Genomic DNA, 72,089 nt, shown 5'->3' on the forward strand with positions numbered 1-72,089 from the left:
TCTCCTCTAGATCATCATCGGCCAACGTATCTCCGGCAGGCGGCATATCGATGTATTCACCAACTAGCATATCGGTGCACATGTCTTCGTCTTCTCTTTCAATGTATTGCCCTTCCTGCACGATCTCAGCTTCATCGTGCTCTGTCTAACGGGTATATATATAGCCAGGCATAAAGCCCCTGGGCATCAAGTGGGAATGTATCTGCTGGGTGGTGGAGAACTGCTTTTTGTTCTCGCAATTGACGCATGGATAATACATGTATTGAGACTGTGTATTTGACTTGTGCGTCGCGGCTCGTACCAAGGAACAATCCACGCCATTCTTATACTCTGCGCTCACACGGCTCGCATCGTACATCCATCTTTTGTCCATCTACAATTATATCATTATTGTAAATCCAAATTCATAACATCTAGAATATTTTGTGATCACCAACAGATAAATTACCTCGTCATCTCTTACCGGCAATTGGCTCGGGTTGGAGGAGCCGCCTTTTGCATGCTTTCAGGTCCGCTTCTGATGAGTATTTATTTGTACCATCCCTAGAAATTTTCTTTATTATTCAACACCTTATCTATGACTCAATAAGAAAACATGAAAAATAAATACGCCCATACATAAACATAATTGTATCTTGCTACGTACCTAAATATCACGACGAAATTTTCTAATTCAAAAATCAAAATAAATATGCTCATACCTAAAGTTTCCATATTGAGAACATGCTAATTAATTAAAATAAAAAAATATAATTGTAACTTTCTATATACCTAAATATCATGTCTAATTTTTCTAATTCACTAAAAATCAACCATAAATATGCTCATACCTAAAGTTTATATATTGGAGCTTACTAATTAATTAAAATATAAAAAATATAATTAGAGTTTGCTATATACCTTAATTAATTAAAATATAAAAAATATAATTGGAGTTTTCCAATTCATTAAAAACCAATAAAAAATATGCTCACACATATAGCTAATGTAAATCAATAATAAAGACATTTTCCACCATAATTGAACCTTTCATATCATAAATGAGGTATAATTGCATCTACCTTGTCTCAAAACATCATGGCCATAGGTTCATCTCCATCATTTCAAAATCTAAAGCAATTTAGCAAATAAAATTCAAATAGAAATGGATTGGAGACTAAAGCACCATTTGGCTGATGTGCGTTTTTTTTCTTTCCATATCAATACTACTACTTCGTTCGTCTGATGGGTCGAAAAGCATCTCATGCTGCGTTTTTCGTAAAATATGGTTAGGAGAGGTCGCGACTTTTTTGACCTTATATATGGTCTTTACGTCCAACTGGGACATTTGGTGTTTATCAACATTGGACATAAAAATCTTGAGCGAAGAGGTTGCAACTTTTGTTAAGCTCATAAGTTAAGACTTTTGCTTCCAATTGGAGCATTTTTTTGTTTATTTTGCATTGGCCATGAAAATCCGGAGAGAAGAGGTTACAACTCTGTTGGGCTGCTTACCTCTCTGTGTCCATATTTCTATTGGTATTGGTAACCATCCTAATATCTTTCTGGTAACAGAACATTCTATTGGTATTGGTAACCATCCTAATATGCTTAGATTTCTAAATCTACTCAAGATTGAGGTTAAAGAACAGTAATTACTAAACATGATTATCTTCACCGCCGTACTTAATTATTTGGCAGATGGCATGATGATTGAATATATTAGAGGTTTCCTGTACAAAATGATTAAACTGGAGGAGCTGAAAGCTACTGGCGAGATCCCCCCCCCCCCACCCCCACACACACACATCGTGTAGGAATATTTCTCTATATAAAGGCCACAAGCACATTGGCTAGCCTGATCATACCGCAGGGCCTCAAGAGGAAACTTTCGGCTGGGAACACCATGGAGCTGCTTCCTCTTCTTCTTGCCTGCTCCCTTCTCTTCACCGTTGCGACTCCTGTCAGGGACATCACCGACGCCTGCGCCTCGCAAATCAATGGTTTGTATACTCCCATCACAATTTTGTTGTCAACTACTTCGTCTCTTCATTTATCCGTTAATTTTCTGTGAATATGGTTGGTATCGGATCGATCAATTAATGATTTCACAACATTAGATACTTCGCAGTTGTCTAGTGCTGAACCTGAACAGTCGTGACTCATGAGTCATGGAAATTTACAAGACGTAGAAGCAGGGTTAGTTCTTGGACAATTCAGTACGTATAAAGATATCCATTTCTTTTTTAAGCACTGACAACGACGTACAGTCTTGTTCAGGTCAAGAAAAAAGTTGATAGATTACTCTATTTCCCACGGTCGTATTATGCCTCGTGTCGCACTGGTCCATTCTATTATAGGACTTGTAGATAAGATGAAAAAAATAAGTTTTACTATAGTCCTTTTATTTTCGTTTTGAGATCACAAATTCTTGTTCCAGTCCCTTTGTTGTCCGAAACCCCATGACCCATTGAATTGGGTGGCGGCAGTGCATTACTCCTTCCAGATTTGCACAACACTATTCCACATGAATACCATGCCTTTCTCCCGTGATCTCAATTGCTGCCGCCTCCAATTCAGCTCCAACCACCATATGTAGCATTGTACGAGATGACCAAGCTTTTTTTATTTCGGAGATCTAAAGCTTAGATAGCGAGAAAACCGTGGTAGATGGTGCGTCAAATGTCACTAGGTCCACATGGTTTTTATTTCTTGTTTACTGTTGATTAATTGTGATGTTGTGTACTACTACTAATCGGCCTATTTTTGTCCTTTGGCTTGTTGTCAAGATAAAGTGAGGAGATGACCTTTACTGTGGACCCATATGTGGTATTAGTACTTTATATCACATTTTATTTATGGTATATATATAATCTCTATTAGGTTCTTTCTTATCTGTATAATTTTTTTTTATGAAAATAGTGATATGACTGCCACTAATCTTTTGATACCTTTGTAGAGTTTCTTATACAGTGTTCCCATTTAATTTCCTCGATGGTCTAGCTTATCTGTTAGTATGGACCTATCTTATAACGCAGCATGGAACAATGCTCCTTTTTTTCCTGTCGGACCTCCAACGTACAACATGACCTATAAAAAAAGTTGCAACAAACACATGACAATTTCCCTATTATTACACTAGCTAGCAGACTAGAAAAGAGACGACTGTACTTCGTCGTTAGCAACACTGATGCCCACACGCACCGTCAAGCTATAAATGAACCAACCAATGCAAAGGGTCCAACTTGCTGATTTCCCTTAATTATTTGTTTCGTAACAAAGAGCTCGATCCAGCCAACAACCGTCGTGACTAAGCTTGTCTACTAAACAAATTCACTGTAGACGATACGATGCTTCACTTGTGTCGGTCATCGTTATCGAAAACCGACCAGAACGTTGTCTAGTTTATGTACTTGTTTTGTACTACTATATACGGGGAGCCTTTTTTGTACTTGGGCAGCAAAATCTGACCAAAGAAATTAAAAAACCAAGCAGTCTGGTACGGTATACAGATATTTGCGTGAACCCTCTCCCTTCTCCTGTAACTATATACGATCCTATAGCGTACTCTTCCTTGACGTATTTCTTTGGGTTGGACTAAATTTGGGACGACGTAAGTATTAGTGCGAGCCAGGCCAGCCTAACTGATAAGACCGATCGTAAGGGCTCTGCCTCTTGCCGTCAAAGCTAGCCATGCATGCATCTGAGTATAGTTCGATTTGTGATCACACACGCTGTGATCGATCACATGCGTGTACACGTTTGCTTATTAAGCTAGGCATGCAAACCCCGCGCGTCCGTGACAAAATCCACCGAAAACGAGGCTGCGGCACAATATACATGCATGCACCGAACACGAATGGTGATCGATCTGGCGCATATATGCGCAGTATTGTTTGCATGCATCACGTACGTTTAGCAAATCGGAGAGCCTTCTTGTTCACGTCTTAATTAATTATATATATTGTTCATACGGGGATTCATACGTACATACACTCACACATGCATATTCTTATGCACGTATTCCATGAGAGTGACTAGTTATACCTACACTAGTATACATACAGTATACTCACTCCCTATGATGGCTTGACTATCTCTTGTGCACGTACGTACCACGGCCGGGCATCCAGATTAGCTAGGCAAAAACATATATAAAGGCCCCGGCTGTACTCTATAGAGAGAGTAGTACCATTGCTATCGAGTACGTAAAAATGGCGTACACTTGGATGATGCCAAAACCGTCGGCCTACTGTTCTGAGTTTATTATTGGTCTACATGCATGAGCCATAGGGACAAACGAAGCTCAAATCAAGGAATCTAGTAAGTTGCATATACAAATATGTAGGAGGTGCAGTGACACGGTCTATATAATTAAGTCACAGGCCTCGTTTCGTATTGGCCGTTTGTGAAGCATTATTGGTGTGGTTTAGACGTTCAGTTCTGCACGCCTTGATGCATGCCCGATGTTTAATCTTTTTGGTGCTACGTAGCTGTCTTACTCATCTCACGATATAACGATGGAGCACGAATCAGAATTTGGGTCACGATGCAATTATATGCCAGCGGGCAGCGGCGCACGGCACCTAGCTTGAAAGCTTGTTGCTGCGAGATAAGCTGGAACGGTGATTAACTGGTGCTTGGTACAGTGATGCATGATGAGCCAGCAATCATCAGCTAAGGGATCACTCAGCTTTCTACTGAAAAACTACTCAGTAACAGTGAGTGACTAGTGTCGCCATCTAGCTAGCTAGTACTTGAACATATATATGCAGACGAAATCACAAAGAGGTCACCAAAAAATTCATTCGTAAAAACTGAGTTCGTGTTCAATCAACAATAATGTACTTCATGGATACTTAGATCGAATTATACGAGTAGACTTGTCTCCAAGAATACTTCGATAAGATTGCGTACGTCATATTGTTTGCAGATTTCCAGCACCTCAACAGCTCGGGCCTCCACCTGACGCTGCACCACCCGCAGAGCCCCTGCTCGCCGGCGCCACTCCCTTCCGACCTCCCCTTCTCCGCCGTGCTCATCCATGACGATGCGCGTGCCGCCCACCTCGCCTCGCGCCTCGTCTACAATAATGCACCGTCCCGCCGCCCAACGTCGCTCCGCAAGAAGCCCGCCGCCGGCGCTGGCCACCTGTCCGGCTCGCTGGCCGCCTCCGTGCCGCTCACGCCGGGCGTGTCCCTGGGCGTGGGGAACTACGTTACCCGCCTGGGCCTCGGCACGCCGGCGACCTCCTACGCAATGGTCGTCGACACGGGCTCCTCGCTCACCTGGCTGCAGTGCTCGCCCTGCAAGGTGTCATGCCACCGCCAGACGGGCCCACTCTACGACCCCCAAGCATCGACAACCTACGCCTCCGTGCCGTGCTCGGCCTCGCAGTGCGACGACCTTCAGGCCGCCACGCTCAACCCGTCCGCCTGCTCCGTCTCCAACGTCTGCATCTACCAGGCCAGCTACGGCGACAGCTCCTTCTCCGTCGGGTACCTGAGCAAGGACACCGTCTCCTTTGGCTCCAGCAACTTCCCCAGCTTCTACTACGGCTGCGGCCATGACAACGAGGGTCTCTTCGGCCGGTCGGCGGGGCTCATCGGCCTCGCGCGCAACAAGCTGTCGCTGCTCTACCAGCTCGCGCCCAGCCTCGGATACTCCTTTACCTACTGCCTCCCGACCTTGGCGTCGGCGGGGTACCTCTCCATCGGGTCCTACAACCCGGGGCAGTACTCGTACACGCCCATGGCGTCCAGCTCGCTCGATGGCTCGCTCTACTTCGTCAACCTGGCCGGGATGTCCGTCGGCGGGAGCTCGCTGGCGGTGTCGCCGTCAGAGTATGGCAGCCTGCCGACGATCATCGACTCGGGCACGGTGATCACGCGCCTGCCGACGAGCGTGTACAACGCGCTGAGCAAGGCGGTGGCCGAGGCCATGGGCGGGGTGCCACGCGCGCCCGCGTACTCCATCCTGGACACGTGCTTCCAGGGCAAGGCGTCGCAGCTGCACGTGCCGGCCGTGGGCATGGCGTTCTCCGGCGGCGCAACGCTGAAGCTCGCGACGCGGAACGTGCTCATCGACGTGGACGACTCCACGACGTGCCTGGCGTTCGCGCCGACGGATAGCACGGCGATCATCGGGAATACGCAGCAGCAGACGTTCAGCGTCGTCTACGACGTCGCGCAGTCCAGGATCGGCTTCGCGCCCGGCGGTTGCAGCTGAGGGGTGAACTGCGCGCATGGTCAAGCTTGGTAAATTAAAGACGCATACACAAGTAAATGCATGAAAGTAACAGTTAGCTGGAAGTACTTCAACAATTGTCAACATCTGTACGTGTTATGCTCCTGGCAATTTGTACGTCATTTATAGGTAAATTTTAGAGATTGGATTTCTACAGTTCACTGGAAGTGCTTCAACAATTGTAAGGTCAAAAAACAGAAGTGCAATGGCTGGACGATTTGGTCTATCATTTATGTTCTTGTTAACTCAAGCCCTTCGTTCGTTTAGCATCACACCGTAATTTCAAAGATCCTTTTTGCTTGGCATATTCTTTCACTTAAAAAAATAAACTTTAGTGCCTTTTTGATAGGGATTATGGTCAAAATTCCAATGAACTAAATCCTAAAAATTACCACAGTAACGAAATGTGTTTCGCAGACACTGAAGCTCAAGTACGTGATGGTCACAACCAACTAGGAGGCCATGAAAACAATAAGAAACATCAATTATTTGCAGGTTCACATGATGCATTCTTCAGTAAGTGTCACAGCACCACATATCGTTATGGAAGGAACTGCATGCCACAGATGGCGCGACAAGAACATCAGCCTGGTTTCCCCCATATTTTTATGTTTTGCTAGTAATGTCAAAACGGAATCAGTTTCCACTGCAAACAAAAGAGTTTATACTCTTTCAAAGTAAGCGCATTGTACATTTAAAAATATCTCCATACCAATATGTTGAATTGTTAATACTACAACATCCTCTACTATTTATGTTCCATAACTACTAGTACAAGAGTAATGGAAGTTTATATCATAACACATTCCAAGTCAATCCATTTTGCTTTTGTATAAACCACGGAGTACCTGCTAACCTCAAACACTCTTATCCAATGATCTTGAAAAGAAGGTACACATGGTGTGCAAGGTCATATATTCCACCACGTTTGAACGATATCTCCAGGCATCCAGACTTGGCTGTCACAAGGATAAAATCGGTATCAGAGTAACTAGATTGTGCATGGTCGTGAATAATAGTAGCTTCCTTCATGCAATGGTAACTGTATAGACGCATGTATCTTGTATGTTCAGTGTATCTTGTAACTGTATAGATTGTGCATGGTCGTGAACAATAGTAGCTTCCTTCATGCAATTGTAACTGTATAGACGCATGCATCTTGTATGTTCAGTGTGTCCTCCAAAAGACAACAGGAAAAAATGTTTAGAGCATGATATTGAAACTGAGAAGATGCCATTTTGTAAGTACGGTGAAACAGTAACTTATATAAGTATGGCAAAACAGTAACTTAGTGTATATGTTCTGTTTACAATATTTAGGAAATTTGGTTAGGACAAACAAAATCCATATGAGTAATCATTGATGAAGAAAAGAACACCATTTTCTGATGGTCATGGACTTTGACAACAAACCATGAATAGCAAGAATATCTCTCCTACCTGACTGGGTATGCTAGCTTGCAATGAAAATTTATGAGGTCTCTGTATTATCAAGTACAAATGGTGCAAAACTCTACATGATGAATGATTGTTTTATGATTTTTGTGGGTTTCTGTATCATGCAAAGCAGATGGTACAAAGCTCTACATGATGACGAGTTCGACGTGATTGCTGAGCACTTTACTTCATCGAAATTATTTAGTTAGCATTTGGACTAGGACCAAAGGCGATAGGAATCATTCAGAGTTGATTGGTAATGCATCACCATCAATCAGAGACCTATTAAGGCTATATAAGTGGATAGAGTCAGGTTGTGGAAAAGACTACGGTCTAACACAAAATGTACACTCAGCATGCACTGACTGTCCAACAGTGCATCTGAAAGGGACCAAATGGGGCTTGCATGTGGGGGTTGTGGCAGTCATGCTCAAGAAATTAAAATACTTTTGGTTTTGGTTTGACTTGGAGTGACATATGGCCTACAGATATGATTCTACAAAGTAATTGTTGAACATTGATTGGTAAATAAAAAGAAATAGGGTAAAGGGCAGCAGCAAGAAAATGTAATTGAGAAGACAAATATATTATGTTCTTGTCTCCACAATCCATGATTGAATATCTTATATGTTTGATTCTTTCCATGATCGAAGTTGCATTTATAGCACTGACCACACAAAACCAAACCTCCAACAGTAACAAAATGTTAGCTGATTAGTGTTTCAATATATGATCTTGCCAAAGTAGACGAAGATTTTATTTTGCAATCGTAACTCAGGACTACTGATTTGCTTCTCCCATGTATGTTCTGGTGCTGTCATAAACAACAATTCCAGCCGAAAACATTGATGTTCGGCTGATGGGTATAAAATGTTAGGAATATAGAGTCTTTATTCCATATGTATATGTTAGGTTACTAGAGTCTTTATCCTGTACCTCCTGTGTACTCTATATATTGCTCATATGGGCTATTATTGAATACTCCCTCCGATTTTTTTATATGACGTTTCAGACAAGTTTAACAAAATTAAGGAATATGTGAATTGACTCTTTTGCCCTCTATTTCTCTCTTCTGTCGGGCCCTCTCCATTTCCGTAATGTGTTCATCAGCCCAGTCGGCCCCTCCTTTCCGTAATGGGCCGGCCCCTCCTTCTTTCTCTATTCGTTGCTCCTCTCCGTCACGCTCCTCCGCGCGCCGCCGCAGCCTCCATCCACCACCGCCGCGCGCGCAGGGCGCGTCGCGCGCCGCATGCTGCTGCCGCCTCAATCCGCGCATCGCCGTGGGCCGTGGACCGTCTTGCTGTCGTCGCCATCCTACGGCGCCGGCGACGTGACGCCTCCCTCCCGCACCGGGGATGTGGCGCCTCCATCCCGCACCGGCGACATGACGCCTCCCTCCCACAGCACATCACCACACCGACGACGTGAAGCCTCCTTCCAGTCAAGGTGTGATTATTTCTTGCTTGTTTCCCTTTCTTTACTTGCCAAATGGGTGATGTTCGGATGTGTCATTTGCCGATGATCCACTTTGGAAGCTGCTGGCACACTCTATTTACTCCCCTATCTGCTCGCACACTTTGGATGAGTAGTTGATTTCAGATTTTGAACATTTTCCTATCTGCTCACGCACTTTGGATGAGTAGTTGATTTCAGATTTTGAACTCCCCTGCAGACATAAGAACAATTGATGTAGCAATACATTTTCAGGTCATACTCCTGCTAGGAGGTAGGAGTAGTTCAATTGATGCTCCTGCAGTGCAGTATCCAAATTTGATTTCTGAAAATGTCCAAAGGGCATTGGAAAATTTATTTATCTGAAATTGAATGAAATTTGGTTACATGAACTACTGACATTGGGAAATGTCCAAAGGGCATTGGAAAATTTGATTTCTGAAATTGAATTTGTTGAAAAGTCTGTCCCCTAAAACACCTCTGCATGCTTAGTGCTATGAACTACTCCTACCTCCTAGCAAATACTCCACTGATTTAATGGTTCATGTTTTTCCCTATGTAGCAGCAAGCAGAGGAATTTGTTCATGGCAACACCACAATTTGAGGCTGCGCAAGGAGGACTGGATGTTCAAGAACCAGGAGGGCAGAGGAGTATGCAAATGGAACCAGGAGATCCTGCAGCTTCAACTAGCTCGCCCATGACGAAGTCGTCATTGCTGAAACGGAAGTCCTCAGGTGCAAATGTGTTAAACCCCCCAGCAGCGAAAAGGAAGTCCCCTTGTGCGAACATGCCAATTTTTAGATCCCCACTGAGTAGGATGTTGCTGTCACCGAGGATGCATCTATCTCTAGTGGTGAGGTCTCCTTCTATGAGGTCTCCGATGGTAGCAAGAGTACTAGGAGATATTAATTTGAATGTGCCACCAAGTTCTGAAGGTCGAGGACCAATTGGTGATATTGATTTGAATGTGGAACCAAGAGAAGAGTTGATGATAGGTAAACTCTCTCGATCACAATATTTCATTTTCAAAGATAAAATTTGAACATCTGAAAATTTCACAGTATTACACCAAATTGGCATCTAGCTATGTACACTTGCATGATTCAAAATAACATTTACACAAGATTGGTAATTACTGTTTGTCAAATATGTTCCAATAATGAAAGTTCGATAGATGTTCTTATCTGTTCTTGGCAATTATGTCATTGTATCAATACAATTATGTCATTGTATCAATACCAATAACCTTGCTTATCTGTTCTTGGCTGCAATGGCATATAACCTTGCTATGTATCTTTGACTATACAGGTTTGGATCATGGTTTTGGGGTTCCAGTTGCTAATGAAAATGCTCCAGATGCTCAAGAGAATGCTCATAGGAATGTGGTGTCTAATGATAAACGGAGAGCGATATTTGAAGCTTTGCTAGCAAGAGCCAACAATGGTAACTTGAAGGGCCATGAGACAAGGGAAGTATCTGTAGCATTCTCGGTACCCATTCGAACAGTACAACGTATTTGGAAACAAGGTAAAAGTTGTCTGGATCAAGGTATTCCGATTGATGTTTCTAGTGGAAAGTCCAAGTGTGGCCGCAAGAAGTTAGAAGTGGATGTTTCCGTGCTTCGTGGTCTTCCTTTGTCAAGCCGTACAACACTAGATGACTTGTCCACCTACTTACATGTCAGTAAAAGCAAGTTGCATTCAATGAAACGAGAAGGTATCATAAAGCGTGTCTCAAACAGCATAAAGCCGTACTTGACAGATAAGAACAAGAAGGATCGTCTGAAGTGGTGTCTATCTATGATTGACCCAATGAGCATACCTAATGATTCGGTATTTAAAGGACTGTTTGATTTTGTTTTCATTGATGAGAAATGGTTCAACATCACACGGAAGATAGAGAGATACTATACGGTTCAAGGTGAAGATGAGCCCACACGGACATGCAAAAACAAGAACTACATTCCTAAAATCATGCTTATGACTGCTCTTGCTCGACCAAGATTTGATTCTAATGGCAACTGCACCTTTGATGGCAAAATTGGATGCTTCCCTTTCGTGACATACGAACCAGCTAAGAGATCGAGTGCTAACCGGCCTGCAGGGACAATAGAAATGAAGCCCATTGAGTCAATTACAAAGGAGGTCATTCGAATTTTTCTGATTGAGAAAGTCTTATCAGCGATTCGTGCTAAATGGCCACGTGAAGATACCAATAAGCCTGTATACATACAGCAAGACAATGCCCGACCTCATATTGCGCCTAATGATAAACTGTTTTGTGATGCTGCCAAGCAAGATGGGTTCGACATTCAACTCATATGTCAACCTGCAAATTCGCCTTATTTTAACATCTTGGATCTGGGGTTCTTTAATTCCATTCAGTCAATCCAGTACAAAACAACGGCAAAAACAACAACTGAACTTGTAACTGCGGTTGATAAGGTAATGTTCGACTTGTTTTACCACCTTAGCCCTTGCTTTGATTTTTGTTTATGTAACAACTGAACATTTTAACTCAATTTAGGTTGGATAGCTAATCTGGATTAGTTTATTGCAGTTTTGATTGATCTTGTTTTTTACTATTCCTATTTGCTCTGGATCTTGTTCTCCATCTAGGTTGCAATCTTGCAATTAAAATAATTGATTAGCCTAATCTCAGTTTTGTTGCATTGAAAAGTTTATCTTGCTATGTTGAAGTATTCAAACGGAAGTATATCTTCCTCACTACCACAGCTTTGCTTGCAGTCCTAGTTGTTGCAATCAGTGCTAGACTTTTGGGGAATTCGAATAGAGCTGCATTCTTTGGGAGTATTTGTTTCTGTATGCATCTGGATTTGAGTCTATTCTTTGGGATTTCTTGGGGCAGCTCTTAAATTAACCGGCCTGCAGGGACAATATGTTTTTGTTGGAGGTGGTGGAAAATGAGCTGACATCTTGATATTATGGATCAGGCTTTCCAAGATTATTCGGTGTGCAAGTCAAATCGAATTTTCTTGACTCTCCATGGATGTATAAAGGAAGCTATGAAAATTGGAGGCGGCAATGGATATGATATTCCTCACATAAAGAAAGAAATGCTAAAAAGACAAGGGCGTCTTCCTTTACAGCTCAGCTGCGATGTCTTGTTGATACATGAAGCTACGACACAAATCAACGACTAATTCCGAAGTAGTTTTCGGCAAATAAAGCATCCAACTGCTGAAGTACTGCCGGGTATAGATTGGTCTGGCTCTAGCCGTTTTGTGTTGGATCAAGCAGCTAATACTGGCAACTGTCTGCTACTCCAATATGTACTCCTGTTTTACTCCAACACAAAATGGAAAATGGAAGAAACACAGGAATTCAGGAGTACAAAGTTTTTCATTTTTTTTTATTTCATTCTGAACAAGTACATGGTTCAACATTTCATTTTGAACAAGATTGTACATGGATCATAAAGACTATACATGGTTCAACATTTCAGTAACAATGTTCATACTCCAACATGTACTCCTGTGCTTCAGAGACAGAAGCGAGAAGTGCTGCGCAACGTGGTTTACTCCTTGTGCAGCCATACATGTTTTCTCATTTCCCTGTTCTCTTACAGAGTCCACTCATCCTCAACACCAGAAGCATAGTCATATATAATCTTGGGAAGCTTCTGCTTCACGATGGCCTGGTACTCCATGACATTGATGATCTCCCCTATCTTCGTGATAAGCTAGCGAACACCCACACCACTCTACAACAAGAAACAAACACAATCACTTGATCTGTCCAAAGAGCAGAGAAAACCTTCTGAAGACAAAAAAATTTTTTTGCAAGAATGTGGAGGCTTCATCTGAAGAAGTTTACTGCTTTACATAATCATAACAATAACAGATGTAAAAAGCAGATTGCAGGCTTCAGAATTGATGTAAATGCATCAAGAATTTAGGCAAACAGTTCATTTGTGAGAGACTGAGGCATGGACTGAACCAATGACTTGATGAAATTCTCTTACTCAAGCTCCTCTGCAGAACTGGAGCAGTATCCGGCCTCCTCAAGCTCCTCCGCAGCACTGTGTTCTAGGCCAAGCCCGCACTCATCAGCGCTGCCTCGGCTGCATCCGGCGGGGAGAGCGCTGCCGCCCGGGGAGTCAGCACTGGATCTCCCCAAATCTCTTGGAACGGAATCGACGGAGACGACGCGGAAGAGGGTGCGGCAGGAGAGGTCCCGCCCGGGAAGAGCTGTCGCTGTCGAGGGAGAGCGCCGCCGCTTGGGGAGAGCTATCGCCGTCGGGGGAGAGCACCGTCGCCCGGGGAGAGCACCACTGTCGGGGAGAGCGCAGGAGCACTGGAAAGGGGCAAAGATGGAAGACGGCGATTTCCTCACAACTACAGCGTGATATATTAAAACTCCTTCTCCTCACAACTACGACGTCATATAAAAAAATACGGAGGGAGTACAAGTTGTTATTTCTAACATAGTATCACAGCTAAGTTTTTTGGATGTCGCAACTTGTCCATGTAGATCTATACAATTCGGTGTCTTCCTCATCACCTACTCTTCCAGTAGCTTTCAGATCGGATTGTTTTCTTCACCTCGGTTTGATCTACTGTTCCTCTACAGCATTCCCCGATCGGATATGTCCCGATCTGATCTCCTTCGCTTGGTCACCTGCTCGCCAACACACCTCCCGGTGCCTCCCGCCCATCGGATCCTCTCAACTCCTCACTGCCGCTTCGGCTGGATCCCACCGCCGGCAGATGCTGTTTGGGCAACCACCACCAACTTCCCAATGCCACCGGCTCCGTCCTTCCGTGGTCCTCTCCGAGCCGCCGTCTGCTTCAGGCACTGGCCTCCCGTAATCCTCCCACAGCCACCCTGAGACCCTCCGCCTCCCTCCCGCGGTCCCTCATGTGATGTCGTCTTCCACCTCCTTAGATCCACCCGCTGCCGGGTGGATCCTCTGCAGGGCTCTACCAGGCTTCTCGGCCGTCGGGTTAACCGTTGGCTTCACCTGCCTCCTCCCGCGGTCGCCCCATTCGGGCTCCATCTCTTGACAAGTTGGCGTCGTCGCCAAGCGGCTGTTGCTGCTGTCCTGTGCCAGCCACCACATGTGGCAGTAAGTGTGTGTGGGGTTAGCATGGTACTGATGGATGTGTTTGGCCACGTTCTCAGTGGGCCGAGTCAGTTGCTTGTGGGGTCCCGCTTGGTGGTATTCAGGCAGTGATCTCCTGCTGCACGTTTGATGATGTTTGATGCAAGGCTTTTGTTCCTGTCCATGCTAGCTAGTGCTGCTGCAGTTCTTTACTGTTGCTGTTGTGCTATCCATTGTGGCACTAGGCTGTGTTTTGCTCCTACTACTATATTGATGTTTTCATTTGCGTCTAGGTCTAGCTTAAGTTCTTACTTTTCCGTTGCGTCTACATCCAAGTTTTTGCCTCTCTTTTAGATAGTCTATGATGTGTGTGTGTGTGTTTGCAATTCTTGATCTAGGGTGTTCTTGTGTCATTTGATCTTTATGTAGCTCTAGTGACAAATTTGTTTGTCATCTTGCTACTCATCATCGCTTTGTATCAATTATTGATCAAAGACATTCTTTGTTGTCATCATCACGACTCTACTTCTGTGCTTCGTATTGCACTTCTTCCGTTTGATTCGACAAGATTACAAGACTCCACTCTACGACGGATTTGAAGGGACAGTTTTTGGATGTATAAGTAGTTTATTACTTAGTGTAACCTTTTTCAAATGTAACACTATTGCACATGCCTTGCATTTGAGAGGGGTGTTAGAAATATAGAGTCCTTATCTATTACATATAGGTTAGATTACTAGAGATCTTATCATGTGCTTCTCATGTACTCTATATATTGTCTCTATGGGCTCCTATTGAATATAAGTTGTTATTCCTAACATAAGCATTCCTATAAACATATATAGTTTGGAGCGGTGTTCAACCTCAAGGTGGTAGCTAGTTGGACATTGCCAGTGTCCTATGATCATGTAGTAGATGCGCGTCCCTAAGGGCACCAAATCCGCATTAAGAAAGGAATTGGTTAGGCTTAAGTTTAATTAAAGTTATCAATTCAAGCATGAACCTGTAAAATCTGGACATTGCTAAAGGACAACTAGATTGAGAGAGACATTTGTCACCGGCAATGCAATTGACAGCAGAGAAGTAGCATGTGATTGTTTGATGACCAGTGACATCAAAGATGGAAGCAATGTTGCCTCCTGCTTTGCCTCTACCTCCATGCATGTGATGGCAAGAATTGGTAACACTATAGTAGGCTCTGGATGTGTGGCCGCGAGAGTAGATGGTAGTGTTTCAGCTGGCACTAGTAGCGGCGAAGCGACTTGTGCTAAAGGGACCATTGGGGCAGGTGGTGGGAGCATGTCCACTGCATTTGTGCTGAAATTTTTTGCCCATTTAAGTTGACAAGCCTTGATTGCTTCAACCTTCTCCAAAACTTTCTCCATCATCTTGACGAGAAATTATATGATGTAGGCATCGTCACTCATGATGAGAATAATAGTGGCAGAACAAGGAAATATGATAGAAATTCTGATGATTGCAACAATAATTTAATGGTCGATGGTGTGGGGAGAAGTTTGGCGGCGGCGGCGCAAGGACAAAGCGTGGTGCAGCAGGAGCAGCGGTGGCTGCTGGAGGCGAAAACCGAATAGCAGCGGTGGCGGCATGAGGAGCAATGGCGGCGGCGTGGAGGAGGGCGTGTGGCGGTAGAATTGGTGTCTCTAGATACCAAATATTGTAGAATGAGTAACTAGGATAACTAGATTGCCCTGATTACCAGATTCTGATATTTACTCTGTTTATTTCTTTTCTTTATCCTAATACATAACTATTGCTAACTATATATAGCCGGCCCACTAAAGAGTCATAATACTAATCCAACTAACTATTAAACCAAAACAAACTCTATCTCTTAGCTGATTCTATCTCTAAACAAATCAAATCCTAAATTACCAAACTTATCTCCTAACTTGATCACATGCTCTATTGTGCCTATATTCCATAACATGGAAAGTGTCTGCTTCGGCTATGCGTAGCAACATATATTTTGAAAACTGGAATCAAAGAGGAAAATACAACGCTTTGGTCACTTAAAACCCCCGAGTTCTGTTGTTTCATCTGTAAAAGAACATATGTTGTTCGATGGAGAGCCTTCAGATCACTGTAATTTAATATGACAACAAAGGAACCTTATGCATGAATAGACGAAGATGCATGATCCATGCTATATTTTCCCCTGGTGTTACACTGTATGGTGTAGCTTTGGCCGAGCTCAGCAAAATGCTTGTAATTGGTAAAACAAGGAAATATATCAATCTACAGTGATCTTTTTCATTGAAATCATAATGAAGCTTTACTCTTGTTATTAGGAACTAACAATTTTACAACTATAAATTGGCAATAATAATTTTCTATGTGTTAATGAATGATCAACTCAGGGAGATCTAGGTGAGAGTATACCCTTTTTAGTATTTGCAGATCCTTTTCAAGCAAGGACGCCCATCTGTGAGGCAAACATAAGTTATCTTGCCCACTGCTGATGTCCACCACTGGTGTAAGAATAATCAAATGTGTACATTGTGGCAAAGCAAACAGCAATCCTTTGCAATCAAAATATACATGTCTTGATTTCTGAGACGGAACTGTAGCACTATTCAGCTCCCAAATTGCCAGTTCATTGTCCTCCATGTGGAAAGGAAGCTTGAGAAATGAGAAACCTATATACAAGGTCAACTTCAGAAGAATAAGTCCTGTTTCAAAACTTCCTAGCAATGAAGAGAGTGACAGACTGTACAAAATTTATATATGTTTCCAGAAGAAACAACGGAAGCATAGTTTCGCAGTCACAGAAATCTGAAAGCAAATATATGGAAGAATGAAACTAATCATAAAATTGTGTCTAGCAGGAAATATTGCTTAACTGAAAAATGCACATCTGCACTCAGAACCAGGGCAGAGTTATGAAGATAGATTACTGATAAAAAACAAGATCCAACCTAGGAGGAACTAGATGGTTTTTCAATAAGAAGAAATAGGTATATAAATTTGAGTTGAAGATGACTCGAACCTGGGTGGTGCACACCCACACCTCACCCCCAATCAACTGAGCCTAAGAAGATTGCTGATCAAGTCATTGTTCAAGTAATAGCCTTCCATCGAATCAATGTTAGCTTTTCCTTGATGAGGAATATGTGCAGGGATAATAATGCGAGAGCACAGCAAGACTTAGCAGGACCTAAGAAAAGGTTTTTTTCTCCCCTCCCCCCCCCCCCCAACACACAACTAGGTCTAGTAATATTCTACAGGTCACCCCTAAAAAATGCTACAACTATTATGTTCTCCTGAATCCGAGTATTGAAGCTAGCTCTCTATAGCACCATAACTAAGGGCAGCATACGTAATGAATAACGAATATTAGAGCATGTTTGGTTTGGCTTTTCTGGGCTTCTGCTTCTCGGAAGCTAGAAGACGAACCAAATAGCCTGGCTGTGAGCTAGCTTTTGAAACGCTGAAAAGCTGACTTCTGAGGAAATAATTAAAATGTGAGAAATTGGTTGAGATGAGCTTTTCTGGCTTTTGATGTGCTGAGAAGTTAAAAACTTGTTGCAAAAGCAAATAGCAAAAAGCCAACAACCAGAAGTTAGAAAAGTACCTTTTTAGCTAAAAGCCAAAAGCCCCAGTCTGGCTCTCTGCTGTCAAGGGCTCTGAACGGATCCGCCTTCGCCACGCCCCTCAGCTTCACCGATGACTTCACTTCCGGCATCTACCGCTGAGGGGGTAACGGGCTACCTCCCGCAGCCTCGTCATCAGCTCCACCTCTGTTACGCCTCTTAGTTTCGCCAATAACTCTACTTCCAGCATCTACCGCTGAGGGGGTAACGGGCCGCCTCTCACAGCCCCATCATTGACTTCCCCTCCGGCTCTCCGCCGTTGGGGGCTCCGGACGGACCGCCTTCGCCACACCCCTCAGCTTCGCCGATGACTCCGCTTTCGGCATCTACCGCTGAGGGGGTAACAGGCTGATGACTCCGCTTCCGACATCTACCGCTGAGGGGGTAACAGGCTGCGTCCCGCAGCCTCGTCATCGGCTCCACCTCCGTTACGCCCCTCAGCTTCGCCGATAACTTCGCTTCCGCATCTACTACTGAGGGGCTATCGGGCTACCTCCTGCATCCCCATCGTGGACTTCGTCACCTCAGCCTCGTCATCAACCCCGTCATCGACTCCATCTTCGGCTCCATCACCGCAGGCTCCGGACAACTCTGCCTTCGGCTTCACCACGACGCTCGGTTAGGCCTCTCCTCCGTCGAACCTCGCTGCCACCGCTCGCCCCTCAGAACCTCGGAACTAGCGGATGAGGGGTACTGTTGGGGAAAAATAAACCAGCCTGAGGATATTAGTTGATGATCGCTATCAAAAGTCCCTCCGGAGCCTTCGGCCTCCGGACTCCCAACAGGAGACCTACCCTCCGGAGGCTGCGGACCCCTTCGGGCCACCCCTCCGGCATGTATGTGGCCTTCCGAAGACTCAAGGCTACAGCAAGTCCCTCTAAAGCCTTCGGCCTCCATACTCCCAGCAAGAGGTCAGGCCCCTGGAGGTTGCAGACCCCTTCAAGCCACCCCTTCGGTGCCCATGCGGCTTTCTGAAGTCTAAAAATGCAGCCGGCCTCCAGAGATAATATTAGAAAAGAAAGTCACCCCCTGCAGTCGACCTGACGCGAGGTGACGAACGATTAATAGCGGTGCAAGTGATGCTTATCCTGACACTCCAGCGCAATGAAAGTCATCCTGACACCCCCGGCAGAGCGACGCCGGGCCGCAATTGGCAACCGGCTCACCCCTCAGGGGGCAGGCACCACAATAGTTATTACGATAGATATTTATCTTCTGTGTAGGGTAAAAAGTAGTTATCCAGGATAAGATCCGGTAATTCGGTCAGATCCTAGATATTTGTATATCGTGATAATTTGTATACTAAGCTACATACCCCCTATAAATAAGGGATCGTGGTTATCTAGGAGGAGGGGACCGCCTGGGGAAGGATTTTTCTCGTCTGATCAGATGTAGAAACTCCTCTTATAACTAGTTGATACACACCATAAACAAAAGCATATGACTTATGACTGTTATCCGATCAGGAGGCCCGAAACTAGTAAAATCTCTTGTGTTCTTACGTCCATCACAGACACACCTCTTCTCTGACTCTCTCCTCTCAGCTCACTGTTGTCCCTAAGCTTGAGCTTCCTCATTAGAAGAGGCTCTCGCTGTATTCTGTTCGCGCAAGACACCCTCTTGTGCCAACATCTATATTTCTCCAAGGCCTATGGAGAATAGATGCATATTGTCATTAAGAGGAACTTATTACATTACATGATGGCTGTATAAAAGGAAAGTAAAACAAAGTAGGATGACAACAAACAAGTATATTTGGACACCGGACTGAGTAGGTTGGTAGAGCATAAAATTAGCCTTAATTACCTTCTGCTTTGAAAGAGTATCAGGAGGTGACATGACCTTTGGCTGCACATAGTTCTTCCCTTGGTAAAAGATAATTGTATTATAGGGTTTAATATCAATTACTGTGCCTTTGCTGAGCCTCGTCAATTCCTCCGCATACTCGTACTCTTGGCCAGGCCTGCAAGGCTTGCAAACCACCGTCATTGTCTCATGCTTCTTCCAGTGGAGGTGCATGTTCAGAACCACGCCACCAAACACACCTCTCCTCCCAACAGGAACACAATTCTTCTTCTCCCCAGTTCGCTTGAGGTAAAATTTATCCTCCTCTGTCAGGATGTCAGGGTCATGAATTGGCTCCGGCGTCCTCGGGACCTCATACTTCCTCAACTTCTCAATCAGCCATTCTTCCTTCCTATTAGCCTGAATTCCCATGAAAAAATTGTCAATGTAGCTGTTCATCATCTCAAAACAACAATCTAAGGTCAGCGCAAATGGAACAAATTATCGATGCAGATATTCATTCTCTTATATCACCAATTCAAAGGCAACAGAACTGAAACAAAGTAGCATAATTTGAAAGTTTATACTTTTTCGAGCTTGTATCTGATCCGGGACTTCAGGGTTGGGCGACTTCATCTTCTTCTTGGCCTTGAGGCGGTACCACTTGAGCTGGTTGACCTTGGCCTTCCTCGACATCTTCTTCGCGGGCGGTGGCTGCCTCTGGCCGGCCTTCTGCTTCGTGTTGCCCGGGTCGCCGACCGCGAACCTGGCGAACCCGCCGTCCGTGTTCAGCGTGACCGTCGTGCTCCCGTATCTCACAGGCTGGCGAAATCAGCACAACCTCCGCTCACGCGTCTCCAGTTCAGATCCTCCCCAAGAACGCGCAACAGAAAGTAACGAACACGCGCCGCCGTGCAATCGGTCCCGAGAACTGCTGATCAAGAAACGAGAAGTTCGGGGAGGGATTAAACCAGGTTAATGAGGGACTGACAAGGCGGCGATTGATATGAACCATATCGAGTTCAGAGATGCGGCGGAGCGGCGTCGAAGGATCCGGGGCGCGAGCGCCGCCATGGCGACGAGCGACGAGGAGGGTGGGACCGTGGGAGCTCGCCGGCCGCCAAGGTTTTAGGCCACGACGTCCGCAAAGCGATTGGTGGCTGGGCCTAGATGAACGGGCCCGGCTGGCGAGCATCGGCCCAGCCCGGTTGAGTTGCTTGGACAAAGGCCCACGACACCGCAGCCCTCTTCGGCAGTTCGGCTCCTCTTTCTGCTCCTCCCCTTCCCTCTCGACCTCGTGGAGCCGTGAGTGTGTTACCCCCGCATATGCGCCCCAATCATAATAAGATATGAAGATATGAAACTTTAAGTTTCGATATTACTCACCATCAACTCTAAGTTTGAATAGATGTTTATCTATACCAAAGGATCGAACGATTATAGGTCCTTTAGATAGGATTTTTGATGAAATGTGCTTAAGTTATAGGCATAAGCAAAACTTGATTTCAACCAATTATTTCATTTCAAACTTCATCTTAAGATGATTGTTTGACACTTCTACATCATGTGTAGTGAGATGATACAAATTTAGTGAGAGATTTCTTAATAAATACACATATGCAATCATTATTTGAGTAACCCTTCAATAGAAGAAATTCACTTAGTCAGTTGTAACATAACTTGTTTGATTGATTTAAGTTATAGAATGATTTTTTTTAGTTTTACACAATACATGTTATGATTTGCTCTTAGATTCGAAACTTCAAGCCATTTAGAGGCATAGATATCTGAATCTAGTGACCCATAAAAGTATGCGGTCACTACATCAACTCCATTGATAAATTCATTTATATTACTAAAATATTAGATATCGAAACTTAATTCCACACATAACTAGATAGTATGTTATTATCAAAAATCAATGTCGGGTCTCTGCATAAACTCTTGTGCTATATACATCGTTTTGTATTTCATCACCTCATTCTTTCGAATAAATAGATCCATTTTACTTCCAGTGGAAGTCTTAATGAAGAGTAGGTATTCCAAGGTAAATGCCTCTCTTTTTAAGCGAGTACAATTCTTCCACAATTACTTTCTTACATTTGGTCCAGTCAGAGTGCTAGAGGCACTCTGCCATGGCCATGGAATTTGGCCTAGATCCAGTTGAAGGCCTTTGATAATTTCAAGGAGAAATATAATGTCAACAAATTGTAATCTTTATGTTGTATGATTTAGGTGAATCAATATAGTTTGTAGATATTTAATAAACCCTTCTAACTCATCGTGGTTTCCCACAACAATGGAGTGAGGGTGTTCTAATATCCCAGCATATAAGTTTATGCGCATATTTGTGCTAGGTACTGGATGCAGAGCATTCATTAGGTGTCTTTCAGTAAGAGGTTGAATTTCATTTACTAATTTAGAAGATATATTTATTTGCTTTTGCGGTAGCTTAAGAAATATTATTTGTGTCCAGATTTCTCCCTCCCTTATTTTTATTTGGGAGATGAGTGATTTAATAAGGTACTTTTGCCCTTTCTGATGCATTGACCTCAAGGATTATTGACACCCTTGTGATCAGTAAATGCAATTGACAAAGTATTTGTAAAGTGTTGCAAATTTATAACTCTCTGAACTTTTTGTTTACACTCTTTAGTACATTGATCTAAGGACCGAAGGCATTCTTGGTGGTACATATCTCCCCCTAATGCTAGAGTAATTATCCTTATCAAAATATAATCAGCGTACCGGCTATATCTAAGTCTCCTATTAGGATTTCGATGTATTTTATCATTAACGAAGATTTATACCTTACTTAGATCCCTAAATGTGAGGGCCTATAGATATATGCTATGATGGTGATATTAGTACATAGAGAGCGTAACCGAATTTTTACATATGAGAAATTCTTGGTTGATTTTCACATACTGATTGTAATGGTGAAATTACATGATATGCAGTTGGTCGGATTTGGATCAAATCCGTAGCGTGTAATAATGCATAATTCCAAGAAGAGATCGGTAAATTTTAATTCTATTAGGAGTAATCATGCAATTAATTTAACTCTCTTGAAAAGAGATATGGTGAGACCATTTGCGTATGGACGTAATGTACATAATGCTCTATATTGATACCTAGAGCCATACAAGAGGTATTGAATGCTTGTGAAGAAAATTTCATAGCATTATCCATTTGAATGGAGTTTATCTTGCGTCCATGATATTTTGCTCTTAATTAGATAATTAGAGCAATTAATTTTGGCACAAGCATGATTTATCAGAGATGATAGATACACATACGACCATCTTGTAGATGCTTTGTGGAGCACTATAAAGTACCATAAATGGTTGAGATAATGATTGAAGGGATCAAATATTTTCCCTTGAAAGTGGCTAAGGAAATTAAGTTGCTCATATTTAATTTCATGATAAGAGGGTCTCAAAATTAATTTTCATATGACACAAGTGGCACAAGAGGTGCACACTTATGGCACAATAAGACCTCAATTTTAATTTCTGTATGGCACAAGAGGTGCACACTTATAGCACAAGAGGGTCTCAAAATTTATTTTGGAATTGATAATAATTTTTTGTCATCATCCCTAAATCAGGATGGCTAAGGCAAACATGCCAAATCTTGAATTTATCAAGATTTTGAAAAATTATTGTATACGCAACATGTGTTATGAGATTGAAGTATGTGTAATGTAATCCATATGATATGGAGGAAATTTTCTCAAGCGCTTGCTTGTCATCCATTGGATTTGGTGAGAAATAAATATTCATCACCTTTTATATATAACTGAGTAAGGTATGAGTTGAATCAGGATATAAGAGTGCATCTATGATTACTAAGTATGTACCCATAGGGAGAATAATTATGGCTCGATCCAAATCCACAATTAACATATCGCATTCAGCGATGGGTTAGAGCTTTTCCATGTTTTAGAGTGTGAAAATACTTTTGCTCCCAAAAAATTGCATTAGTGGTACAACTTCCGACTAAACAAATTAATTCTTCCATATGATTTAACTCATATATAGAATAGTGCTGATTTTCTTGAGTAGCATGTCTAGAGAGACATTATTGTATATAATGATATATAATATCATGTAGGATAATGGTAGGCATATGACATTTAGAGGATGATTATGAGACTAGTTGAGATCTCCCAACATATCTTGGGAAATAAATTCCACAAGCATGTCATCTACACTGAGGATATGATCTTCCTTTTGTCGGACCCAACCATTGTTCTCCCTCAGAGAAATGGTTTAAGAATAGTCCGTGGCCGAGTGTCTTCTGATTGTGCATTGAAGTGAGCTTCAAGCTTATCCCCTTTAACTTGCTTGGCTTTCCGATAGATTTGAGATACAAATACACCCAAAGTTTGGGAATATGATATTTGTTTGTATGGTGTATCATACATACACACCGTTGACAAACTGGAGAGTTATCTATATTAGCATTTCTGTTGAAATAATCATTGCATTGTGCAATTTCACTTTTTTCTGTTAGAAAACCTTCACTTTCCCTTGGATTTCCATTTTTTCTATTTATGGCCATGAAATTTATATCTAAGTGTTAACATGTACATCAGGAAGGGGGCACTGCACTCATTTGGTGAATTTGATGGCGATATTGCTTTTGCAATATCAAGAAAGATGGATGGTAAGTGCATAAAGTTTTCAAAATCATCTTAAACTATGTGATCACATAATCTCAAAGTAGAGCAGATTTCAGAAACTTGAGAGTTGTAATCTGCAATGAACTGAAAGTCCAGAAAGTGAAGGAAAGACCATTCGCGTTGAGCTTTGGGTAGGATAACAGATTGTTGCTCATAACGCTCCTAGAGGGAGTTCCAAAGAGCGAGTGGATCTTCCTCTATTAAATACTCAGATTTGAGATTTGGATGGAGGTGATGCCATAAAATATAAAATTGCGTATTTAGAATGCTTGGGAATATGATCGGCATTCTCTCATGGAGTTATGGTGGCAATATACTTCTGGGTAGTCAAATTGAGTTTGATGTCTATGGCCCAGGTCAAGTAATTGTTGCCATCCAATATAAGTTTCAAAAAAGTTCCGTTAAGGAAAATGTTAGCCATGTCTCACATCAAATGACATGAATTAATTACTAAGAGAGTAAATTAATAGCAAATGTTGTAATTGCTTGTATAAAGATGCTAAATATCTGAAATAGCAAATGATGTAGACCTTGATATAATGCAGGCGACAAATCGTTGCTATAATGTTACTCTATTCCAGATAGAATATGTGACATAAGTCAATGCCAACATATACTCTGTATGAAAATGTGGGATAGACACATTGAAGGTAGTCACTAAAATGGTATAGCCTGAGTATTGGGCAAGATAACTTGCTGCTATTGACATGGACTTCGTCCAATTAAGGTGGATGATGCTACAGTTGTAGCGTTTAGACGCTAATCATCAAATTTACAAGCATTTTTAATTATCTTCTGTGAATTATTTAAGCAGAGGCTCAAAGAAATAATAATAAAAAATATTATTCCAATAATATGCAATAAGCGATTGCACGGAATAAATAAGAGTGTATGCAAAATGTAAAATATTAAATAGATTACAGAGGTAATATGATTGCAATACAATAATACACAAATTCTTGTAAATATTAAAGTATTATGGACTAAACTACAAAATGACAATGTAATTGAAAGGCAGCGTATAAAATTAGAAAACTCGAGGGTTTTTATGTGAATTTTCACTATACAATTATTTTTAATCCTAATGGGCCCTATTGTCGTGCCACAGCTTGGTGTGGTCCATCATGGCACACGTGGCCCGTGAGAGAGCAGCCCAGCATAGCGTAGCTTGTGTGCCCAGCGTAGCCTGAAAGCGTGAAATGACTCGCATGGCCAAGCGACCCGAGATGCGTGGCCAGGCCCAGCAGTGGCTGAGTGGCCTGAGAGGGCATCAGTGGTTATAAAGGGATGGGGGAGGAGGCAAGGGTTAGGGTTCCCCGCCCCTCCCCCCATGCGGCTCTAAGCAGATGCAGCACCACAACCCGACATTGTTGAGCCACTGAAGGGCGGGGATGGTGCGCTGTCGTCGGGCATCCGGGCCACAGCCGCTGCCAGGCAGGCCACACTTGGACACCTATGTGCAGCCAGCTGGTGGCTACCACGCCACCACGCTTGGCTAACCGACGCGCCACCATCGGGGCTATGGCCGGCTCGAGCAGGCCGAGCCGCCACAATCTTGGCATTTTGGTGCTACTGCTGTTGGCGTCGCCACCAACCTAGGGTCTGCTCGTATTGGTCACCTTTTGATAGACCACCATCGAGCAAGAAGTCGAGCCTACTCAGGCTGGTCGTCCTACTGTTAGAGGGAGCGCGGTGCCAGAGTACAGAGGACAGAGCGCCATCAGATGGGGCGTGCACCATGTCGGGCAAACCACCGCTGACCGTCGGTGTGATCACTGGTGTGTCCGGCTTGGGCAGGCTGCCTCTGTTGCGCTACCGGTCGTTGGTCGAAACGCTGCAGCGCCCAACCGACTGACGCTTCACTGGTGCTTGGCAGGGGTCAGCTCGGATGGAGTCAGCCACCACCAGCACCGGCCAGGTTCGGCTAGCTCGCCGAGGCAGGAAGGAGGATTCTAGATGGGGCCTTGGCATCATCGGGTGGCTGATCGCTGAGGTCACTACCGAAGGCCAAATGGGCCCTGTCAGAGCATGTGCAATCAGTCTGACAGATTAGTGAAAATAATGCATAATAACAACATAACAAAAATCATTATCCCAAATTGAACAATGGATTGCCTTCTACAGTATTAACAGGCAATGTAAGTCCATTTTCAAGCATATGTTGTTGCCAAGGATTAGTGCCATTCTATCATTATAGATCGGCTATGGAAGCTTAAACATAATATTGAAGAAAATTCTCAGAAAGCTGTGTGTTAACTATTAAGATTCAGCTCCTGAATCTCTGTGTGCGACTTGTATCTATTTTGTGTAGAATAATTTGCAATGGTTCTATAATAACATAAAGGAGTAAAGACATCGTATGTTTATGCTGAAAAATATCCAAAGTATAGCAGAAAGAGAAATAAATATAATTGAATATTATAATGCCACCGGTTCTCAACTTCTCAACAGAAACTAAATTAAATGTATACATATAATAGTAAACATGTCTCACAACATCCAACTTAAATCATGAACAGCACAGAAAGCACATTTTAATGAAATACTAATGGTCACTAGTCAAAACCAAATACCATATCTTAAAAATGTTGTTTGACTATACTATATCTCATTTTGATTAAGTCTTTTTCTTGAAGTTAACAAACTTTATTAACTCCTCGGTAATCTAGAGACTATACATAATATTAAAACCAGTTATTTGGATTACACTTGTTTCCAAGGTACATTTAGTACTTTGGACTCGAGCACCTCAATTGACCTTTTCAATACATGCCTCCCACATGTTCTATCATGCTGATAAACTTTTTTTAGTGTGGCAATGGTATCTCATAATTTTTTTCTCGAACTAACAGAAGAGCTGCCCATCATTATATTAAGAAGGAGGAAAAAGTCACAACAACAGCAAGCATCCCGCAGCCAAAGCAAAAAGAGAAGGCTGGGGGTGCAAACACGAATACAAGCGAACCAACACCTAACTGGAGGTTACGACAACAAAGAAGACAACCCTCTTGTTTCCGCTACACACCACACTAAGGCCTCGTCCCAAAGAGCACGCTCCAGCCTAGGAAAGCTTGGAGTAAGACCATCAAAGACACAAGAGTTTCTATGCTTCCAAATCAGCCAGGAGAGTAGCATGACGAGGGAATTGAAATCTAGATGGCAGGCATCCGACACACGAGCAAAGGCACCTCTCCACCAATCTGCAAAGGAAACTTCATGCAGTTGAGGAATTACGTGTGACAACCCCACTCGGTTTAACATGGAGAACCAAACTTGACAGGAAAAGACACACTCCAAAAGAAGATGTTGCATCGTCTCCTTTGCTTGATCATAGAGAAGACACTGTTGCGGGTGTGGCCGGTTACGTCGAGCCAATCTATCTCCCGTCCAACAACGTTTGAGCACCGCAATCCATATAAAGAATTTGCATCAGGGAGGGGCCCAATACTTCCAAATATGCTTCCAAGGATCGAAACCCAGGCATCCCATAAAGAACCTTCTGTATGCTAAGGAAGCTGAGTAAGAAGCCGAGGAAGAGGGAGTCCAAAGATGCGAGTCTTGAACACTCGACTGAAGAGCAACTCCTTGCAGCAGGTCCCAAAGCTTGAGATACTCAGAATGTTCAGAGGTCCCTTGATATCCTTCAGCCACCGCATATCTTTGAGAGCCTCAGCTATAGTCCGCCGAGATAAAAGACGTTTACCAATCAGCTTTACAAGATTGGGCACCAAAACTAACAATGATTAACCATGGAGCCAACAATCACACCAAAAAAAGGTTTGATGCCTGTCTCCCACCACAGAAATAATGGAAATGGAGAACATAGCCTTGACATTATGATGTACCTATAGATCAAAGCATGCCCAAGGCCTCATCGAATTTGTCTTCTTTAGCCACAACCATATCATACAGAGAGCTCAGCCCAAAACTTCGATATCATGAATGCCAAGGCCTCCACAGTTAATAGGACGACACACTTCTGCCTATGCAATAGCACAATGACCACCCTTAACATCAGCCCTTCCTTTCCAGAGAAAAGCTATTCGAATCTTGTCAATAGCTTTGATTACCCATTTTGGGATATCGAGAGCCATAAGCTAGTAAATAGGAATGGCAGTCAACACCGTTTTGACTAAAATCAATCTCCCTGCTGAGTGTAATAGGCCAGCTAGCCAACCTAGCAATCTATCCGCCACCTTGTTAATCAGAGGTGTAGCTGTGCTTTGGTGAGTTTTTTTGACTGAAATTGGTAGACCTAAGTAAGTGCATAGCAATTCCTTGATAGCACCGGTTAGGGTAGCAAGCACCCTATCGATATCCCCCTGCTGACACTGAATGGGAGAGACCAAACTCTTTGTAATATTCATCCTCAAACCCGACACATCTCCAAAAAGCTCCAAAATGGATTTAATCATGTGCATATCATAATCAATAGGCCGGATGAAAAGTGCAACATCGTCCGCATATAGAGAAGCTCTATGGCCAAGACTCCGCCGAGAGAGGGGGTGCAAAAGGCCATCATCGGAAGCCCGGTTGATCAAGGCATTTAAACAGTCCATAACCAAAATGAAAAGCATCAGAGAGAGAGGGTCTCCATGCCGAAGCCCTCGTTGATGATTAATGGAGGCACCTGGTTCGCCATTAACTAGCACCCGAGTAGAAGTTGAAGCAAGCAATCTACATATCATATTTTTCCACTTTGGCCTGAAACCCATATGAGAAAGAATATCCAAGAGAAAAGGCCAAGCAACCGAATCAAAAGCGTTGGATATATCTAATTTGAGCAACAGTCTCGGCTCCTTTTGTTGATGGAGGTGACGCACCATTTGTTGCACAAGGAGGAAATTATTCTGAATGCATCTTCCCGAACGAAAGCACTTTGATTATGGGACACCAAAGAAGGTAGTCTCGGGGCCAGCCGATTATCCAAAAGCTTTACTAGCAACTTAGCGAAGCTATGGATAAGGCTAATAGGACGACAATCACAAACCTGAAACACATCGACCTTCTTAGGAAGTAAGGTAATAAAGGCTGAGTTGAGGGACCCAATTTTTTTTTCTTCTGAAATCACCTATATGGATAGCCGAAAGTGCAACAAGCAGGTCATCCTTAATTATGGACCAGCAAACCTTATAAAATCTCCCTATGAACTCATCAGGTCTGGGAGCTTTGTCGGATGGTAGATGTCTTACTGTCTCCCAAACTTCCTCCTCTGAGAATGGAGCATCGAGGGCAACGAGATCATGGGACGGTAGATGCAACTCATGAAGATCAAGGGTGCGCATACGATCCTCCGAAGAGCCAATCAGTTAGTCATAGAAATCAAACACCACTTGTTGCTTGTCGGCTTGACCTGTAACCATTCTATCCTCCACTTGAAGCATACCAATGAAGTTTTTTTGCTTGTGGTGTTGGGCATGCAGGTGAAAGAAGGTGTTAGCATAACCCTCTTTCATCCAATCAATCCTCGAGCGAAGCCTGCCGATGGTGCGATCAAGAGAGGCCAACCCAAGACATCTTTGCTTAAGGCTTCTTCTTAGCCAAGCCTCATCATCTAAGAGAGGCCAAGAGTCTTGGCGATCTCCAAACGGTGGATGATTTCCCTTGCCATAATGAGTTTCTGTTTTATGTTCCCAACTCTCCGGCAACCCCAGGTTTGCAATTTTTTACTTAGCCGACTGAGTTTGATGGCTGAAACTTCGAGAGAAAAAACAGACACCATAGGCACCGACCAAGGGCCTGTTTGTTTCAGCTAGAGATTCTGAAAAGCAGCTTATAGAAGCTGGATTGTGAAAAGCTGGATTGTAAAAAGCTGGATTATGAAAAGCTTTTAGGTTGTAGATTCTAAAAAAAAATTTATGGACAGTTTAGTAAAATGGACTTTCACAATCTATCAAAAGCTGAGAAAAACCAGTTTCTCAGATTCCCACAATCCAACTAGCAGATTTTAAAAAGCTATAACCAAAAGCTGTCTGTTTGTTTCAGCTTCGGATTGTAAAAGCTGAAAGCCACAATCCGAAGCTGAAACAAACAGAGCCCAAGACTACTTAACTGTGTCAAGAAACCCGTCGAAACGGGTCCAGAAACTCTCAAAATGAAACCTTAGTTTCCCTTATCGGAACTTTTCACAGTTGTTTACATCATCTAATTGTAACAATCTAAATATTCAGGAGATTGGAGTACTACACCTTGAGAGGTTGAATTCACCCAGATTTCTGGAAGAAAGCATTGAGCCCTCGTTCGCGCATGGACGATATGTGAGCTCGTGACTCCCGTGGCAGAATGCTACAGCATGCCATGGAAGTGCTACAGGCACAGCTGCGATCAAGACTTAAGAGACGGCAATGACGTTCGTCTATACGGTAGCTGAATTCCAACATACGAAGATTCAAGGAATGAATTGAATCCTCAAAAAATGGCAATGCTGGACGACTGGGAGTCAACGGTTGAAAGGCACGCCGCAAAAGAATTTTCCTTCTATTGTATGCTTCTTCTATTGTATGTTGTTGTCGGAAGAGTCTTTTTGCCGGTGAACTGCTTCCTGATGAATCTACAGGCCTCGATGTAGATCGAGTATTGTGCAAGTTGCAGTGGTTGCACTTGTGCCCAATCACGTGGAAGTTCACTTCTGATACTTTGTTGCAGTCATTGCAAGGCACCCAAATCTGACCATTTTCAGCACAAAGAGAAAAGTACCACTTAGATGAAATCAATTAGCATGATAATAATATATTCTGACCTCTTCAAATGGTTAGACCAAATAGAACCGAACGACAATGTAAGGGAGCTTCCTTTTTTGGGGTGCTTATTCCATTGAAATAGCTGATTTGTAGGTAATAGAAGACCGCATAAAAGTATTCTAGGCATGTTATGGAAGTGCTATCAGTGTAGGTGTTCTGGAATTTATAGCTTAGTTGTGAGTTGTAATTAAGATAGTTATGTGTTGGATTTCAAAGTCAAGTCAGAAAGAAATTTACCTTGTAACGATATACAGGAGGCACAATTGTTGCTTCAATCTACAAAGTAACAAGGAACAAACGATCAGGCATTCAACAAGGACCAACAAATGGCTGAATATAGCTGCCCAGAGCATCGCAAATTCAGCACATATGTATATTTGTGGAGTGAGCCTTTTCTTTTCTAGCTAATACTACTACTAATGCTATTGTACATTTCATCTGAGAGAATGTGTCCTGACAGAAGAAAGCTTTGCTTTGCTCTGACAAAGTTTTCAATCATTTCTTGTACAGCCCTCTGCTCCAGGGACAGACATCCTATCTTCTGAAGTTACTACCAGAGTTTGTATGATCAATTTGGAAGCTGTTATAGGTAGTAAAGAAATATGGTACGATCCAACGCTTCCCAGTGACAGGTCATGTCAATAGCTGTCTTAGCGCATATTAGACAAGTGTATCTGTGGCATCAAAAGGCCGATATGAGTTACCATAAATGCCACCGCCTCAGAGAGAAGTTTGAAAGAATGATGATGGAGTGTCAATGTGCATCGAAATGAAAACAGGTGTAGGGATTTACTTGTTATGCTGCACCATATCAGAAAAACATTCCATGTGCATCTTGTGTCCACAGTTAAGAACTCTTGTTCATTGTAATGAACCAAATAAATATTTCAGACAAAGTTCCAGTTATAACATAGATAGTTCCAGAATCGGTGCAAGTTATCAAGGTTACCTCATAACAGATTGGGCAGTTCTGTCTCATTGAGTTCTCCACTTACTGATGGTATCTTGCAGTGCAACAGAATAGCAAGACCATGTTTATTACAGAAAAGAAATGACAAAGAAATGAAACATATATGCATTACCACACAAAGATTTGGAAAATGTATGTTTACCGGTGAAGAGGAACTGCACTTGGCACGTAGATACCTGGCGTGGATCCTTATCGTCGAGGATGACGAGCATGGCCTTGACTCCCAAGCCGAGCGTGGCGACCGTCCAGGGGTTGGCGCAGACGCGCGCGCCGGCCGCCCGAGGCAAGCAGCAAGGCGTCCAGGTGGCGAGGTGAGAGGCATCGAGACGGCGAGGTGCGCCATCAGGGCAAGGCGCCGGGCGGTCGGCGGCGGGTGCTAGCGCGTGGGACAAGGGTGCGGATGCGGGTGCGCCGTTAGCGGGCGTGAGGTTTTTATATTAGCGGGGAAGGAAAGTTAGGACAGGGAATGTGGGAAAATCTTTTACTTTAGATCGTTTGATCGTGTAAAATGTACGATAAAGATTATCCGATTTTATCACAACTCATGTATTTTATAGAGGTATAGATATAGATAAAATTGAAATTTTAATTATTAAGTAGTAGCAATACTAATCATATTAGAAGTATATGATTTTTGAAGTATAATAACACATGGTTATACCTTATTTGTGAAATTTTGGTGTTGACAAATTGCATTTTCTTAGGGAGACCCATTCGCAATATCAAATGAGACAGACCTATTACTCTTACCCTTACCCACCTGAATGACAGCACGGTCCACCTGGCTGCAGCATACATTAAGGATATATTAGAGACATAAATACACGCATTGAGAAGTTTTAGCATTAGAACAGAAAGCACAAAAGTGTTCTTGAGATGGGATACAATTGAACAGAAAAGCTCATTGATTAATTCATATAGTAAACGAAACAGATTGACACCCAAGCATATCTTCATATATTTATCATAGTAAAGAAAATTAACTTTCTTTTGTAGTCTGCAGTATGCAACAAATATATTGATAATTTTTAGCATGATAAAAACTGGATTAAGCGACTTCATCCTATCACAAGTTCCTGAACAGAAGTATATTTAACCTTTTCATATTTGCTTCATCCACTACAAGATACCATTCAGAAATGCAAATTATTGAACTTTAAGCAATCACTTGTTCCTGCGTAGCTGCCAAAGGTCCCACCAAAATCAAACAGTGTCTCCAATGACCCTTTCCATCATACTTCTGATGAAATCACAATCTGACTTTCGTACTTGAAAATAAGCGGCTCCTTAGATGTTATTTGACTACAAAAATTTTCAGATTACCTCACCAAAAGCTACATATAGATGAACCAGTGTCAAGGTGGTGCCTACTGTTGTAAGCACCTTCAGCTTCCCCAACCCAATGTACAGGTTAAGAACTTGAAAACAAGCAGCAGGTATATCAATCACATATTCACATGTCCCAACCAAGTCTTGTAGATTTATACCTACAAATGACCCTTTTAGTTACTCTTTCCCATATTTGCACCTCTTAATATCACCGCATGCTTCTAGAGGTCTTCCCTTTTCAGGGAAAGTACAACAGACGGATTGCCTATCAAGAAATAAAACTGAACATCACCTCTCAAGTACTTATGAGGAGATAAATCTTTAAGAAATATGACATGGTTCCACTACTTCACTGAGACCTGCAGAGATTACTCAAGCAGTCTTACAAAATAGCAATGTTCACATAGACATAAATGATTTGTTCTGGCATTATGCACAGACATACATACCAGGTGCAAAGAACAAGTCAATAAATCAGTGCCAAATTTCAGGAATCATATTCAAACTCATCACTATCACAGTCACGCAGAAGGTATATCAATCAGCAGGTATTATCAATTAATTTGGACCCACAACACCCAATCAATTAAATATATTCAAAAATACCACTCAGTACAAATTTCAGAACCTTACATCTTGATGCCAATCAACCAACCACATAATCGACATTCTCAAACTATCTTGATCATTCTGTATTTTTCATTCCATCAGCTTAAGCGCAGGACAGCTAGAGATAGTGGTTATGTGATACTCGAGATCATTCACAAAAGATAATCCGGAGCATTAGCTGGTTTAACTCGGTGAACTTCAACGTTGCGTTGTTTGATGGCTAACAGAAGCCTGAAAAAACCGAGTAACGAACAAATAATCCAGTGGGCATTATGTCTGTGAAAAATATGAAAAAACCGAGTAACCGAGTAACGAATAACTAATCCAATAGGCCAAAAGAGCAGCTAATTGCAATAGAAGAAAAATATGAACATCACTTACACGGTGACTAATCCGATGAAGAGTATCAAGCTATCCACTGAGAACGTACCACCCAGCTCTTTTTTTTCTTTTCCTCCGTACTTGCTGATCATCCTAGATTTTGACAAGGTACAACAATACAATTTTCATAAGGCCAAAAAAACGTCCCAAAGAGATGAATGAATTGCGCAAAAATGAGTGCTCCATATGATGACCGGAGATGTCCTGTTGAGACAGGATTACAAGGGTCTTCGTGCATTCCACTGGCAAGATTCCAGTTTCATGTAACGTAATGTGCTTATATGGTTTAGAAGGAACAGCAGAGTCACACTCAACATACAAACGTCAAAAGCAAGAAGTAATGGAGAAGTCAAATTGACCCAGAAGGCCAGAAAGGAAGGAAAATTTACAAGAAATTCAGAGACAGCAGTGCCATGGAAAAGAAGCAACCCAAGCCGAGGGTCTCCGTCTGATAGGGACATCCATGACGCGTCCAAGAAGCGATCAAAGAAGCAGAAAATCCAAAACGCGGCGGCGAAGTAAACCAAGCAAGGAGGGGAATTCCAAAACCCAACTGGAAAGAATAAGCAGCGAGAGAAAGAGAGAGAGTGAATAAAAATAGAAACTTCGCAGGCTTAATTATTCATGCGAAAAGAAAAGAAGATTAAAATTGCAATCTTGGGCATCAATCAGACCGGCGAATGGTGAAAAAATGGGAAGGAATAGCAAGCTGTGGTAGGTCAGGGGGATGGACCGCCCAGTCGTGGTTGTCGAGGATGTAGTCGAGGCGGCTGACCGAGAACCTGGCGCGGAAAAGGCTCTTGTGACGGGCGGGGTCCCGTCCGACGAACCTGGCGGCGGCACAGAAGGCGAGCCAGGAGAGGAGCGCCTCGAGGGCGGCCCAGAGGAGGACGGCCTGGGATTGGGTGAGGCGGCGGATGGCGTCGAGGAAAAGGCTCATGCTGCGGTGCAGCGAACATGGTGTTCTTATAGGTATATGACTTTAATGATTAATAATAATATAGTTAATAAGATTTATATATTTATTAAGTATATATTTTAATAAATTTTATAGATGCACACTTGAGAAATTAGACTAAAAGATAGAATTTAAAGAAGTTTAAATTAGATAACTTCTAGAAAAATTCTATACACCGGATGTTCTGACACCGGGGAGTTTGTCCACTCCCTAGGATGTGTTTAGAAGCAAGCTTTAATACGTGTACACATTAGATGGTCTGATGCTGAAGCAATTGAACAAGCTAGAATGTTTTCAGGTTCAAGTTGTACACATCGGATGATCTTACATAGACAATGGAGGTATTGCCGGAGCAAAGTCCTGAGGAAATTCTTTGTGTTCAATGGAAAAGAATTTATACATGTCGGATGGTTCGACGTATATCTTGGAAGCGTCGCCAGAGTAAAGTCCAGGCGGTTCCAGTTGAGTGGAAAATGAACATATACACATTGGATGGTCTGGCACATATAAAGAAGGCTTCGTCGGAGGATCAGTGGCTCTAACGGCTAGTTTCTGTGATTGATCCACACCAGATGGTTCGGTGTTTAGAGCAGATACATGCCGGACCTTTCAACATTCAGGAAAAATATGATCGTTGGAGCAACGGCTATTATTCGGGGTTAAGGCTATATATATACCCCTACTTGGTCATTTGAAGGTGCTATAGTCTAGAAAAGCTCACATACACTTATAGAGACATCAAAGCCATCAAAGTGCTAAAAGTGATCATCCAAGGCAATTAGCATAAGATTAGAGACTAATTAGCGCTATTAGGCCTAGAGAGGGTTGTTGCTAGGTATTGTTGTCTAGAGAGGGGATCCATGAATGATCCTAGCTTGTATCAAGTGGTACGTCAGTGCCTTAGAGTCTTGGTGACTCTTCGGCACCGTGAGCCTTGGTGGCTCAAGCTTGTCAACTCTTCGACTTTGTGTGGAGAGTCGGTAAGAAACTTATACGGAGATGAGGAGACTCTTGCCTTGGTAGCTCAAGCTCTGAAGTGAAGATGGCGGCAAGTGACCCGAAGAGAAGCTTGCGATGAGCTTTGCTTTTGTGGCTTGGTGGCTCAACCTACTTCAGACCTACGTGGCTCAAGGGTCGTGACCGAGTTGTCGGCCAAGAGCAATAGCTTAGGTGACTGATCTAACGTGGAGTAGGGGTAGCATTTATGACATCGATACCACGAGATAAAAATCATTTGTGCCGAGTTTACTCTCTCTACCTTCTTTACGTTTCCACATTTACATAATGCAAGTTATCTTTACATGTTTACCTTCCTAGAGTAGTTTGGTAGGATTGGCCTGATGAGCTCATGGCTCCTTCGAATACGATCAATACCACTAATAATCCTCAAATCATACAAGATCCAATTACAAGAGCACGTGTACGACAATTAGACTACCAGGTGAACTCGTTCTTTGCTCTTCATGCTTCCTTGGATGGATTACTACTAAATTCTTATGATGTTTTATTGCTTAGGAACGTGAGAGAAGCACCACAACCTTACTCAGACGTCACATCTCAAAGGCCAAGTCTACTCGGACTCGAGGCTGAGCTCGAGGTCGTGGTCGTGGTCAAGTCCTAAGACAACACATCAGTAAAACGGGTAGAACTCTCTCATACGAAGTCCGTTTTAGACGATATTGGATATTCTGGAAAACTTACAATGAGCCCTTTGCAATGGATATGAGCTCGGCCAAATATTCCTTATAATTTAGTGAGAGTCAAAGAAATAAGGTGATGCACCACCGTATCAAATCCTGTTGGGTCTTGTAATTGTGTCAGGGTCAGATTCCAGGTTGTGCACGTCTCTTTTCACAGCTGCACAACCCTAAGTTAACCTCCTCACATCCCTCCTATATATACATAGTATCTGTCATAGTTTAGGCTTGGTATTAACTTAGATTATTCTATTTTAGATAGTTTCGCCATTTATTAGTTTGTTGAATCCCATCTCGAGTACTTCATTAGTAATTAGCAATATTCAGACTGTATCTACTTGTTCTTGCTTGTGTTCTCGATTCGCTTGCAGGAAAAGTCTTCTTGGCGAGATCAACCGCGTCTTGGCACAGTTGATAACCATGGAGTAGTGGTATAGTTGTTGCGAGAGTTTTTGATCTGTTCTGTTCAGAGCCTTTGGATCATCAACGTCGAAGCTCCACTAATCAACTTATCATATTACCTTTCGAAATATCGGGTAAACGCGCATCAAGTGGTATCAGAGCCTCGGTTGCCCGTTAGGTAATCTCAGTTATCCCCTTTATTCCATTGTTTTCCATTACCTAGAGTCCAGAAAATTACCCCATAAAAATATTTAGATCTTAGTTTTTTCCGCTGTCCAAACCACTTTGTGCCTTCGCAATTTTGTTTTCAGTATTCGCGTTGTTAAGTTTGAGTCCATCGTCGGTTTCTTTGTTGCTGGTCGAGTAATCGTGATCTAGTTTCTAGTATTGAGTCTTGCTGTTTAGTCGTCGAGTATCTCGGCCTACCTTTGTCAGCAATAGCTGATATTGTGTCTCTAGTCGAGTCGACTATCAAGTCATGTTCGACCACTAGTCGTTTTAACCATCTACTCGAGTTTGACCACTAGTCGAGTCGACAATCAACTCGCGTTCGACCACTAGTCGAGTCAACCATCTACTTGTGTTCGACCACTAGTCGCTTTAACCATCTACTCGAGTTCGACCACTGGTCGAGTCAACCATCAACTCGTGTTCGACCACTAGCCGAGTCGGCCAATTACTCGGGTTCGACCACTAGTCATTCCGACCATCCACCTGGGGTCTCGACCAGTCACTCCGACCACCTAGTCAGAATCGCTCACCTTCTCAGATCCGACCATTCTTTTCGGTTCGACAACCTAGTAAGATTCAACTATCCACTCGTTTTCACCTCCACAACCTAGTCGGAGTCTATTAGTTTCTGGCTGCTGTCAAACACCCTACGAACTCATCATAACAAGTATTGTCTGACAAAGTTAGAGTAGCAATTCATAGCGAAAACAGAGGTAGCCAAAGTTCAAAGAGAGAGAGTATCTTTTTATTACCTTTATACCCCTACTCTTCGAAAAAAGTTTGTGACCCACATACGTCACTAGTCTTTGAAAAGGCAGTAGAAGAGTTTTTGAGTTTGTGTCACATTCGCAAAAAAGAAAAAGAAAAAAAGAAAAACAAGAAAGAAGTAAAGAGTGCTAAAAAGAAGAAGAAGCAAAGAGTACAAAAAAAAGAGTGCAAAGAGAGAGAGAGAGAATTAAAAAAAAGAAGAGAGAATCAGTTTGCATTTCAAATTTTGTTCTATTGTGCTTGTGTCTGTTATAGTTTTCGGTTTGTTTGAGCTAGTTTAAGGAACGTGTTCGGCCCATCAACTATGATGAGTATTGTGGACTTTTATTCAACTTTGTTAATCTGATTTCAATTATTGTCATTCCTTGCTACTAAATATTGTCTGTCCAAGCTACACCTTCTCTCGATCATAACGGTTTCTTCCCTTGCAATTATCTCACTCGCACCCGATAAGGTATCACGAACTAGTCATTGGTTGTGCTAACTACGGTGATTGGTAACAACACTTGCAAGAGCATGGTAAGACGCTTGAGAGTGTGTGACTCCACCTCCACCACCTAGTAGTCGATAGGGATGATTTATCTTTCGTTGTTTTCTATCTTCGACTAACCATGGCAGGAAAAGCATCGGATGTGAAAGAGTGTGTTTTGAGGGAAGAACTCACAATGTTGTTGAATGATCATCGACAAACTATTAATGACGACATTGACAATAAGCTTGCATGAACCAAAACCGCATTGCAACAACTCAATGAAAGCATTGCAATGCTCAATGCACGCTTTGATCGATTGGTTAATCCGCCACCGAACAATGGTTGAGTGGATTCTCATGGTACAACCTATGAACAAGAGGATTCCATCACGGATGATGACATTTTGAGATAAGAATGTGACACCTTTGATGAATGACAAAGGAACCGATTGTACTTCAACTGTCAAGGTATGAGAGGTAATAATTTTCAGCAACATAACCCACATATTAATGATGATCCATTTGCTAAGGTTAAGTTTACTATACCATCTTTTGAGGGTGCTTATGATGCTGAGAGGTATTTAGATTGGGAGATGACGGTAGAATAGAAGTTTCATGCTCATTTAGTTCATGAAGTGCATAGAGTTAGGCAAACCACTAGTGAATTTAAAAATTTGGCAATCATCTGATGAAAAAGGTTATGCATCGACGGTTTAGCTCCTACTACTTAGAGTGCTTTAAAGGTTGCTATGCGTAACAGATTTGTTCCACCCTCTTTTAAACGTGATTTGCATAAGAAATTATAGCACGTAAACCAAGATGATAGATCCATAGAAGAATATTACCATGAGCTACAAATTAGAATGTTGCATTATGATATTATTAAGGAAGAAGAGGTTGCATTGGCACGCTTTTATGGAGGATTAAGACGTGAAATTCAGGTCATAGTTGATTACAAAAATACAATAGTATTCCTAGATTGTTCCAACTTGCATGTCTCGCAGAAAAAGAATTGTAGGGACGACAACAGAGGCCAAGGAGCAATTTTGGAAGCACGACCAGTTCAAAATCAACGCAGGGACAAGTCAAAATAGTCACACATTCAGCTACACGGTCTGCTACCCCCTTCTTGAGTAGGGCGCATTCAGGAGTACCTTCGACACCGTCGCACACTCCTGAGGTAAGCAAATCTGTAAGTGTGCAGGGTCCAACCAAAAGCTCTTCTCCAGTTGCTTCTACAGACAGATCGACCGGGATTGTATGCAACTGATGCAAGGGATGGGCCACATCATTAAGGATTTCCCAAGTCAGCGAGCGTACATTGTAACAGAAGATGGTTGATATGTAAGTACTAGTGATGTTGAGGATGAATATGCACTTGCAGCTAACCATGCAGGCAATGAGGACCAACGTGAGATGAATATTGACAATGTGGAAGAATTGAGTGCAACTGCTATGGAGAATTATAAGACGCTTATTGTGCAGCGAGTGTTAAGTACTCAAATAGAGCAAATGGAACAGCTACAATGCCACAATTTGTTTCAGATGTTTCTCATAGTCAAGAATTATCGTGTTCGAGGCATTATTGATGGAGGGAGTTGCAACAACTTGGTAAGTTCAGATATGATCAAGAAGCTTTCATATCAACAAGAAACCATCCTCACCTGTATCATATTTAATGGTTCAACAACAGTGGTAAGTTGAAGGTAATGCAAACAGTTAGGGTGCATTTTTCTATTGGTTCATACCATAGTTGTGCTGATTTCGATGTAGTTCCCATGCAAATATGCTCTCTTTTGTTAGGATGACCATGAGAGTTTGATATTGATGCAACACATCATGGTAGAAGTAATAAGTACACCCTTATGGATAAAGAAAAGAAAATAACTTTTTTACCTTTAACCCCTGCTGAAATTGTGAAATATGAACAAGAGATAGCTGAAAATAAGATAAAGAGTTTGAGAATGAATCTGAAAATTAGCAAGTAGCGGAAAAAGTTTTTCCACCCAAAAAGGAGAAAGCAACAACAGCTTCTAATTCCGATGGAATTAGACTAAAAGGGTGTGTTATGCTTGCTACTAAATCTGATCTTGCTGAAATTTGTGATAATGAGCTGTCATGCTATGCTTTGATATGCAAAGATGCTTTAGTTTCACTCGAGAATATATCTAGCTCTTTGCCTCCTGCTATCGCTAACATTTTGCAGAAGTTTGTGGATGTATTTTTAGCTGAATTACCCCCGGAATTACCACCTATTTGAGGGATTGAACATCGAATTGATTTGATTCCGGGAGCAACTTTGCCAAATCATACTGTATATAGGACTAACTTGAAAAAAACTAAGGAAATTCAGCGACAAGTCTAAGACCTTTTGGACCGCAAGTATGTACGAGAAAGTCTTAGCCCTTGTGTTGTTCTTGTTCTTTTGGTTCGTAAGAAAGACGGTAGTTGGTATTTGTATGTTGATTGTAGAACCATCAACAATATTACTATAAGATATCGTCACAATATCCCTAGGTTAGATGATATGCTTGATGAGTTGAGTGATTCTATAATTTTCACTAAAATTTACTTGCGAAGTGGATACCACCAAATTATAATGAAACTTGGAGATGAATGAAAAACTTCTTTTAAAACTAAGTTTGGCTTGTATGAGTGGTTAGTAATGCCTTTTGGTGAACGAAGTTTTACGTACTTTCATTGGGAGATTTGTGGTGGTTTACTTTGATGACATCTTGATTTACAGTAAGTCATTTGAACTACACTTTGATCACTTATGTGTTATTTTTAATGCTTTGAGAGTCTCATGTTTGTTTGGTAACCTCGAAAAGTATGTCTTTTGCACGGATCGAGATTCTTTTCTTGGCTATGTTGTTACTCCACAGGAAATAGAAGTGGATGAAGCAAAAATTGAAGCCATAAAGAGCTGACCAACCCCTAAGACTGTTACTCAAGTGAAAAGCTTTCATGGTCTTGTGGATTTCTATCGGTGATTTATGCGGGATTTTAGCACCATTGCTACTCCATTAAATGAATTGACAAAGAAAGGGGTAGTTTTCAAATGGGGACCTGCACAAGAACAAGTATTCAAGTTGTTGAAAGAGAAGCTTACCTATACTCTATTGCTCCAACTCCTTGATTTTAGTAAGACCTTTGAACTAGAATGAGATGCTAGTGGGACTGAAATTGAAGGTGTGCAAATTCAAGAAGATAAACCTATTGCTTATTTCAGTGAGAAATTAAGTGGGCCAAGTCTGAATTATTCCACTTATGATAAAAAATTGTATGCTTTAGTTCGTGTTCTTGAAACTTGTCAACATTATCTATGACCCATTGAATTTGTTACACATTCTGATCATGAATCGCTGAAACATATTAGAAGTCAAGCTAAACTGAATAAATGATATGCTAAATAGGTAGAATTTATTGAGTCATTTCCATATGTCATAAAACATAAGAAAGAAAATGATAATGTGATTGATGATGCGCTTTCTAGACATTATACCATATTATCTCAACTTGATCATAAGATTTTTAGTTTAGAAACCATTAAGGACTTATATGCTGCTGATTTAGATTTTAAGGAAGTGCTTTAACATTGTAAAGAAGGGAAGACATGTAATAAATATGTGCTGAATAAAGGATTGCTCTATCGTGATAACAAGATATGCATTCCAGCTAGCTCCGTTCGTCTTTTGTTGTTACAGGAGACGTATGGAGGAGAATGATGGCACATTTTGGAGCAAAGAAGACTGAAGATGTGCTGGACGCCTATTTCTTTTGGCCAAAGATGACACATGATGTTGAGCGCTATGTTTTACGTTGTACCACTTGCAACAAAACTAAGTCTCGCTTAAATCCACATGGTCTTTATATGCCTCTTCCTGTTCCTAGTGTACCATAGGAGGATATTTCTATGAATTTTATTTTAGGACTACCTAGGACAATGAGGGGGTGGGATAGCATAATTGTAGTTGTGGATCGATTCTCTAAAATGACACATTTTATACATTATCACAAGAGCAATGATGTTATAAACATAGCTGATTTGTTTTTCAGATAAATCGTTCGACTACATGGAGTGCCCAATACTATTGTCTCGGACTGTGATGCAAAGTTTTTGAGTCACTTTTGTAGATCACTTTGGAATAAACTGGGGACGAAGTTGCTATTTTCTACTACGTGCCATCCTCAAACTGATGGTCAAATAGAGGTCGTCAACCGCATATTATCGACCATGTTACGGGCAGTTCTAAAGAAGAATTTGAGGATGTGGGAAGAATATTTACCACATATTGAATTTACTTATAACAGGTCGGTACACTCCACCACTAAGGTAAGTTTGTTCGAGGTAGTATATGAATTTAATCCCTGTGCTCCTATTGATTTACTACTATTACCTACTTTTGAAAGACTTAATTTAGATGCTAAGAAACGTGCTGAATTTATTCTTAAGTTGCATGAAACAACTAAAAAGAATATAGAGGGCATGACTCAAAAGGTAGGAAGGAAATAAAATTTGAACCAGGTGATTTAGTTTGGATGCATTTCAGAAAGGATAGGTTTCCAGAACTAAGAAAGTCAAAGTTGATGTCTAGAGCTGCTGGACCATTTAAGATAATTGAGAAAATCAATGACAATGCATACAAATTGGACCCACCTGCAAATTTTGGGGTTAGTCCCACGTTTAACATTTCAGATTTGAAGCCATATTTGGGAGAATAAGATGAGCTTGAGTCAAGAATGACTCCAATTCAAGAGGGGGGGGGGGATGATGAGCCCATGACTCCTTCGGATACGATCAATATCACTAATAATACTCAAATCATACAAGGTCCAATTACAAGAGCACGTGCATGACAATTAGACCACCAGGTGAACTTGTTCCTTGCTATTCATGCTTTCTTGGATGGATTAATACTAAATTCTTGTGATATTTTATTGCTTAGGAATGTGGGAGAAGTACCATAACCTTACTCAGACGTCACCTCTCGAAGGCCAAGTCTACTCGGACTCGAGGTTGAGCTCGAGGTCATAGTCGTGGTCGAGTCCTGGGACAACACGTCAGTAAAACGGGCATAACTCTCTCATAAGAATTCCATTTTTGGCAATCTTGGACATTTTGGAAAGCTTATGACGAGTTCTTTCCAATGGATATGAGATTGATCAAGTATTCCTTATAGTTCAGTAAGAGTCAATGAAAAAAGTGTTACGCCACCATATCGGACCCTGTTGGGTCTTGTAATCATGTCGGGGTCGGATTCCAGGTTGTGCACGCCTCTTTCCATGGCTGCACAACCCTAGGTTGACCTCCTCACGTCCCTCCTATATATACATAGTATTCATCATAGTTTAGGCTTAGGTTTAGCTTAGATTATTCTATTTTAGATAGTTTTGCTATTTATTAGTTTGTTGAACCCCAACTTGAGTACTTGATTGGTAATTAGCAATATTCAGATTACATCTACCTGTTCTTACTTGTGTTCTCGATTCGCTTGCAGCAACAACCTTCTTGGCGAGGTCAACCACGTCTTGGCACGGTTGATAACCACAGAGTAGTGGTGTAGTGGTTGCGAGGGTTCTCGATTTGTTCTGTTCGGAGCCTTTGGATTATCAATGTCGAAGCTCCACCAATTGACTTATCATATTACCTTTCGGAAGATCAGGAAAACACGCATCATGGCTATAGGTTGCAAACCCTTTTGAATGGTATAGTAGACACATTATATAAACGTAGAGCTTTTTAAATAAAAATTGATATAGGTTTATATTGTGAAATTTTTGGAGCTGATCAGTTTGAGGTGTCCTAATTCACAGCCCTCTTAGGACGTCACCGATCTCTTTCAATTGGTATTAGAGCTAGGGCTTACACCTTTCACAAGGATACATCAATCCAAGTAGTATTTGAGCTGTGGTATATATCTTTTTGATTAGTTAGGCTTTATCGACGTTCACGGTAGGGATGGATTTCGGTAGTGCTCCATATTTTAACAGCACTTACTTCCTTTGGTGAAAAATTATAATGACTTGTTTTCTTTAATCCAAAAGTTTAGATGTTTGGAGAGTCACTGAGAAGGGGCTGAATGAATGTCCCACAAACAAGGAGAGGCAATTCGATGCCTTGGCGAAGAGTATCATTTTATTTTCTCTATACATCAATGCATTCAATTGAGTATATTCTTTTACCAATGCACATGATATTTGGACTAACCTCATTGAAATACATAAATGCACAAAGGATATGCGCAATGAGAAATATCATATGCTAGTCTCTAAGCACAATAGCATTAAACAACTTACCCATGAATGTACTAATAATATGTACTCATGTTTGAATATTCTTGTGAATGAAATCAATATGCTAGGTTTAACGCCAATTAGAGATGATCAAGTAGTGAGAATGATATTTCAAGCTCTTCTTCAGAAGTACAAGTTGATTGTCTCCATTATCCACGACAATAATGACATTAGCAAGATGACTCCAAGCCAAGTACTAGGTAAGATCACAGCTCCTGAGATGACTATGAATATGAAGATTAAAGTTTCCTCCTCATTTGATGCCAAGAATTTTGCCCTCACAAGCAAGTAAGCTTCTCGCCCACACATGCAAGCGAAGATGAGGAGGCAAGAGCAAGAGTAAAGCTCAAACGAAGATGGCGGTGATGAAGATGAAGAGAGTGATGAAAAAGATGAGCAAAGCACATCAAGTGACGAAGAAACGGACCCCAAGATCACCAAGATCATCTCAAGATTGGAGAAGATATCAAGAGGATCAATGCCAAGATTGATCCTCTTGATATCAATGCCAAGATTGATCCTCTTGACGCACTGTCCTGGAAACCAAACAGTCGTCTCTCTCTGCAATATACGCTGAGCAAGCACCAGCCGACGCAAGCACCGGCGGATGCAACCATCCGAACACGCCCTTATGAGCCTCCATTTGCCCTCAACCGTGTGGATCTCCAGTCCAGCCCATCAGTCGGCCCAACATCCAGCCTGTTAGCCCAGGCCGTGACACAGAGGTAGTCGACGGTGCAGAGTTTCCGCGAGTCGAGCTGCAGCCAGGGCTTCCCCTTGCCATTCTAGTGTAGCAGGCTAATGGGCCCCGGGTGCATGCTCCGGCACTTTACCTCCATGTTGTCACCGTTGAGCCTGTGCTGGTTCCACCGAACCAGCTTGATGTCGCTGGCGAGCACCAGCATGAACGGCGGCAATGAGCTGAGGTGGTAGATTCTGCACCACCATCCACTCCTCTACCCACCTGGTGTATAGCTATGCCAAGGCGCCACTTGGCCACGTCCATCACCATGACCCCCGTTTTGAAGTAGCATGGCAGGCGGCCGCAGAACGTGGCTCTCAGCTCCATGTCGGACCAGACGCATCGGTGAAGTACTTGGTGAAATTGGCGTGGCAGAACTCAAGCACGTCCACCATGTGGCCTCAGACGTCAATGGATCGGAGCTTGCGGACGTCGTCGACGACCACCACATCGCAGTCGAGGTAGATCAACAGGCCCACGTCAGTGGGCAGCGTGTTGGTGAGGCAGATGCGCACGTAGTTGAGCGGCTAGTCTAGTGCGTGGCACACAGAGCGGGAGGCGGCAAGGGTGTCGACTCTTGGTCGTAGTTGCCTCGTTGCTGGTAGAGGAGGCGTCGTGCAACAGCTCAAAACCTTTTCATGAGAGAATCGTGTGTCAGTTTAAGTGGAAAGATATCATTCCTATATGGAAAGAGACGTTTAGTATGGAAAGAAAATAATGGATGGTTGATAGTACTTTTAAAGAAAAACAAGGTTTAACTTTGCACGGTGACCATTTAATCAACTCGGGTGGACAGCGAAGATCGTCCAGATCTACCACAACTAATGAATTATATAGGAATATAGAAGTATAGATATAAATATATATTATTATATCATAGCTTAATTAGTATACTATTATGTGATTTATTCTGCGCGAGTATAAGGTTGTTGTAGTCTTGTAGGGCCAGAGTCTTGTGATTCAACGCTCTTTGGAAATCCCACAAGAGGTGAATCTATTATGTCCCTTGATGGTTTGAATGAGATAGTGTCGACTTTGATATAACCGGGAGAGGTTGAAAAGAAGAAAGAGAATAAAGACGTACAAGTCCTTGGGAAGAGAAGGATTGGTCTAGAAATGTCTAGGATTTAATTAAAATTTGTACCAAATCCTATGGATTTACATCCCAAAACCATATTTTCAAATAGGCCTAAGTCCTAGGGAATTGAACCATAAACCTTTGAGAGGTGTTTGCACCTAAGGAAGTAGTTTGTAATGAGATTGGATTCCTTCATTACTAGAAAGAGGTGACGATTTTTTCATCTTCCCCACCAGTTGCTTAGTTATCCACCACTAGAATTTTTCAGCATTAGCATGTGATCGAGCTCCATGTCCATCAAATGGATATTAAAAAAGCTTTCCTTAGAGAATTGATGGAGGAAATTTATCGGAAGCAGCTTGATTGTTTTGTGGCCCAAATTAAGTGTGCATGGATCCATGTCACATGTCAATGAGACAATGGTGGCGAACCTCATTAATTAGAGTAGTAAATTATAAAATCTTCATTAACAAAATAAGCTTTCGAATCTTGTTTCCTTCATTCTAGGCAAATTACATAGAAATCCACCAACACTTCACCAGGGCATCCTGCCTATTGCCAGACTGCAGAAGCTACAGAAGTTTGATTTTGTGGAGTAACAATGCTAGAAGTCCAGAGACAAGACCAGCTAAAGACAGTGATATGCTCTGCAGCCTTTCCCCAATTTGCAATCAGGAGTTTGGTAAATAGCCTTCGTTTGCCACCCCTTGGCACTCGCTTGCAAACAGGCCCGGTGAAATAAACCTGCCAAGTAAAGCGCGCTTAGCTTTTTCGCTGCCGATGGATCGAAGTTGCAAAACTCTAACCGTACCTCACACTTCAGAGTGATAAATTGCGCGGAATCATCTTCTGCCATGAATTTAGTTCTTGATCGGTGTTCTCTCGCAGCATGCTATAGCCATGAAACTTCCATAACATTTAATTCTCATTGTTACATCGAAATCATCTTCTGCCATGAATTTAGTTCTTGATCGGTGTTCTCTCGCAGCATGCTATAGTCATGAAACTTCTATAACATTTAGCTCTCATTGTTAAATCAAAGTAATACAATCATATAAAAATTAGCCATTAGTCTTTACATAACTAATATGCGTACAGCCAAACTAGAGACACTATAAAGAAACAAAATACAAAGCAAAGTATTGTTGAGCAAGAGAAAAAATACTCCGATGTGGGAATTATGGTGGGGAGGTCACGATGCAAAGTCTAGACTGTCATCTAAAGTGAGTAAAGAGCTCTCTTGCCACCCGCTGTAACTGTGCGCATCCTGCTGCAACCAACTCGTGGTGTTCCTGCGTTGCAGTATACGGAGCCAGTGCATACAAATAAAAATAACCTTCAAAGGAGAAAAAAAAGTCTCTTATTAAAAATAATTCCATTCCTTTTTAACCAAAGTAGTTTGTCGCTGCCCCAGTATTCTCTAGCTACATATGGCATAGAGTTGATAAAACTGAAAATCTTCACTGGTAGACGTGCAGCAATTTGGATGGAACTGCGAAGACATGGAGACATTAAGGTTGGTTGGAGCCCAGAGCGATGTGTCTGAGAAAAAGTGATGCCTGAGAGTAGACTGAGATTTCGATGCTTTTTCCTGGCTGGGCAAGCATGAGATATGTGTATTTGGTTGTTGTCCTAAACCTGAGGTTGCCTGAAGTGTTAATACACACAATAGTGACAGAGGAAATCACGTACTTTATCCAATAAAATATAAATTTATCACTGGCACATCCCACATCTTATGCCCATCTGCCCATTAGTTTATGAAGCGTCCCGGGTTACCCGCTGCTTAAAATATTATTATACCAATCTCTGGATCAGTCGTTGGTACCATAGTCATACAACATGGAGAGTGGTGAGAAGGATTCATCATCCAAAAAAACATAAAGGATTCCTGCAGCTAACGGAATCCACGCTATCAGAGAGCACAGAAGGAACAGCATGAAGGCACGCCACTCCACAGGCAACTCGGGGGCGGACGCGACGGAGACCTACTCGTCAGCCTCACCGTCTGCTTCGACAAAGACCAGACCATCCTCTGAAAGCAGAAGCAAGAGTGAGTACAAATGTACTCAGTAAGTTCCAACCCTTGCCCTACGGCAGAAGTATAAATACATGTATGTGATATTGACAAGGAATAAGTTGTACGGTTAATCTTTGTGGACATGCCAAGTTTACACATGCAAAGGTGTATTTTCCAATAAGCAGTTTGTGAAAGCATAATATCAGTATTGTTAAATGAAGGGGGTCCGGCCATGGTGAAAAATCATCAGGGCTCAAGTTCTAATATTGCCGGACACCCCGTCTACGGCAACCCACGGCACACAGCTGAACTTATTTTCCAAAAACAAGCCCACCTTGCCCACACCCTCACCAAGGAAACACACGCAACCCAAGCACTATGATTGAAGCATAGCTCGTCCATGATCTTGGACATGGCTATTCAAATAGTATTACCTCTGTAGAGTAGTACACTTTATCCACAAGCTAAGTTTGGCAACACACCACCGTCGTGGTAGTGTGACTTAACAAAGCCATTACCCACCACAGCACCATCTCACTAGCCGCGCACGTGAGCTAACTAGGGGTTCCTGACCTTTAACTAGGCCTCCAACTGAGTCGTCAAGCCTGCATCTGCTTGCACTTACTCCATGGTTTCTCGTTGCACATCTACCTCCAAGCGATCAATAGACTAGCTGGCGGGGTTTAGACTAAGCCCTGCCATAAACAAGGTTGAGTGGCTGTGAAGACTAGGTAGGATGTCACATCAGCTCGAGCCAATGCAAAGATCTTCACATGGAGTCTACCACACATGCAGCACTCCTCACGAAGCCTGCTACATAGGTAGCGCTTCAACTCCCAAGGTGTTCCCAACAGAACCCTGATTTGCCCGAGCTCTAACCAGTTCTCGATTGTTATCAATATCCAACAAGTTTTTCCATCCTACAACTCACGCAACACCAAGCACCAAGCCTTTACGCAATTTGCAAAACTATATTTTGTTAAGCATGAAATACAATAGAGATTACCTCCTTAAGCATACTAATATCAAGGTAATTGCCTTAGTGTAAATAAAGTATCCGAGACGAAAGTCCTAGGGTTACCAAGATTATATTTAGGATGATCACAAACAGGCTGGCTAATCTACAGTAGGACATAACTAACTCAACAGTTTAAATTATGCCAGCAAGTAATACTTCATGCAATTAATCTGTGGAAAACAGCTCCTATGGGTTGTGGTGATAAAACATGGTTCGATATGATCAAAGGGAAACAGATTGAGACTTACCTTCGTTGAAGTCCTCGAGAGGGTCTTGCTCGAAATCTTGCATTCTCGGCTCCTCCTCCTCCTTGAATTCTCTGGTTTCTAAAACACGACACACAAATAAAATATAAATAAATTTTAAATGAATATAAAACTAGTATGAATAGATAGGATTTGAATTTAGATAAATATCAGTGGAAGAATCGTCAAAATCGGAGTTGAAACAGAGGAGATACGAGCCTTGGAAGTTTAAATCTAGAAAAAAGGGAAAGGTTACTATGCTAGAGTTACTATGCATTTGGGTTGCATCTTAAGTTGACTTGGGTTGGCTACTGTTCACTTGGTCTTTGTGCTGGGTTGGGCTCCATAGGCCACTGGGGCGACTGGTGTTTTGCTATGTGGGGCTGGGCCTTGCAGGCCACAAGGCCGTGGTAACCCAGTGCAGCCCAGGGGGTCTTAGCGCCCTAGGCGAGCGACGTTGTCGCTCGGTCGATGGCTCACGGCAGTGGACACGCCAGAGCCTCGCCAAAATAGCCTTCCCAACCATCATTCTTGACGACGAGTGCACCAGGAGAGAGGGGAGAACTGCGAATTGATTTTGAGTGGAGTTTGGGCAAGGGAGGCGAAGGGGACAGCTGGCGGCGTGTCATCATTGGAGCGGTCGAGGAGCTCATTGGGAGGCTCGGTGGAGGCCGAAGAGGGGGAGAGGAGTACATGGGAGGGTGGAGGTGGTTCAGGTGGTGCTCTAGAGTGGCTCATTGGTGGGGAATTTGGCTATGCCAAGGAGATCAAGGGAGGGAAACTCAGTGCTCGACCGAGGAAGAGAAAGAGAGCAGTGTGGGAGAGAGAGCTGAGGGAGGAGGAGGCCAATGCTTGCCTTGCAAGCTTCGGCGAGTGATGGTGAGTTGCAAGGGAGCGCAAGTAGGGGCTTTTATAGCTAGGCGAGGGAGAGCGATGGAGACGGTGGTGGGGTCTGATGGTGTTGCACGTGCGGTACGACACAAGGAAACATCAATTGGAGTTATTTATGGAAGTGTAGCACAGCGGACTTCGCACGGTGCAGGGAGGGAGAAGTCAGCTCAGCAGTCGAGGCGGCGATGGCTTTTTCTTCATGAGTGTGCTCAGCCAACAACACTTCTTGAGTGTGGTTGTCGTGCGTAGAGGCAATGGCAGAGGGGAGGTGATGCCGTGGTGTGAACCGATGACTCCGGTGTGGTATGGGGCGGCGATGGAGGTGGCGGGTGGCAGTTGGCTCAGTGGCGAGTCCAGTGGCTGTTGGCTTGGTGCGGGCGTATGTGTGAGTGGGAGCAGGGACGAGAGGAAGAAGGAGAGAGGGCGTTGGGGCGACTGGGTGAGTGGGCCATAGGGGAAAAGAAGGGAGTGGGCCAGTTGGAAAAGAAAAGAGAAGGGAGAAGGAGTGGGCCGCAAGGGAAAAGGTGGGCTAGCCTGGAAAAAGAAAAAAGGTGGGGAAAAGGATGGGCCGGCTAGAAGAAGAGATTGAGCCCAGAGAGAGAGAGAAGAGAAAAAGAGTTTAACATTTTTGTTTTGGAAATGATTTGAAATAGCTTTGAACCGAGTTCTTTTTTGCCAATTTTTTTTTGAAATTCAAGTTTTGAAAATTGACACGTTACAAACCTACCCCACTTAAAAAGAATCTCATCCTCGAGATTCAGGATCTTCCTTGAATACAAAGGGGAACTCTTTTCTCAAGGCATCTTCTCTTTCCCACGTGGCTTCTTCTTCTGTATGTGCGCTCCACTGTACGTGACACAAGCATACAGTTGATCCCCTGGTCTGACGAGTGACTACATCCAATATCTTTTCTATTACTTCCTAGTACCGGAGATCATCCTATAGATCCAATGTTTCCATGGGGACATGTTCTTCTGGTATCCTCAGACACTTCTTCAACTGGGAGACATGGAAGATATTGTGTATGTTGGTCAGTTCTTGTGGTAATTGTATCTGGTAGGCTACTGCACCAACTTTTCTCAGAACTTGGTAAGGTCCAATATACCAGGGAGCCAGCTTTCTACAGACTCAGACTCGACAGATGCATCCTCTTAACTACGCTGCCTACTAGTCATACAGCTCATCCAGGGCCACATGTAGCGTGTCATGGCCACAACGGTAGGGTCGCTTTCTCACATTCCCAGTCCTTCCAAAGTCTTCATCTGTGCCATCCAAGTGGGAAGATTTCTCTCCACTTGGGGAAAGATTCTTATGGACGTACGGCCGATAGCCTTCTTGTAGATCTGGCAAAGGTGACGCAGAGCCTTACGAGCAATAGCTTGGTAGGTGTCCGCAATCTAAACCCTGTGGTGGTCACACTCCACGACTTCATATTGGGGTGATCATCATTGGCTCCAACATGAATGGTGACCTCACAGCGCTCAATGCCGTATTCTTCAAACCCTCTACCCACGTACTCTGGATGTTCCATAATACCTAGCCTGGTCATGGTAGTGACAACACCTTTGAGAAGCCAAGGGTGTCTAGATAGTACTCGGTTACCTATCCTTGTTCTTCCATCTACAAAAACAGGAGAACAACGCTTATAAAAAGGGCTTTTCCAAAAGAAATAAGGAGAGTAAGAAGTTTTGTAACATAGTTTTTAAGGAAAATATCACATCCAGGTCTATGGTCTTGTTTTACAGCCAAGTATGGCTCTGATATCACCTGAAGCACTCTGGGTTACCCCTGGTGCTTAAAACCATTATTATACCAGTCCCTGGATCAGTCAGTGATAAATAAGAGTCTTACAACAGATGATACCAAAATCATACAACACGAGGAGTGGTGAGAAGGATCCACCATCCCAAAAATACATAAAGGATTCCTGCAGCTAATAGAATCCACGCTATCAGAGAGCACAAAAGGAACAGCGTGAAGGCACGCCACTCCATAGGCAACTTGGGGGGTGGACGCAATTGAGTCCTACTAGTCAGCCTCACCATTTGCTTCGATAAAGTCCAGATCATCCGCTAAAAGCACAAGCAAGAGTGGGTACAAATGTACTCAGCAAGTCTCAACCCTTGTCCTACAACAGAGGTATAAATACATGCATGTGCTATTGACAAGGAATAGGTTATAAGGTTAATATTTGTGGAAATGCCAAGTTTACACATGCAAAGGTGTATTTTCCAATAAGCAGTTTTGTGAAAGCATCATATCAGTATTCTTAAATGAAGGGGGGTTCGGCCGTGGTGGAAAGTCATCAGGGCTCAAGTTTTAATGTTACCGGACACCCCGACCATGGCAACCCACATCACACAGTCAGACATATTTTCAAGCAAACGAGCCCAACTTGCCCACACCCTCACAAAGAAAACACACGCAACCCAAGCTAGTTACTATGATCGAACCATAGCTCATCTATGACCATGGACATGGCTATTCGAATAGTTTTACCTCTGCATAGTCGTACACTTTACCCACAAGCTGAGTTCGGCAACACACCACTGTCATTGTAGTGCGACTCAACAAAGCCATTACCCACCACAACATCATCTCACTAGCCGCCCATGGAAGCTAACCAGAGGTTCCAGACTTTTAACTAGGCCTCCAACCGGGTCACCAAGTCCACACCTGCTTGAACCTACTACATGGTTTCCTATTGCACACCTGCCTCCGGGTGATTAGTAGACTAGCTGGCGAGGTTTAGACTAAGTCCTGCCACATACAGGGTTGGGTGGTTGTATTGTGAAGACTAGGTAGGATGTCACATCAACTCGGTCCTTAAATGAGCCAATGCAAATATCTCCACATAGAGTCTACCACACAGGCATCACTCCTCACGAAGCCTACCATACAGGTAGCGCTTCAACTCCCAAGGTGTTCCCAACGGAACCCTGATTTTCCCTAGCTCGAACTATGTCTCGGTTCTTATCAATATCCAACAAGGTTTTTGATCCCACAACTCACACAACACCAAGCACCAATTTTTTACACAGTTCACAAAGCTATATTTGGTTAAGCATGAAATACAATAGAGATTACCGCCCTAAGCATAGTAGTATCAAGGTAATCACCTTAGTGTAAATAAAGTTAATGAGACAAAAGTCCTAATGTTACCTAGATTATATTTAGGATGATCACAAACAAGCTGGCTAATCTATAATAGGACATAACTAGCTCAACAATTTAAATTATGCCACCAATACTTCATGTAATTAATCTGTGGAAAACGGCTGCTACGGGTTGTGATGATAAAATTGGGTTCAATATGATCAAAGAAAAATGGATTGAGACTTGCCTTCGTTGAAGTCCTCGAGAGGGTCTTGATCGAAATCTTGCATTACCGGCTCCTCCTCCTCGAATTCTCTGGTTTCTAAAACGTGACACACATATAACAACATAACACACAAATAAATACAATAAAATATAAATAAATTCTAAATGATTATGAAACTGGTATGTATATATAGGATTTGAATTTAGATTAATATTGATGGAAGAATCGTCGAGATCGGAGTTGAAATAGAGGAGATACATGCCTTGTAAGTTTAAATCCAGGAAAAAGGGAAAAGTTAGTGTGCATTTGGGCTGCACCATAAGTGGGCTTGGGCTGGCTACTGTTCACTTGGGCTTTGTGATGGGTTGGGCTTCATAGGCCATTGGGTCGACTGGTGCTGGGCTATATGGGACTGGGCCTTGCAGGCCACTGGGCTGTGGTAGCCCAGTGCGGCCTAGGGGATAGTGCCCCGGTGGAGCGGCGCCATCGCTCGATCTACAGCTCACAATGGCGGACATGCCAAATCCTCGCTGGAATGCCCTTCCTGGCCATCGTTCTTGACGATGAGTGCACCAAGAGAGAGAAAGGGGAGAATGGAGAGTTAATTTTGAGTGGAGTTTGGGCAAGGGAGGCGATAGGGACGACTGGCGGCATGTCGCCATTGGAGCGAGTCAGGGAGCTCGTTGGGAGGCTCGGTGGAGGCAGAGAAGGGGAGAGGAGTACATGGGAGGGTGGAGGTGGTTGAGGTGGTGCTCTGGTGTGGCCCATTGGTGGGGAATTTGGCTCTGCCAAGGAGATTGAGGGAGGGGAAGTTGGTTCCCAGCTGGGGAAGAGAGAGAGAGAGAGAGAGAGAGAGAGAGAGAGAGAGAGAGAGAGAGAGAGAGAGAGAGAGAGAGCAGTGTGGGAGAGAGAGGTGAGGGAGGAGGTGGCCAATGCTTGCCTTGCGAGCTTCAGCGAGCGGTGGTGAGTTGCAAGGGAGCGCGAGGAGGGGCTTTTATAGCCGGACGAGGGAGAGCGATGGACACGGTGGTGTTGTCCAGTGGTGTTGCGTGTGCGGTATGGTGCGAGGAAACTTCAATTGGAGTTATTGCCAGTGGTGTAGCATGGCGGACTTCGCACTGTGTGGGGAGGGAGAAGTCGCGCTTGGTAGTCGAGGTGGCGACGGCTTTTTCTTTGTGCGCGTGCTTGACCGGCGGCGCTTCTCTGATGTGGTCATCGCGCAGAGGCAATGGTAGAGGGGCGGCAACGCCGTGGTGTGAACTGACGACTCCAGTGAGGTACGGGGCGGTGATGCAGGCGGTTGGCGGGTGGTGGTTGGCTCGGCGGTGAGCCCAGTGGCCGGCAGCTCGGTGCGGGCACACGTGTGAGTGGGAGCGGGCGCGAGAGGAAGTAGGAGAGAGGGTGTCGGGCCGACCGGGCGAACCGGCTACGGGGGAAAAGAAGGGAGTGGACCGGTTGGAAAAGAAAAGAGAAGGGAGAACGAGTGGGTCGCAAGCGAAAAGGTGGGCCAGCTGGGAAAAAGAAAAGAGGGGAAAAAGGATGGGTTGGCTGGAAGAAGAGATTGAGCCTAGAGAGAGAACAGATAAACAGTCTAACGTTTTTGTTTTGAAAATGATTTGAAATAGGTTTGAACCGAGTTCTTTTTGTCAATTTTTTTTGAAATTCATGTTTTGAAAATTGTGATGTTACAGTTTACTCTTGAAAAAGGTCGGTCTGGTAATTACAAATACATCCGACGGCAAAAGAAGAAGAAAAATCTGGCACAAATATCCCAGCAAGAAATTTTTTAACTGCATTCCAGTGAGAAGTAAAAAAATACAAACAAAAAAATAGCATACTCGATCCTGGAATGGCTGATTGGTGGTTGTGCGCTTGTTAGTAGTCTTCTTTCGACAAAAAAAAAAAGAAAAAAAAGAGCGCGGGAGCTGCATGCTAAAGGCTGAAGGCTAATTGGGCTGGTGCGTATGGACAACAGTGCAGTCCGAGCATTGATTGCCATTAGCAAAGAACTCAAGTGAGCAAATGCAGGTAGATGCTAGCGCCGGAGTCAGGCTTCCCTTTTTGGTCGCCGGAGTCAGGCAGCTCGTCAGCGCGCTAACCAAACAAGCACCTGGTGTCTCTGGCAAGCATCCGGCCAGGCAAGTTGGCTCCAGGGCAACAGGGGCGGATCCAGGGCCCGTGCTGGGGGGCTGCAGCACGGGCCCAGCCCAGGAAGCCCAGAGGAAGTAGAGGAAAAATCAGAAAAAAAATGTATCACTTTAGTCCACAAGTTTAGGAAGCCCAGAGAAAGAAAGAAAAAATCCAGAAAAAATACATCATTTTAACCCATAAATCATGAATTCGATCCAATAGCAAAAGGCCCAGCACCCCTTTGACATTGAGCTGGATCCGCCCCTGAGGGCAACAACCAAAACGCCCTAAAGACATACTCGACCTGGCTTTTAGTAAGCTCCTCCTCGCCGTCAACTGTTCACCTGGAACACATCATCGGTTCAAGCAAATTATTCCTCGACCAGCAACAGGAACAACTCATAAGTCGCTACAAAGCCAAAAAAACAACACAGGGAGTACAGGAGCCTACAACGCAGAAGACAGTAGGAACATTCAGAGGCCATCACCATATTTTTTTTACAATTTGGCCCTTTTTGGAACAGTTTTTGCAAATAGTCCCCTAGGAAAATAATTTCAAAAATAGACACTTTTTACAGCACTATAGCCTTTTGCGGTGTTGTCCTACGTCGCAGCAGTAGAAGATTTAACACCATATACGCGCCACATTGGATCTGGCATAGATCGCCCGATGATGTGGCAGAAGGGCGGTGCAAAAGGTTCCAGTGCTTAGTCCTACAGTGTGTATGCCGTAGTAGCTCTAAAAAAAAAACATCCACGTCATAAAAGAACTCTAGGTTCTGACGGTCAGACTTGTACATCTATGTCTGATCTATCTGCAAATTTATAATTATCATTACATTTTAGCAATCAATAAAAACCCAATGAAATGATAATCATGCAATATTTTGAAATACACATCTAATTTATTGAATTATCTCACATATTTATTGCTCCATGTTAGATAGCCCATCACCTTTTGGTACTTGGTCCGGATCGGAGAACCCACCTTCTAAATATTGTCACGTTCGCTTGCGACTAGCAGGTGGATTTATCATCCCTACAACACAATATTCATATTCAATATGCCAATCTATTTAGAGGTGATTTTAATCTTTCTTACTTATTCACTACTAAAAAATTGAAGCTAGATTTTAATCTATTTAGATGTGATTTTAACATTTTTTTTCTTAAATCACTATAGAAAATTGAAGATGTAGGTATAATGGCATAATCACATGCTTTTAATGAGAAAAGTAGCCAAAAATGAAAAGTAGATCATCTCTATGTGCCCTACAATGAAAAAATTATAATTTTTACTCAATTAGAGCTCAACTAGAAAGTAGCACAGCGTTGTGGCATGATTTGACCCATCGCAAGTGTTTTTTGGTTATTAATGATTTGCTTACGTGTTGTTTTTATTTAATAATTAAAAGATGGGTTGCAAACTAACTCATATAAAGGAAGGGCTTAATATGATTATATGTATTTTTTATGTGTAAGGTACATCTAGAGAAGTCTTAACAATATTTTTTTTCCATTTTATGTTTTTATTAATTTCTATAGAAATTAATGAAACATAAAGGGTTAATTAAAGATTAACTAAGAAATTATATTAATCAACTGTTTCATGACTCGATGGTATTTTTTCTATATAGAGGCTGACAAAAGAAGCTTAACAAAGTTAGTGTCATCATTTTTGGATTTCTCCTTAATTAGTTATAGAATTAATAATTTACAATATAATTAATGGAATAAAGGAATTTTAGTACACTTTTCAAGAGTGAATGTATTTTTAATATGTATATTACACAACAAAATTACTTTCACATTTTTCCATGCTCCAATTATTTTTCTACGCATTCTATAATCTTTCAGTCGATTAAACAGTACAAAAGATATTCATTTCATTATTTCTCCATTATTCCAAAAATCTAATTAACCTCAAATACTTTTCCTACCTAAGTCTATCTAGCCTCTCTCTATTTTGTGGGTCTTGGGCCCACTTGACCAGATCAAAATGCAGTCGAGCTACAGTAGAGGGTGAGGGGATTGAATTTGACTCGATGTTGACTGGCCGCCGGTGATGAACGGTGGTGAGGTCTGGTCGGGGAGTGGTACCATGAGGACTAGCGTGAGGAGAGGAACACATTTGAGGGGTCAATGGTGACATGCACGCCAACGAAAGGGCTCGTCGACGGCAGTGGTGGCGACAGCTTGATCCAGCGATGAAGAGAGAGAAGAGAGGAGTGCATGAGCTACTTAGCAAGGAGGGGGATGTCACCACGGGTTGGGCCTGGTCAAAGAGTGGCCGGGGGTGGCTATCGATTGTGGAGGCAAAGAAGGAGCTCGAGGTGTCCGACTGGAGAAGAAGGAGAGGACGTGGGCGAGCTCCTCGTCAGCCTTCCGCCTGAGGAAGGGGTCGAGGGTGAGGTCCAGGTGCAGCTCCTCGCTTTCCCCAAGCACAAGGTTAAGCACAAATGGCGGGAGCCAAGCTCTCTTTTCTGTTCGCGTTAGGGGGAGAAGAAGGCATCGTGTATAGACGGTAGACTTATTAGTGCTGGCCCGTAATACAAACCAGCATTAATATTCAGTATTAGTGTCGACTCATGGTTACCAGCTGGAACTGAAGTATTAGTGTCAGTTTGTTTCAATAATGGCACCGATACTGAGTATTAGTGCCGGTTCAACCCGGCTTGATCGTTGATCAAGCGTGGGAAGTTATGAATCGATATTGATGGGGCAGCACGGATGACAATTTCTGTTGTAGTGATTATTGGTAGAATCTAGATGTTTGATTTTGTGGTCATTTGGCGATCGAGCGTGGGAAGTTATGAACCAGCACTGGCAGCACGGATGATAGTTTCTATTGTAGTGATTATTGGTGGAACCTAGATGTTAGATTTTGTGGTTATTTGGTGCTTTGCATATGACATATATCCTTTGTAATATGAATATAGTTATATTTGCATGCTTCTATTTGGTAGGTTGCAATGGGCTTTTCCTGTGAACAAGGTCCCCTCGATGTTGTTTTGCCGATGTGCTTGTGTGGTGATAGGTACAAGGTTGCAAGGTTTGACGCCTTGTACACTACAATCAGACGTATTGGATGTGTCCTAACTACAAGTTTGATCCGTCGGAGCGTGCTGTCCGCATTGGCCGAATGGTATGAAATTGAAGCACTTATTTGGTTGAAATTTCAATTTTATTATATGGCCTAAGAATCTTTGTTTCCTTGCAGTCACCTCCCCCGCTATATGAGTTTGAGCCAGTGGATTGACACCAAGATCTGCCCCGGTTTGAGCAAGTGGATTGACACCAAGATCTGCCCCGGTGACAAGGAACACCTCGAGTGATAAATCTGCCCCGGTGACAAGGAACACCTCGAGTGATAAGGATCTACCCCGGTGACAAGGAACACCTCTAGTGATAAGGACATCGCTCTTTTGAATACAAACACTATGAATATTCCTTCATCCGCCGCATCATTACAAGGTCTGACAACCAGAGCTCGTGGCTCTTGTTTAAATCTTGAGGTGAGCTCATTTCTTGTTGTCCATAATCATTTTTATGAGAATGGGTACTACTAAATAAATGCTATGATTTTCTTTTGGTTAGGAATGAAGGCAAAGAATCTTTACAAGTTGATCAGCCACCCTGCCTCACTTTCGGTGTGTTGGTCGACTACACGAAGTCGCTGCCCACCCCAGCCGTATATGCACAATCCAATAGTTGTCGTTCAGCCGTGCGCCCTGCTCCAGCTTCCCTCCACGCTACAACCAAGTCTGACCCGAGCACAACTCCAGGCCACGTGAGAAAAGAAACTAGGTCAGCCACGTCAAGTTATTATCTCCAAGGAAGGAAAGTCAAGAATTAAAAGGAAGGATCACATCGGCCTGCATCCTATCTCTAACTCCTATTTTATTTAACGAAAATCCATGTGCTGTGCCACATTGTAGGCTATCCCACCACAGCCTTGTTTCTCACGTGAGGAGGTTTCCTTTTGTGCCAATACTTAACAACCGTCGGTTTCACCTCCTGGCCGGCCCTAGTTTAGCCACAGCCTCCTTTCTTTCTCCCTATAAATAGTTAGTGCATAGCGTGCTAGAGTAATTTTGGGTTTGTTTTGATTGCATCTACACATATTGTTGATGAGATTTTTACTTTTGTACCAAACCGGCTAGGCTGCTACATTAGTTTGTAGAACTCCAACATTGAGTACTCAATCCTATTTGCTATTTTTAGATTGCTTCTTATACGTTCTTGCTTGTATTCTTGGTGTGCTCGTAGAGATTTAACTTTATTGGCCAGGTCAACCGTGTTGTGCATGGTTGATAACCAATATAATTGTGGTGTAATAATTGTGAGGAGATCTATCTATTTAGATCGGAGCCCTTGAGCCATCAACTTCGAGTTTTTCACCACCAACTTATCACTATCCTTCAAAAAAATTAGGCTAATTCCCCCATTATCGAGATGTGCAAGAGGTGGCAGGATAAGATTTGTGAGAATAATGCAAGGTACGTAGGGAGGAGGCCGAGGAGCTAGCGTTGCTGTGAGGAACAACATGAAGAGCGTAGGATGGCTGAGGTGAGGCATAAGGCAGAAAGAGATAGGAAACGAAGAGAGAGCATGCACGTCGTACGAGAGGAGCTCTTCCGTATGCATGGAGGAAGGGGAAATGGCCTCAGTGCATGAAATAGAGGCTAGATAGTTGTTGGAATAATTTGCCATGTGGGATGCAAGTTGAACTGTGCTGTGAAATATTTGTTGTGTTATCCCCTTGGACCCTCTAATTACTATGTTGTGTTGAACGATCATGGTTAGCTTGTGAACCCATGGAGTCAGTGCCTATAGATGCACCTTATGTTTGTGGAATGTAATATGAACTTTGAACTCACGTGTTGTATGGAACGATTGATGTAGTCCTTACTTATTTTCTTTGCTCTGCGTCTTGTAAATTGGATGTGTTTTTTGACCCATTTTGACCTGTTTGTCGAAGTTAGAAAAAAGCATGTCTAATAAAGGCCAATGACACAATTACAACATGGCACATAGCAAAACAACACAAGACAGACAAAACTCATCTACTGATACAATACCTGGAATTGAAAACACGGGATTACAAAAATTAAAAATATATTTTTTAATAATAGAAGTACAACTTCCCCTCTGCACCAACAAGAAATCCTGGATGCACATTTTTAAAAAATAAGCACTTACATCCATACCCTCAACGACAGTTGCCATATCAGGTTATGAAGGTGCCATATCAGGTGTACCCACAGTTGTCATAGTCCTGAGAATCAATTTTAGATTTAAGAGAACATTAGGATGCAACGAACAATAAGAACTTTAAGATACTCACCGCCCGTCAAGGACATGTAAAGAAACAACGTCTCCCGTCGATGACCCTTTATAGACCTGCAGCATCATGCAGTCATAGCCATGGTAGCATGTCGGTCAGTGCTCGTTAAGTCTTGAATAAGGGTAGTCCCTAAGACTATGATTCATTGTAGTCGCTCCTCTGCTAGAGTGGTAGGTTTGTATGCCGCTCAGGGTGGAGGACCAAAGGAACCAGGCCATGGCAAATCTTCGTCATTGCCAGGCCGGCTGTCTCCTTCCGCGGCCTCTCCCTCCGCTACCCGCCATGCTTAAGGTCTTTTGTGGATTGCGCTTTGATCTGTGGAGCAGTGGAGGTGAGTGTGGAAGTATGAGCTTCATTCAGGTGGTTTATATAGAGGAAGGAAGGAGGAGGGTGTTTTCTTGTTTGTATGAAAAGGCTACAGATGCTATGTAGTGGCTACGAGAATAGCCTTAGAAGCCTAACATTCATGACGTTGCCTCGTCAGTGACCCCGTGCTGCAAAAGGCTACAGATGCTTCACATTTTTTGCAGACAACTGACGCACTGTCTTCACTTAAAAGTCTCTGTCTATAAAGTCGAATCAGAGAGTGAAGCCTTTGCAGACATCATCTGAAAAGGCTACGAAACGCGCATCATATTGGCCTGAAAAAGCTACGACTCAGCTAGCAGTGAGGTGAGTATTCGGTGATTAAAGGCTCAAAGTCATCACGCATTTCATGTTGCAGTGAGAATTGTGGCACCTGTCAGTCATCGTCCGAGTCCACCACTCTCTCGTCTGATGATACATTTCATCGTCACCAAAAAGTAGGACATCAACCCGGTTTGATGCCCTTGCGACTTCAACGACATTGGGCACCACACCGAAGCATCAAGCTCCACTTTTAATGGGCCATCCTCTGGTATAGACTCGGGCACCACATTAGGGGCATCAACACCCAAACCACCTCCGCAGCAATCCAATCTGCCTTCTGTCAATGGTTGCGTCAACTCAACCTCACATGGAGCCGATGGAACAACTATGACTCCGGGCTTGTCAACTAGGGGAGAGCTGTTGAGGTCGAATGGCATCCCAGCAGGGGACGGATAACACCTTCCTAACCGCCAAGTCTACGGCTCTCACTTCCAAACCCATCACGATCAAAACATAATAGTCTCAACCCTCTTCACCACCGATCGGGTGCAATCTCTTGATGTATGGCCCCTTTGACGGCACAACATCAATCAACCCTTCCATCCAGCCAAACCTCCCTTTCACACCATCAACAATAATAGCCAAAGATGAAGATTCACCAAAAAGTAACACCACATTCCCTCAAATTGAACACTATAATTGTCGGTCCATTTAACACTACCGTGAAAGGTGAATGGTCACAAGTTTATCCACACCCTCTTCCATACACCCAAGCCTCCCTTTCACATCATCAACAATACTAGCCAAAGACCGATATTCACCAAAAAGTAACACCGCAATACTTGAAATTGAACATTATAATCGTCTGTCCTTTTCACTACTGTTAGGATTTATGTCGAATATGTGTACATGGTAGGTTACAGATAAACTTGAGTTATAATTCGGTAGGACTAGGATTAGAGTTGTAGTTGAACTCCTAATTCCGGGCCTTTAATTAGAAGGCACCACCATTGTAACCAATGACAAGACTGAAACAGTTAGGGAGGAGCGCCCGTAGTCATGCCCCGAGGATGGAGGCAACTTGGCCGAACCTCGTTAGAAAATATCGTGTCTTGTGTGTTGATCTTGTGCTCGGCTTGATGATCCTGATGATGCTTCCGCTAAAATCCTAACAAGTGGTACCAGAGCCATGAAAAAAGATCAAGGGAAGACACGAGGATATGTTCCACACCGCGCAAAGCTTGCACGGGTCTAGGGAAGGACAGCGCAAGGTGGAGCATGGCGGCGATCGATGACTCGATCGGTGGATTCGGACACTTTGAGCGTAGCGGTTTGTATCGTTCGATGGGCTGCATCAACGGGGATCCATCCAGATATGGAGATTGGGTTGATGGCAGTTGGTGGCTGCTGTTCGATAGGGGTCGGTCAGACGTGACGGTCAGGTTTGACGGCGCGGCTGGAAGACGTCACGGACAAGGCGGCGGCTTCAACTCACAGTTTGATTGACGAGCGGTCAATCCAGATCGGAGCAGCTGTTGTTTGCTCAAGGTGGAGCAACGACAGCTGTGGCGAGGACTTCAGAAGTTGTGAAGGTGTTAAGGAGTTGCGAAGGGGGCGTGGCCGAGTGGACGCTTCCTTGTGGCTTGAACACGCACGTGGAGCGGCTGGTGGGGTCGGGATCTGCATGTAGCGGTCTCATGCATTGGTGAATAAAAAAAAAGATTCATGCAATCATATGCAGCGGTCATACATGCATAGGACTACATGGAAATCAAGTATGTATGTTGCATGGCCATTAACATGACGTGCATGCATGTGACTACTTGGATTAAAAAATCAACTTCATGTTTGGCGAATTGGACTCGGCTGGAGATGTGCGCGTTTGGTAAGAAGACTCGGCTGGAGCCGTGAACAACTGCGCGTTTGTGCGAAGCACCAGGTGCCGGGCAGGGGTCGGTCAGTCGGACATTAGAGCCTGGTAATGGCTCTGTGAGCACCAGAGGAGATGTGTGTGGATGCGCTTGCGTGGAGACCGAACGGGACTCATGAGGAGATGCTCACGGATGAGGCCCAAGCTGGGGGAGCATGCGAGAAGCAGGCGCGTGAAGGGTGTTGGTAGCCAGCTCGGACGGGCATCGGTGGCTCGCGTGGAGGCGTGGGTCCTGTGCAGCATTCGGTGGGTCTCATGGGGTGTTCGACGCGTCAAGCAGATTGGTTCAAAGGCTGAGTCCGACTACTGCCGGCGTATGAGCACATGAGACCGATTCGTGTGCGTACAGGAGTCGATCTGATTTCCTGCTCGGATCGATATTATGTTGTGGCCTGGGAAATAAATACAAGCTTGTGAGCGAGAAGCCGTGGGTGCAACAGAGCGCAAAGAAAAAAAATGGAAGAAACAGAAGTTCATGGGATTGCAGGAGAATTGCAATTGAGCTATTTGTGAACTGTTGCTTGTGGCGGTTGACGGCGAATGGTGGGCGGCGATCAAGCGGGTCGACTTTTTCGTGTGCAAGTGGCACGGTTGTCGATGGGGATCGAGAGTTGCAGATCATGCACGGGCGGTGTACGAGGCGTCATGCGCATAATTCGGCGTGTGCATGGTGGTGCGTCTAGGAGGGCATGGGGACGAGCGTGCAGAGGCATGTTCAGCACACGTGAGGTACACGTGAGTGGGATTCGGCGGTCTGCGGTAACAGGCAGATGGCGTCAATGGCGTCCAAATTCGAAGTGACGAGATTTGACGGGACTGGCAAATTCGGGCTTTGGCAGACGAGAGTCAAGGACTTGCTGACGAAGCAGGGGATCCTGAAAGTTCTCGGCGATAAGAAGCCTGCCAAGGTAGATGATGACAAGTGGGAGGAGATGTAAGCACAAGCGGTGGCCACAATAAGGTTGTGTCTCTCCGTTCAGATCATGTATGTAATACTGAAATTTTTTTTTTAAAAAGAGAGAGATTTGACCGAATTTTGACTTTTTGATCCGAGGCTCATATGGACGATTGGAGACCGTGGTTGCGTTCATCTCGTCGAGACGAACCCATTTTGCTATTCATATATCCATTCCGGGCACTTTGTGATCCGTAGCAAGCCCAATAAATCTAGACCCTTCGTTGTTTAAAAAAAATAAAAAAAGGGATAAGTACTGGATGGATCGGTCCTCAACCCGATCCATCCAGACTCTTCGCTCACGTTCGTTTCTCTTCAGCGCTCGCACATCTCTCCCTCTCTCTCTCGCGTCTCTCTCTCTCCTGTCGCTGCTGCGTGCCGCCGCGCCACCTGCGCCGCCGTCGCCTCCACCGGACCAGCGCCGCGCCGCGCGTTGCCGTGCTCCCGCCGCCGCCTTGCCGCTGCTCGCCGCGCCACTGCGCCGCGCCACCGCCCGCCGTGCGCCGCCGTCGCGTCGAGCCGAGCTGCCGCTGCCGTGCGCCGCCGACCGCATGGTATTCCTCCCTCTCTCTGTGGCCTGGCCGAAGAAGGAGCAGGTAGCACCGACCGACCGAAGCAGCAGCCAGCAGCGCCGAGCGAAGAGCCAGGAAGAAGAAGGAAGAAAAGGAAGAAAGAGAAAAGAAAAGAAAAGAGAAAAAAAAGAGAAAAGGAAAAAAAGAGAGGAAAAGTTGGAAAGTTCGGGATTTTGTCGGATTCGTCATCAATCTTTCGAAGGTGATTTCTCGGTAATTCCTGAACGATTGTGGTTTGATTAAATCAAATCAATCAATTCGTGTCGTATCATTTCATGTGATCAATAGTCTGATTCGTTTCGATAATCGTTATTGATTCGAAGATACGACATCCGAGTCGAAGTATTCAATTCATCGAAGCGAAGTCTAAGTAGTGAGAATTTTGGTTCGACTCTAAATTGAAAATAGTGTATCATTTCATGTGATACAGTTTCTGTTCGGTTTTCCGAAATATAGGCGTATATGCGACGTTTTCCGACGTAGGGTTGATGCTTCATATTTTATGTGTTTTAAATGTGTTTTAGTGCTAATAGCATACCTATACAGGTGGTACCACTTTTGGGCGTTCTTGATCGAATTTTCTTCGTCGCTTTTGGTAAAAGGCAAGTAACGTGGGGGTGTGATTCCGTGCTATGTTTATATTCATGTCTTACTTCTTTTGCAAATAAAATTGAAGTATATGGTTTTCTTTTCTAATTCATTTAAATTATGGATGATGTTGCATTCGATTATTTAAATCCATGCTTTTCTTATTGAGTTGGATTGTACCGTTGTCTTCATGAATCAGTTGTGGTTTTTATCATGAGTCATTCAAAAGGAATAAAGAATTGACATCAATTCACATGCATACATATGCATTTATGCACTTCATATGGTGATAAAGGCCGATCACTGCCATCGTGCGTGATTCGTATCGGTACATGGAGTTGCATGAGATGTTGGCATCGTCCAGCTCTCAAATGGAGTTGCATCATGGCATTCATACATTTTTTTTATGATATCTGAAGAATACAGAATTCTAGGGGTTGAATGCTATATTTTGTGGGAGACCGGGTTGAAGTCTGTCGTTACTTTCTCGACAAATGATCTGAAAGGCTATTCTCTTTAAAACCATGTGTTTTACTTGTTGATGTGAGAAGAATGTTTATTTCTCAAATACTTTTGAACTAAGTGAGATGTGTTTATATTCATAGCTGTTACTTGCTGAGCTCGTCTCACCTCCTGTTAAATCTTTTACAGGTATGTTTAGATGTGGACATGCATTTTGGGGATGGATCTGGGTAGTTGCACACACTACCTCCTCACAATGTCGATAGCTCAACCGGTGTATATAAGTTGTGTGTCTGATGGTCTGTTGTTTGCTTTTGTTTATGTTGTGATACGACGCTGGTAGCGTCGTGACAGATTCTATATATATGCTGGTTATATCTGTTTCTATCTGCCTATGATCTTTCTTTTGGTCAGCTATACTGTCCTATAGAGGAAATGCTGCCAAAATTTCCTATTTTCATATAATTAGGCTTAGTTGTAAAGTAGGGTGTTACAGCTTGGTATCAGAGCCTAGGCTTTAGGTCCTAGGTAATTGAATGATGAACCTGACACACTTGCACCAATAGAATAGGTATGGGATGCATTGCATTGCGTACGTCTTGTTTATCTTTGTTCGCTTATGTTCACTATCTCAAATAAGTATTATTGAAGTTACTTTTTTGATTGTCCACATATTCTTTAGTGTTTTATCATTGATATATATTGTTAAGTTGTTGGAGTCAGTTCCGTTGGAACGGTGTTTTTATCAGGGCGTTAAAATTGTTACCTTAGTCCTTAGAACCTAAGAAGCTTCAGAGGATCAATAGCATAACTGTTGTATGGCACTGCAGATGGGTTAAGTGGAGGGCCCCCATGATGCCTTTTCTGCATTGCTAGGTGAGGTTGACCAAGAGTTAAGTTTGAGATCCAACTATCCACATACAGGGCGAATGTTTTGGGTATGAGATGGACTGGCCCCCATGTCGTTGACCCTAACTATTCGTTCTCGGAATGTCAGAGAAATGGATCGATGTGTGCCTTACCATAGAAGATAAGGTGATAATGTTTTCAACCTAACCATTAGATTGGTGTAGGATTTTTTTTCCCATGGAGTCGAGGCGATCTTTTTGCCGATTGTGTGAAGATGTATTGATAGTGAGATCCTAATAGGGTTCTGGGAGTTTTTTTTCTAATCTTTTGCTAGACTTGTACCCTAGTTGCTGATGTTTTGAGGGTTAGTTAACACCTCGTGTTTAAGTTGAGATGTTTACATACCTTATGTGTCGGTTTCTTTAATATCTGAGAATAATCTTTTGTGGTTGGAATATCTATGCATGTTTTGAAATGATTATTTGAGGTAGTTATTTTGTTAAGTTAGCCTTTGCGGAATAATCCACTGGCTATGGGAGTTAGAGTTATCGATTGCGTTGAAACAACTGATTTGCAACCAAGTGATGCTAATGGAGCGACACATTCCTTAAGGAGGCATCAGTTGTTTCAAACCTGTTTTGTGAGGTTTCACAATTGGAATACCTAAGGTTGGCCCTTGCGGGGCTGAGGTAGAGATTTTGGTTGAATCGTGTTATGTTTCTGATATCGCTTAGCTAAACCTATCCTCTTTGACATGGGGATTCATTTGCTTTGAAGCTTGAAGCCAAGAATATACTTGGGCTGTAGGAGCATTGACGTTGCCAAGGGTTTGCTGAATAGTCTATGACCTATAACATCATGATAGGATGCTAAGTTGGCTTGTCACCATGGGAGCATTATCAATTGAATCTGGTGAGTTTTGCTCATTGAGTGAATGTTGAAATTTAAGGTCGCCTAAACTTTTCCTGACCTAATAACCGAAGGTGTTGTTAGGTCTTGTCGTGGTGTTTTATTGACAAATTTTTTTTTAACATGATCCATTCTATAACTTGGTTTCTTGTTGGCTCTTGTGGAGTGAATGAAGTTAACGAAGTAATTGACTAGTTTCTGACTTGAAAGTTTTGGATTTTTGTTGGTGACCCAGTTCTCTCTAAGGATGGAGAGTTGATTGAGAGATGCCTGAGTAAGTTTACATGCTAGAAGTTTGTCTCTATCGAGAGTAAGTCTATCCAAACCCTGGTTCAAGGGAAAAGTGTTGTAAAAGTGGAGTTCATTCCGGAATTTAAGTGCTGAGATTAGAGTTATGTTTGGGAGCTAAGGGTTGCTCCCTTGTTTAAAGGAGTGTTGTGAAAGAGGATGAACCATTGGGGTGTATCTTTGTAGTTTTGTTGCTGTTTAGGAGAGGGTATGCCTTCTAAGGACCCGGAGAGAAGCATTGTATGCTAACGCTCAACCCGTTGACGGTAAATTGGTGTTGCAAATGGTGCTTGCTAAACTAAATTCGCAAAATAACTAAATTGGAGTTGGATTAACAGGGTTGAGGTTGCAAAAGTCATATTTTCAACCCTCTCCATGAGCTTTCCGCAGTGATCATCTTGTCGGTTAGATTAACCGATGTCTTTTCAACTTTTGAGGAGGATGTGTTTTTGCATGCAATTTTACTTTGAAGAAGTTGTGGCGTGGTTACCGATAATATGACTGTCCTGGGAATGTGAGCAAGATGTGAAGTTCTTTAGTATGCCAGTTTGGCATGTTTCTGAATGTACCGGTCAACACAGTTTACCTATTGGTCCAACTGCCTCTAGATGGAAGTGTTCTGGTATTCAAGTTGGAAAGTGCAAATCTAAACTTGTACCATGAAGGATGAGTCGTTAGATGTTTGGAAGGATTGAATTAGTCAAGTGGTTGTAATCTCCTGATCACCCCTTCTAGACTTGGTGATACATCGGGATGAGAATAACTAACTGGAGGTTTATATCTTAATGCTGTGACTGTCTCTTGTATAGATCTACCCACACTCGTATTTTTGGAGTTAGTTATGTTGGTAGAAGAGGTGAAGTGTTGATGTTTTTTTTAATCCTGAACCATAAAGGTTTTAAATTGATCCTCCCTGTGAAGGAGTTGAAGTTGAAGCGAACAAGGTTTATATTCTTATTGGGGGTTTCGACCCGAGTTTGTGGAGTTAGCCAAACAATATTTTTGGTGTGATTGCATCCACCAAAAAGGATGTTTCTGGGCAACTAATACCTTGGTTTTAGAACTAGTCAAAGAGAGTGTCTCATAATTGGCTTGTATTGTATTAGCAGAAATGTTGTGTATTCTTGGATTCATTTCCCCTTCTAAGAGTGAGAAGGCAACGAAATGGTAAAGTACATCCAATGTAATAGAGATTCGGAGTTTTCTTGGATTCGCTGGCCATTACCGACATTTTATACAAGGTTTTTATTTTATTGCAAAGCCTATGATTAGACTTGACTGTGTGCTTATGCAAGGAGGTCAAATAATTGCATATGCTTCCAGACAATTGAAAACCCATGAACAGAATTACCCCACTCATGACTTAGAATTGGCTACAATGGTTTTTGCCTTGAAGAGTTGGAGGCATTACCTGTAGGGCGAGTCATGTGATATTTTTACTGATCATAAGAGTCTCTAGTACATTTTCACTCAAAGAGATCCGAATTTGAGACAACGAAGATGGTTAGAATTAATGAAAGACTATGATCTGACAATTCAGTATCATCCCGGAAAGGCAAATGTGGTAGTTGACGCCTTAGCAGAACAGGTGTACCTAAAGCAATAATGTCTTTACATTCGGACTTGGATCGGATGGGGATATCTTTTTGCTTTGCTGGCACTGTGCAGAAAGAAACTCAAATGATCATCCAATCTGCTATACCTGAGCGTGTACGTGAAGCTCAGCAGCATGATTGTCTTCTTTTAGAAGTTCAAAAGAGAATTTTAGCGGAAAAATCAAAAGAGTTTAGTGTTGATGAGCATGATGCAATACGCTTTAGAGGACGTCTTTGTGTACCACAGAAGATAGATGTGAAAATGGATATATTGAGAGAAGCTCATTGGACTCCTTATACAATTCATCCGGGTGGAACCAAAATGTATCGAGACCTAAAACTAAATTTTTGGTGGAAAAGGATGAAAGTGGATATTACTAAGTACGTTGCAGCTTGTGGTGTCTACCAACAAGTAAAGGCTGAACATAAAAGACCTGCAGGATTAATGCAATCCTTAGAAATCCCAGAATGGAAATGGGAACATATCACTATGGACTTTGTTGTTGGGTTGCCTCATTCACCTTGAGGCAGAAATGCCATTTGGGTTATCGTGGATAGGCTTACCAAATCTACACATTTCATCCCAATGAAGACAATCAGTTCGGCACATGATTTGGCTCCCTTGTATATCAAGGAAATAGTGAGGTTGCATGGTGTGCCAAAATCGATCATTTCAGATCGAGATTCCAAATTTGTATCTCAGTTTTGGCAGAGTTTGCAAAGTGCCTTGGGCACAAAACTTTCTCTTAGCACAGCTTTCCACCCTCAGACGGATGGTCGGTCCGAGCAGACCATTCAGACTTTCGAAGACATGTTTCGTGCTTGTGTCTTATCTTGGAAAGGCAATTGGGAAGATCATCTGGCCTTAGCAGAGTTTTCTTATAATAACCGCTATCAAGCAAGTATCCGGATGGCTCCTTTTGAGACCTTGTATGGCCGAAGGTGTGTTTCCCTTTTGTGTTGGGATTCTGTTGGAGAGAGATCATTACTTGGTCCGGATTTGGTTCAGCAAACATCAGAAAAGGTGCACCAAATACGTCAGAACTTGTTGGCTGCTCAAAGTCGACAGAAGAGCTATGCAGATATCTGAAGACGATACCTAGAATTTTCAGTTGGTCACTATGTTCTTCTCAGAGTGTCGCCAACCAAAGGTGTTGCACGTTTTGGTATCTCTGGAAAGCTTAACCCGAGGTACATTGGCCCATTTTTAATCACAGTCCGAGTAGGCAGTTTGGCGTACCGTCTTGATTTACCAGACTCAATGAGTGGAGTACATAATGTCTTCCATGTTTCTATGCTAAGAAAATATCTGAGAGACCCTGAGCATAAAATTGATGTGGAATCAATCACGATAGAGAAAGACCTGACCGTAAAGTGCCATCCAGTACGTAATCTGGATTCCTC

The 72,089-nt window shown here is 43.0% G+C and overlaps 2 protein-coding genes, 1 long non-coding RNA gene and 2 pseudogenes across 3 annotated transcripts; 2 read left to right on the forward strand and 3 right to left on the reverse strand.

Moving 5' to 3' along the window:
* The first annotated feature begins 1,828 nt into the window (after window positions 1-1,828).
* Window positions 1,829-6,475, forward strand: LOC133926764 (aspartyl protease family protein At5g10770-like). Its single transcript, XM_062372834.1, has 2 exons — window positions 1,829-1,982; window positions 4,913-6,475. The coding sequence occupies exons 1-2, from the start codon at window positions 1,886-1,888 to the stop codon at window positions 6,205-6,207; spliced, it is 1,392 nt and encodes a 463-aa protein (XP_062228818.1). The 5' UTR covers window positions 1,829-1,885; the 3' UTR covers window positions 6,208-6,475.
* Window positions 6,476-8,646: 2,171 nt separating this feature from the next.
* On the forward strand, window positions 8,647-12,896 carry LOC133926765 (uncharacterized). Its single transcript, XM_062372835.1, has 4 exons — window positions 8,647-9,107; window positions 9,679-10,109; window positions 10,423-11,558; window positions 12,068-12,896. Exons 1-4 carry the CDS (start codon window positions 8,911-8,913, stop codon window positions 12,275-12,277), a joined length of 1,974 nt encoding a protein of 657 aa, XP_062228819.1. The 5' UTR covers window positions 8,647-8,910; the 3' UTR covers window positions 12,278-12,896.
* Window positions 12,897-17,413: 4,517 nt separating this feature from the next.
* On the reverse strand, window positions 17,414-20,704 carry LOC133926766 (uncharacterized CRM domain-containing protein At3g25440, chloroplastic-like; annotated as a pseudogene).
* Window positions 20,705-32,248: 11,544 nt separating this feature from the next.
* On the reverse strand, window positions 32,249-35,212 carry LOC133926767 (uncharacterized). Its single transcript, XR_009911178.1, has 3 exons — window positions 34,291-35,212; window positions 33,934-34,140; window positions 32,249-32,756 (listed from the first exon to the last, which is right to left on the reverse strand). It is a non-coding gene; the product is annotated as an uncharacterized LOC133926767 (long non-coding RNA).
* Window positions 35,213-45,743: 10,531 nt separating this feature from the next.
* Window positions 45,744-52,657, reverse strand: LOC133927652 (probable galacturonosyltransferase-like 4; annotated as a pseudogene).
* Between the last annotated feature and the right edge of the window lie 19,432 nt (window positions 52,658-72,089).

This window comes from Phragmites australis, chromosome 8 (genome assembly GCF_958298935.1).
Source record: "Phragmites australis chromosome 8, lpPhrAust1.1, whole genome shotgun sequence".
NCBI classification, from domain to species: Eukaryota; Viridiplantae; Streptophyta; class Magnoliopsida; order Poales; family Poaceae; genus Phragmites; species Phragmites australis.

Excerpts from the sequence above, each read along its gene's own strand:
- LOC133926764 (XM_062372834.1), top strand. The coding sequence starts at position 1,886 with ATGGAGCTGCTTCCTCTTCTTCTTGCCTGCTCCCTTCTCTTCACCGTT. Across the intron at positions 1,983-4,912 it reads CTGCGCCTCGCAAATCAATG|ATTTCCAGCACCTCAACAGC; the intron begins GTTTGTATACTC and ends TATTGTTTGCAG.
- LOC133926765 (XM_062372835.1), top strand. The coding sequence starts at position 8,911 with ATGCTGCTGCCGCCTCAATCCGCGCATCGCCGTGGGCCGTGGACCGTC. Across the intron at positions 9,108-9,678 it reads GAAGCCTCCTTCCAGTCAAG|CAAGCAGAGGAATTTGTTCA; the intron begins GTGTGATTATTT and ends CCTATGTAGCAG. Across the intron at positions 11,559-12,067 it reads TTGTAACTGCGGTTGATAAG|GCTTTCCAAGATTATTCGGT; the intron begins GTAATGTTCGAC and ends ATTATGGATCAG.